The 72,089-nt window shown below is 44.7% G+C and overlaps 2 protein-coding genes across 3 annotated transcripts; both read right to left on the bottom strand.

The window, feature by feature from the left end:
• Positions 1-20,163: 20,163 nt before the first annotated feature.
• Positions 20,164-31,144, bottom strand: KIFBP (kinesin family binding protein). Of its 2 annotated transcripts, none has more exons than XM_083148947.1 (7): positions 30,629-31,144; positions 27,594-27,692; positions 25,613-25,692; positions 25,344-25,527; positions 25,167-25,260; positions 24,209-24,324; positions 20,164-23,376 (listed from the first exon to the last, which is right to left on the bottom strand). In XM_083148947.1, exons 1-7 carry the CDS (start codon positions 30,998-31,000, stop codon positions 22,498-22,500), a joined length of 1,824 nt encoding a protein of 607 aa, XP_083005073.1. In that variant the 5' UTR covers positions 31,001-31,144; the 3' UTR covers positions 20,164-22,497. The 2 variants fall into 2 exon arrangements, with proteins under 2 accessions (XP_083005073.1, XP_083005074.1); XM_083148948.1 differs by having other exon boundaries at positions 24,209-24,321; positions 30,629-31,142.
• Positions 31,145-47,502: 16,358 nt separating this feature from the next.
• DDX21 (DExD-box helicase 21) lies at positions 47,503-65,432 on the bottom strand. The gene is made up of 17 exons (XM_083148946.1): positions 65,274-65,432; positions 63,124-63,255; positions 62,785-62,994; positions 62,405-62,530; positions 61,010-61,085; positions 59,945-60,123; positions 59,578-59,695; positions 58,156-58,341; positions 56,781-56,926; positions 55,164-55,313; positions 54,459-54,620; positions 53,661-53,780; positions 52,952-53,025; positions 50,320-50,479; positions 49,164-49,298; positions 48,450-48,494; positions 47,503-47,861 (listed from the first exon to the last, which is right to left on the bottom strand). Exons 1-17 carry the CDS (start codon positions 65,325-65,327, stop codon positions 47,655-47,657), a joined length of 2,280 nt encoding a protein of 759 aa, XP_083005072.1. The 5' UTR covers positions 65,328-65,432; the 3' UTR covers positions 47,503-47,654.
• Between the last annotated feature and the right edge of the window lie 6,657 nt (positions 65,433-72,089).

Raw genomic sequence — 72,089 nt, 5'->3', positions numbered from 1 at the left:
TGAATGTAATGATGAATTGAAACCTGGTAAAGAACAACGCCCACCGGGCTTGTCGTGGGTTTAATCGTTTAGCCGACTCGATGTAGGCTAAGTTTTTGTGGTCAGTGATCACAGTGATGATGTGTTTGGCCCCTTCAAGCCAATGACGCCATTCCTCGAAAGCCCACTTAATGGCCAACAATTCACGATTCCCGACATCATAGTTCCTTTCGGCTGTGGAGAACTTGCGGGAGAAGAAGGCGCAAGGATGAACTTTCTGATCATGAATGTCCTTCTGAAAAAGGACAGCTCCAGCCCCTACATCCGAGGCGTCAACCTCCACAAGGAAAGGAATTCTGGGATCCGGGTGATGTAAGACAGGAGCTGAGCAGAAGGCCTTCTTTAACTTATGAAAGGATTCGATGGCCTGTGGGGACCAAACTTCTGGATTGGCTCCCTTGCGAGTAAGTTCCACAATGGGGGCAACAATGTCAGAAAAGGAACGGATGAATCTCCGGTAATAATTGGAGAATCCTAAGAATCTTTGGATGGCCTTAAGATTGTTTGGACGAGCCCAAGACATGATGGCCTGAACCTTGCTGGGGTCCATGGAAAAACCCTTAGGAGAGATGACATAACCCAGAAATGAGACTTGAGCAATTTCGAATTCACACTTTTCGAGTTTGGCGTATAATTGATTCTCACGCAACTTCTGAAGGATCAGGCGGACGTGTTGCCGATGTTCAGGAAGTGACTTGGAAAAAATCAAAATATCGTCTAAGTAAACCACAGCAAATACCCCCAGGTACGGCCGGAGTACTTCATTGATAAAATCCTGAAAGACTGCAGGAGCGTTGGCCAAGCCAAACGGCATCACAAGATATTCGTAGTGACCTGAATGTGTGTTAAAGGCTGTCTTCCACTCATCTCCTTTTCTAATCCTGATGAGGTTATATGCTCCTCTAAGATCAATCTTGGAAAACATCATCGCCTCCCGGATTTGATCAAATAAAACAGAGATGAGTGGTAACGGATAGGAATTTTTTACAGTAATTTTGTTCAAGGCCCTATAGTCTATACAGGGACGTAAAGATCCATCTTTTTTTTCAACAAAAAAAAACCCTGCACCTACGGGAGATTTAGAAGGACGAATGAATCCTTTTTCAAGACTCTCATTTATGTATGAATCCATGGCCTGGGATTCAGGTGCTGAGAGGGCATATAGACGTCCCTTGGGCAATCTGGCATTGGGAACTAAGTCTATGGCACAATCAAAGGGACGGTGAGGGGGCAACGTATCTGCTTCCTTCTTGGAAAACACATCGGCAAAGTCTCTGTAGGGTACGGGTATAGAAGAAAAAACGGGAAGGACAAGACGAAGAGGAAGAGAGAGACAATGATCAGAACAGGAAGAGCCCCAACGTGTGATTTCTCCTGTGGTCCAGTTGATACTGGGATTGTGCTTCCTAAGCCATGGTAACCCCAGGACGAGTGGCGTGAGCGGACAGTGAAACAACAGAAAAGAAATCTCTTCCGAATGAAGAGCCCCCACCGAAAGCTGAAGAGAAGGGGTGCACGCGGTAACACTGCCGTTGGAGAGTGGCTGACCATCCAGACCACAAACCGACAAGGAATTGACCAGGGGAATGGGTTTGAGCCCCAACGAACTAACCAGACCCCTGTCAATAAAATTGCCGGCTGCACCGCAGTCAACAAAGGCAGTGGTAGCGATAGTGCAGTTATTACAGGTGACAGAAACCTGAATAATGATCGAGTCTAGGGGAGAAAAACAAGATAGGCCCAAGTGAGTTTCCCCAAACCCACTTAGGCCCTGTCTTTTCCCGCCTTCAACGGACAGAACACTGCACGGTGACCCTGACCTCCACAATACAGACAGAGACCCTTCAGCCTCCTACGATTCTTTTCTGCGGCAGATAAACGTGTAGCCCCAATCTGCATGGGTTCGTCACAAGCAACCTCCGAGGTCTCCCCCAGTGATGATGAGGGATATATCCCGGAGACCCTTTCCCTCTGGCGTTCCCGGAACCTCCGATCTACCTTGATGGCTAATTCCATAATTTCATCAAGGGAGGTCGGGGTAGGGTAGTGAACCAATGCATCTTTTAACATTTCAGATAAACCAATGCGAAACTGGCTGCGGAGTGCTGGGTCATTCCAACCAGAGTCAATGGCCCACCTCCTGAATTGGGTACAATAAGCCTCTGCGTTACTCTGACCCTGCCGTAGTGCCCTCAGGTTGGCTTCGGCTGAGGCAGCACGGTCTGGGTCGTCGTAAAGCAACCCCATGGCAGAAAAAAAAGCATTCACAGAGGTAAGGGCCTCGGACCCTGCGGGAAGGCCGAACGCCCAGGTCTGTGGGTCCCCTTGTAACAGGGAGATAACCATTCCCACACGCTGGGATTCCAAGCCGGAGGAGGCCGGGCGGAGTTTGAAATAAAGTTTACACGACTCTCTAAAGTTAAAAAACTGGGAACGCTCCCCGGAAAACCGGTCCGGGAGACTCAACTTGGGTTCAGGGTTTCTGGATGAGGATAAGACCCCTTGTACCCGTTCCTCTTGTGAGTTTACCCGGAGGGTCAATTTCTGAAGCTCTTGAGTCAGGGTATGCATCTGCCCCGCCAAAGCGTGATTAGCAGCCTGCTGGGCCGGATCCATGATAGCTGACTGGAAGCTGGGTGAAGTATGTGGCCGGCTATAATGTTAAGAACAGGGAGATCTCGCCTACCCTAACTCCGTTGTCACCCCTTGGAGTTGGCGGATGCGTGCTAAGCTAACCTTCACCAATAATAGCCGCGTTCGTGGGAGCCCGTTAGTCAGGCTCCCACCCCGATGCCACCTGGTCTTACTAGTGACAACGCAGCCGCCAAGGCCAGAGGTAAACAAGGGGAAATCTACCTAACAACCAAGGAGGCGAGAACCACCCTGCCCCACGGAGGGGGGTGCCAGTGGATAGCAGTCTAAGCTGGGGCCCGCTGTGCTAATGCTGTTGGCAACGGGTAAGACAAAGTACCGTGGCCAAGCTGACCGGTATCACTATACACGAGGTGTACCCAGATGCTAAGCAGGAGTAACAATACACGGTATGCTGACACAATAAGAACTGCTGACGAGTGTAACAATACACAATATGCTGACACAATAAGAACTGCTGACGGGTGTAACAATACACAATATGCTGACACAATAAGAACTGCTGACGGGTGTAACAATACACAATATGATGGTACAATAGATAAATGACAAGTAGGGAGACAAGGAGTGGGAATCTCCCAACTTATCTGAAAACCAAGAGATCAGCAGGCAGACACAGGCAAGGATCCTGGAGGCAGCCAGGAACAGGAACTGGAAACAGGAGCCAAGCGTAGACAGGAGCCTGGAACCGGAAACACTCAGGACGCCAAATCAAGAGCTATAGCCGGCGTCTGAGTGCCCCAGCAATCCAGTTTAAATAGCGCGCCAAGCACTATCCTGACGCTGCGTGCGGCGTTATGCACACCCTTTCCTCCCTGCGGCCGCCAGGCGTCCCCCGTCGCCCCGGCAACCGCTGCGGCAGGGGAGGGAGAGGTTGTACGCCGGCAGCCTGATGCCCGTCATCGCCCGCCGGAAGCTCCCGGCTGATGACGCGACGGCGTCGAGGTAACCCGGCAACCGCCGGAAGAACTTTAGAGGAGACTGCCGGGCGAGCGGAGGCGCTGCCCGTGCAGCTCCTAACAAATAGGCCCACTATAATAACAGCATAATGGAGAGGGTCAGGCATCACCTTGAAAAAGCTGTAAAGTGAAAGGCGTTGGTGGAATAGAGCAAGGACACCCATCTCTTGGACCCCCAATCTGTCCTCATCTAATGTGACCATACCAGCTTCCTGAATCATCCCAGCAGATGTGAATTATTGGGACAACCAATTGCCAGTTTACCAGGTAGAACCCCATACCAACAGGTGTTCCCTGGGTTGGAGAATACAATCTCTCCTAATAAGTCCTTATTTCTGAAATCGGCCTCCAAAAAATTGGGACACAAACAAAGGAAGCACCATAGGAACGGACACAGGATACCACTCCATCTGAACTTTGGGCGACTATCAATGCTCAAATTTAAATTTCTTGGTACCAGTACTTTCTAATGGAATGACTCTACCAATCCAATAGATTACTTTTTAATATAATTTATTTTATTAAAATTGTTTAACACTTTTACACCTGTTGCATGTTTTTAGATATAGCGCGGTTTCACACTTCCTTCTTTTCGTATTTCCATATCATTTGGGTTTGACTCCCAAATCAACGAAACCGCAGCTTGAGCAAACCCACTCCTCTCTAGGCGCCCTCCTAGGACACGTAGTGTCCTAAACCCAGTGCCGTCTTTCCCATTGGGCACGATGGTCAGTTGCCCGGGGGCCCTAGGACCTAGGGGCCCCCGGCCCAGCCCAATGGGAAAGATGGTGGCCGGGGTCCGGGAATCCGCTCACCCTCGCTGGGGGATCCGGGCAGGGGGATCAGGGCGGTGGCGGTAGCTAGAAGCCTGATTCGGCGAAGCTCTATTTGCCGGCGGGGCGGGAAGCGCTGTTGCATTTGAATAGACTGGCCGGACGCTGATTGGCTGAATTCAGAAAATCAGCATCCGGCCAGTCTTTGAAAAGGCAACAGCGCTTCCCACCCCGCCGGCAAATAGCGCTTCACCTCCTAGCTAGCAGTGAATTTAATTTCGGGGGTCCGTGTGCCGGGGTTCTGATCACCCTCACTGGGTGATCCGGCAGGGGGATCAGGGCATCGGTGGCGGTAGCTAGGAGCCCGAAGCGGCGAAGCGCTATTTGCCGGCAGGGGGGGCGAGAAGCACTGCTGCATTTAAAATGACTGGCTGAATGCTGATTGGCTGAATTCAGCCAATCAGCATCCGGCCAGTCTTTTCAAATTCAACAGCGCTTCCCGCCCCCGCCGACAAATAGTGCTTCGCCGCTTCGGGCTCCTAGCTACCGCCACCGCCGCCCTGATCCCCTTCCCCAGCGAGGATGGTCGGATCCCCGCCACCCGGCCACCATCTCTTTCCCATTAGCGCTATTTGCCGGTGGGGCGGGAAGCGCTGCTGCATTTGAAAAGACTGGCCGAACGCTGATTGGCTGAATTCAGCCAATCAGTATCCGGCCAGTCTTTTCAAATTCAACAGCGCTTCCCGCCCCCGCCGACAAATAGTGCTTCGCCGCTTCGGGCTCCTAGCTACTGCCACCGCCGCCCTGATCCCCTTCCCCAGCGAGGATGGTCGGATCCCCGCCACCCGGCCACCATCTCATTCCCATTAGCGCTATTTGCCGGTGGGGCGGGAAGCGCTGCTGCATTTGAAAAGACTGGCCGAACGCTGATTGGCTGAATTCAGCCAATCAGCGTCTGGCCAGTCTTTTCAAATGCAACAGCGCTTCCCGCCCCGCCAGTTAATAGCGCTTTGCCACTTCAGGGCAGGCTCCTAGCTACCGCCGCTGCCCTGATCCCGCTGCCCGGATCCCCCAGCGAAGATGATCGGATCCCCGGCCGACGGAAGCTGACTGGCTGCCGCACGGAGCCAGAGAGGTGAGGGTTGGGGAGGTGACTGTGGGCTCCTGGGCAAACTAATTTGGGGGGGGGGGGGGGGGGTCCAGTGAACTAGGTTGCCAAGGGGCCCTTCCTAATGTTAAGACGGCCCTGCCTAAACCCCTCTATTTTTCTATACTCAGGCCATTGAAAGGATAGTTAAAGCAGTGACTGGAGCTTCCCAGAACGTTTGCAGACCCAATGTACCTCACAGCTTCATTTTAGCATCTTTGAGGTTCAGTGATTAAGCGTCACTTTGATACTAAGAAGGAGTAGAGTGGCTTTTCACCTGAGCACTCTAAGCATTGGGCATCAAAACAAGAATGCTTAAATATAAAAAAAAAGGTACTTCTGTAGTTTCACGGCGGCAGTTATGCATTCAGCGTAGCGTCCCTGTCAGAATCAGCGTAGCTTACGTAGTTAGTGTAGTCAGTCAGCGTTATGCAGTTAGCGTAGTCAGGCAGCGCTTATTACATTGTGTGGGAATCATTGGCCATTTTAACCTGCCTGACATGATAGGTGTTACTGTGTTCCTGAAAGTGTGGCGAAGTGTGGCGAGTGTCCTCCCGACTTGTTCATACCCCCACTATCCACGTCCACGTGGAGTTGATTTTAGAAAGTGTGGCGAGCGCAGCGAGCCACCGAGCCCGAAGCGTGGTGAGCCCCGCGAGGGGACGCGGAATACACGTCAAGTACGCCGCATCCGCTCGCCATGCTTTGGGCTCAGTGGCTCGCTGCGCTTGCCACACTATATAAAATCATCTTCACGCCACCGGCGCCCGCAGGATCCCCTCTCTGCGGGCATTCGCCAGTGCAGGGGATCTTGCGGTTACCGGCACTGTTTGAGAAGCACTCACTAGGCTTGCCAGGGACGCCGGGGACAGAGCTGCAGCTCCCGGGGACAGTACGGTGACTAGCTGCCTGACGGGGACACTACACTGACTACGCAGGGCTGCCGCGGAGTCACTACGCTAGGCATCCGTTGGGCTACGCTGACAACATAGCTTAGCCTACACTGAAAACATAGTGTAGCCTGCCGCCGTGAAACTACACAGGTACCAAAAAAAACATCTTACCCATGATTGGTTGGGTAAGAGCGGAATTCATTGTGCAGCCATTTTTTCGTGGTGAGCTCTGGGTTGCTTATACGCATAGAGGGAAGCAAGCAAAGACCTGCACATATTTCATGGTTTAATTATGCAACAGGTTAATTATTAGTCAAGATAGATACTTAGATTGATATATCGACGTATAATGTTATAATGTTATTTGCTGGTATAAAGGAGGTCAGAATGAATCAAACTAGGCCTCTTCCTCTAAGGGTAACTTAAGCATTTTCACCTAAGAACAGATTAATTGCCAAAATAAGTCCCCAAAAACCGTGCCTTCATCTGATTTCAAAATATCCTAATTTGTTTAAAATTTTCAAAAAACTTTAAGCGCCTGCTGGGGATAGTAAAAGTCATTTGACTGAGATGAAATTTTGCACAAGAGTTACTGGTATGGACACACCTTTTCTGCACTATTGGAATTTAGAACTTGTAATCTGTTTTTTTTTTTTTTCCCACTCTACTGTGTACTAAGTGGTCTCCTGTTTTTCGAAAACATATAAAATTAGCTTCATGTGTAGAAATCAATACCACAAAAACTGGGAGTGGGAGCTACAAATATGCAGAACAAGGAACTTATTTGGGGAAGTGCTTTAAAAATTGCTGAGGTAATAGAATGCACACAATCAAAGTATCTGATTGTTACTTTGGTGAAAGTATATTTGTTAAACCACAATAATTTCTTTATTTAACAAATAATAATTTGATAAATACAAACTTTAAAACTCAAAGAGGAAATGGTGGATAGCCGTAAACACTGAACAATATTTAGTTCATGATCACATTCACATTCAACAGAATGACGCAGTGGTCGGGTCATCCCAGTGGCCATGCAGCACAGCCGATGGGACAACATTGATGCCAGAAAACAGGAATGTGCAGTAGTGTGTTCATGTGCTTGAAATGCCAGTTATATCTACAGGATCAGACAACATATTGTCTACTGCAGGCAACCTGTGGTTCTCCAGCTGTTGTGGAACTACAAGTCCCAGCATCATATGCCACAGTTTTAGTACTACCTAATATCAACAGCATTCTGGGACTTGTAGTTTCACAACAGCTGGAGAGCCACAGGTTGGCTACACCTGGGCTAGTGTGTACCCAGCTTTAATGTTACATTTACAAAAGGGTCAACATCATTATCAAGGCCTGAAGAGGATAATGCAGGACTTACGCTCTTGCTCCTGACATTGTCACATGCCTCCTGTGCAGCTCCTCAGTAACAACCAGTGGCGGTTTTTACCTATGGGCTGCAGCCCCCCCAGGTAACATCCACCACTGTGTGAAGTCAGATGCAGTCTGTGAGACTGCACTGGCTTCACTGTGATTAACAGTGACTTCCTATTGGAAGTCCCACTTGGCAGTCACCAAAGCAAAGGCAGTGCCATTGGGAGGTGTTCCCTGACACCTGGATACATCTAGAGGCTGCGCATATGCTGGACTCGGGACCATGAATATGCATCTGTCTGTGGACTGCTGCTAAAGAAGCTACTGTGCATGCGCAGGTCTCGCGACAGGGGTCGGGACCGGCAGCAGGCACCGGTGGGGGGGGGGGGGGGGGGCAGCAGCAGTGGCAGTGGAGCCCCAGCATCGCAGCAGCCCCTTCCTCCACAGAGGTAAGAGCCACCACTGGTAACAACTGGTTGAGATGATTTTTTTTTTAAAGGACACATTGTTATAGGCAACATTCCTAAACTACTATTTAGAATATTAGAAGATTTTATTATTACAATTAATTTGCCTTTTTGCAAAACAGATCTCTTTTAAACCACTTTCACACTGCCTAAACGTTTTAAAAACCGGTATTATGAAACCGTATTTAAAACGGGTCTGAGCCTTCACATTGCAGTAGATTACCATTTTAAATTCCGTTTAAATACCATTCACATCAGTCAACCCGTTTAATCGCCTGATCACGTTTCAAGGCAGCCAGCCTATCACAGGTCTGTAGTCTGTTGTTTTTACTAAATACTGTTTCAGAGCCATTCTCACTGCATAATAAATGTCTCTGAAGCGTGTAGGACTCTGCTTTTTAAACGTTTTGAAATACCGGTTATCTTTAACCGGTAAATGAACTCTGGTGCTTTTCCCACTGCAGCCTTAAATGTTTAAAATGGAAAAAAAATGGCAATATACCGTTTAACAAGTGCGGTTTGAAAGGGGTATTATTAAATATCCTTCTTGATGTGTTTTGTGTGTATTGTGTATATAAGGAATGTGCAGTAACCTAATTAAACTACAGTGCTATGATTTTGTATTGGTGTTTTGTTTTTTAAGTACATTCTAAAGACTTATAATGTCTACTTTTTAATGTTTACATTTCTTTAGTAAAATATCTCTTATCTTGTTACCCTGGCAGATGGGCATTCAGATACAAGTTACAGATTCAATCCCTGGGGAAAGACAAAAGGAAGACCATAAGCACATGAAATACAAAGATATCATACTGCTCATAGTAACACAAAATCACCAAAACAGAAACACATTATATTAGGAGACCGCACATGTTTTTGACCATAAACAACATCAACAGGTTTGGCATGAGCTGTAGAGGAACAAACCGTGCCCTAACTAGAGTCGTTTTCCCCACTTAACCCAAATCTGGACCGACACCAGTAATTCCAATACTCCAATCCATCCTTAATGCTGCTGCTGTGATCAACTAGTTCCCCGTCATGCATTATTGCATTTGTTGTTTCCCTAGAGTCCAATCTCCTCACTACAGTAGGCCTGTACATGCACAGACAATGGGGCAGGTCATTAACAACCTGTAGTTGCATGCATCGTGTGTAGCCGGAGGCGAGCACACTTGGCAATACAATGAACGATATCAATTAGAAATACCAAAATGATCAATATCATCCCTTATATCACCTAGTGTTTATGGGGCTTTACTGTGATTGGATGGGGACAAATTGGATTGCTACTTTGCCTATGGAAGCCTTTGGATTTAATCCGACTTGGAACCCATACCATTTTCCGTAATCTTTTTCATGTGCTTAAGTGAATGCCCTGTTTAATCCTTGTGTGCTACAAGAGGAATTTCAGACCCTTTCACTGATATAGTTGTGTTAAGCCGCTCCATGAATGTTGCAATGAACCCATGAGAATAACTTATTTAAGTCTCTCATACCAAGAGGCGAGTTTAACGAAGAACCGCTGTACAAACGGAAATCCTTTAGATCAGTTATCTAGATCATTGTTGGTGCAGCAGAAGTATCTCAGCACTCTGTATCGTCTGTTACATCTAGTGGGCGATCATTGCTTCTGAAAGCTCATTTGTACACTATTTGGGCTTATTTATGTCCAAGGGCACCACAAATTTTTGAGGTTGGGGGGAGCCAGGATGTTATTTTAGTGCCCCTTAATGTGCTGCTGTGAGCAAAGTGGCGAGGTGCTGCTGTGAGTGGGGTAGGAAGGCGCTGCTATCAGTGAAACAGCTGAGTGAGATAGTCTCACAAGTGTACAAAAAAAACCCCGGTGTGGTTCAAAAGGTCAATAGTTTATAGATCAACCCCAAATGCTTGACATACACATGGGTCACATTTGAAAGGCTCAAAACATTAAAACTATTTACAAACAGTCGACACATGTAAAAGTTGAGTTTGATAATATGATACCCCACTTACGCAAGGTGCAGAGCTGCGCTTGGCCCAGATTGCTGTTCCAGTCGCAGTCTGTGGGTGGTAAAGCATGAAAAAAAAAAAAAGTTGTAGACCTATTGCATATGTCGACTTTTTGATTGCATGTATGTATGTATATCTGTTGGGTGCCTGCACACTGTGGCCCTTATTCTGGTTCACTCGCAAAGGCAAATTCCTTCTCAAATGGACAAAACCATGTGCACTGCAAGAGGGCAGATGTAACTTGTGCAGAGAGAATTAGATTTGGGTGGGGTTTTACTTCAAAGTGAGATCTATATTGCAGTGTAAAAATAAAGCAGCCAGTATTTACCCTGCACAGAAACAAAATAACTCACCCAAATCTAATTCTCTCTGCACAAGTTACATCTGCCCACCTGCAGTGCACATGGTTTTGTCCATTTGAGAAGAAATTTGCCTTTGCAAGTGAACCAGAATAAGGGCCTGAGTCTGGTTGTTCGGTGCTAGCAGCTGCACTTTCCAGGAGACCGACCCGGACTGGTTTAACAAGCTTGTATTAGGTTGGTAGTGCTGCGCTCTGTTCCTTACTGTATGCAGTAATGATGATTGACAGATTTGATAATAAAGTGCTCAAAGCTTTACTTAGTGGAAAAGCGACAGAAACAATTCAGATAAAAATTACAAATGCAGTGTGACGTTTACACCCCCAGAACCCCCCCCCCCCCTTGCGCATCGCATTCTATACTCATTGTATATTATCTGTACCTGTAAACGTCACACTGCATTTGTAAAGGTATATGCACATTTTATCTGCAAATGTATATGTACTTTTTCCAAGCTTTGAGCACTTTATTATCAAATCTGTCAGTCATCATTACTGCATACACTAAGGATTGGAGCCCTTATGCATGTATGTATGTATGTATGTATGTATGTATGTATGTATGCATGTTGACCATATGGTTTTGGCTTCTTGACTGTTATATGACCCCCCCCCCCCCTCCCGACAAAAAAAAAAGAGCAGCAATAGAATCTTAGTTATATTTATAACAAATTTCTTGATCATTACCGGTGAATGCCACATTAAAAAATAAAACACATTATATTCTCATTAAACAACAATTTTGTAAGGCAAATGATGATATGTACTTGCAATCCTCTACTTCAGCGAAAATAATTAAGATCTGCAGTAGGGGCGACTTCGGTTCTACTCCGATCTCAAAGCGGAATCTTATTGGCTATCCCAAAAAAACATGACAGCTGATAGCCAATTGGAGAAATACAAAATTGCGGGGGGAAAAAGCGATTAAATCAGAACTCACTCACCCCTAATCTACAGTAGTTTAAATGCAGATAGCAAATGCATATACCTTATAAATAAAAACACAGTGAGTAGTCAGGAGCCCTAGGGGTTCATTCACTAAAGCTTCTAAAAATGAAAAGGTGATGTTGCCCAACTAGATTCCATCGATCATTTCTCTACTGCATCCTAGAAACTGACAGAATCTGATTGGTTCCTCTGGGCAACATAACATATTTTCATATTTAGAACCATTAGTAAATGTACCCCCTAGAGTTTACCTTAACCCCTTCACTGATACTCACGAGATTTTTTTCGGGTTATACTCCAGTGCGCAGACTGGCAAACCCAAAAAATACTTGGGAGTGCCACTGCCTGAACTCCCTCCTGCTGGGCAGCGCCACTGAGCAGAGCGCTGTGATCAGTGCCGCGCTCAGCTTCAGCCGCTGCCCGGCCCTGCCTCCTTCCCGTGACTGTGGGCGGCATGACCTTGCTAACGTCACTCCGCACACAGCTGGTGGCTGGGAGTGCTCAGCGGCGTTGCCCGGCCCCGGGAAAAGCAGTGGGGGTTGTTTTTTAGGGAGCGCTGTGTACGCATCAGAACAATCTAGTTAACCCTTTGTTGCATTATTTATTTTATTTTTAAAATATTTTCATGCTTCTTGTGTATTGTACTGACAAGGAAAAATAATGAAAACAATCACAGGCAAAAAAATAAAAGATTTATTTTGCAAAATCGCTCTGTAGCAAATAGTCCACAACATGAAACAGTTGACTGTCTGAGTTTCAAGTGTTTTATAGTGAGATGTTTGGGTATGTAGCAAATTTGCAACAGTATGCAACGAAAGGTTACATCTCCCTCCATCCTTCATTTCACTGCACAGAGCCACATGTGATATGTTCTGGTTGGGAGCATGCATATTGGGCATACACACTGAGCAATATGCCCTATATTTATCATTCGAATTTAACCAATAGCATATCAGGAAAATATCATCTCAGTGTGCGTCCATCTTGAGTATTAGGATTCAAATTTAGAGAAATGTCTTCTCTAACAGCAGACTTAAGGTGCCCATACACTGCTGCGACATCTCCAGAATGGGTGGTCGGACGGCCAGCCGGTCCGACCACATAGTCAGGTCCGATGGGCACGGGACCGCGCATCGGACCCGACTGCATGTCAGGGAGAGGCGATTTGGTCCGAAATAACGGGCCGTTTGGTCGCAATCGGCTGAAATCGGACCATATCGTACTGGCAGCTCTACAATGTGACATATGAGTGTAAGCAATGGAACTACTGTGGTTCACTTAATAAACTAGGGCATGAGTATGGGGCGTAATATTAACTAGCGCATGAGTATGGGACGTAATATTAACTAGGGCACTACTGTTTCATAAAAAGAACTAGGGCACTGTTATGGGGCATAAAATTAATAACTGCTGTGGAGGGGTCCCAACAGAGCCCAATTTCCCATTAGGCACGTGCCTAGGGGCGGCACATGTTTGGGGGCGGCACTTGGATGCCTGTGATGGTACTGTCAGCCCAAAGTGTACCAATAACTGCAAAATATCCACTGTACTGTACTATATTCCATCTTAAATAGAGTGTAAATGGATAGGACATGCAGATACTGCCCCTGTAAACTGTACTACTTAGTAAATATGTATTCATAATAAAAAAAACATGTTACAGTTAGTGGCTTTTTTTTAATAAATCCATTATATTGGCTATTATCAAATGAGGGCTTATAAGTAATCAATAAAAATAATAAAATTAGACAGGGGGTAGGGGGTGGCATTATTGTTGTGCCTAGGGGCGCCGTCATCCCTAAATCCGCCCCTGGGTCCCAAGAAGCATTGGGACAAGAGTCCCTGGGACCCACTAAGGTCTGCTTAGGCCTCTGGCAGCAGACCATAAAATGTGTACTAGAATAGTTCAGTGCCTGTTATTGCTACATTATATGTTCTACAGCTCTCTAGCATCCCCTTCTGGTTTCTATTAGAAACCTGCGCTTCCAGCCTGCCACAAATGTATGCCTCTAGATGAACTCGCTGCTGCTACTGATTCTAATATAATTTACTGATCTTATAGAACTTGGGCTATCACTGCCTCTTGCATATTTTCTGCTGACCTGTGTAACATCTGTGTTTATCAGCTTGAAATCAGATTCCTTAAATATTACCACCTTTCTGGGACAGCTTAACATATTTCCTAACAAAATTGTGACAGAATAAGACATCTGCACAAATCCACCTTGAACCACTCTGTTGTCAAAACACCTTCTCTTAAAAGTACAGATTGACAGATTTTTCTACAGTCAAAATGGACACTAAAGCCCCTTTCACATTGCAGCTTTAACACGGCATATTGCCTTTTTTTTTACCGTTTTAAAACGGGAACAACTGCAGTGTGAAAGATCCATTGTCATTTTACCGGTTACAGAATACCGGTATTTTGAAACGTGTTAAAAGCAGGATCCTACACGTTTCTGAGCTGTTTTCCCTGCAGTCTGAACAGCTCAGAAACGGTATTTGCTACAAATGATAACCACACAAGGGTGATAGGTTATCTCCCTGCATGATCCCCACCCACAAGCAGGAAAAGGCCATTTTATGACATTGTATGGCTTTCTATGGGTGAAACGGGTTGGATCTGAAAGGTACAAAAACGGTATTTAAACTGCAATATACCATTTACAACATGCAATATGAAAGGGCTTTAAATGGCTTTTGACCCATTATAAGACACGTTTACAAAAATGGGTTGAAAGCAGGTTTTTGCAATGTGAAACCAGCTTAAGTGTACCGCGGCCCCTTGCATGGCTCGCCATGCTTTGCGCTCGGCACAATTCTCTTTCCATGCGCAAGTGGATGGTAGGGCATGAAATACCACCTGTCAGCACGTCGGCTGAAAAAAAAACAACACGTCTACCTTTTTCATGTCAACCTTTAGACCCTGTCAACCTATTGTGTGTCAACCTTTAAACCCTTTCAACCTTTTCACTACCTTTTGACCTTGTCGACCTTGTGGCTGTCTACCCTTAGTGGTCGACCTTGTGGCTGTCTATCATGAGTCAGTCTACGATCAGTCCGGATACCCAATTGGTTAGGCTTTACAAATGACATTGGCCAAAAGGTCCCATGTGCGCATATCTGCCCATACCGCCTACAGTTTATCCTGATTACCTCATGCTTCTTCTGGGTAGAAATATACAAATTCAGCATGGTAGAGTATCAGTAATTATTTTATCATTTAATGTGCGCTGTCATTATCAGATGCTTCCAATTACCAAAATATCCGTTAAAGCATTAAATTAGGCTTTGCAACATTTTTTTTGGGTACTTGTTTCCTATCTGGGCGCCCGCTAAGTTAATTGCGCACCATGCTATTCTCCGTAGAGAAATCTGATCGCATCGCATCGCATCGTACACATACACGATATTGAACGATGCGATGCGATCCGATTCGATTTCCCATAGGAAACAATGTTAAATGGCTCAATTTAGCCAAATTATCATAGGAACAATAGTAAATGGGCCAAAAACACCCCATAACATTGAAATGTCCCCCCAAAAGTAGTTGACGCCACCCCGCCATCAACGTGAACCCGAAGCGTGGCGAGCGCAGCGAGCCCGCGAGGGGCGGCGGTACGCGTCCTCCGACCTTTTCATGCCCTACTATCCACTAGGGCGTGGAGTGAGAATAGAATAGTGTGGCGAGCGCAGCGAGCCACCGAGCCCGAAGCGTGGCGAGCGCAGCGAGCCCCGTGAGGGGACGCGGATACCTTCACAGGTAAACGCGTCCCTTCGCGGGCTTCCCAGGTGTCCGCGTCGCCATGGACACCTGGGAAGCCCGCGAGGGGACGCGTATAACTGTGAAGGTATCCGCGTCCGCTCGCCACACTATTCTATTCTCACTCCACGCCCTAGTGGATAGTAGGGCATGAAAAGGTCGGAGGACGCGTACCGCCGCCCCTCGCGGGCTCGCTGCGCTCGCCACGCTTCGGGTTCACGTTGATGGCGGGGTGGCGTCAACTACTTTTGGGGGGACATTTCAATGTTCAGGGGTGTTTTTGGCCCATTTACTATTGTTCCTATGATAATTTGGCTAAATTGAGCCATTTCACATTGTTTCCTATGGGAAATCGAATCTGATCGCATCGCATCGTTCAATATCGTGTATGTGTACGATGCGATGAGATCCGATTTCATTACGGTGCCGTACGTAGAAAACCTGGGCGCCCAGATAGGAAACAAGTACCTTTTTTTGTGAGTGAAAATGATCCACGTTACATATACGTTCATATCACAATATAATTGACAATATGCACTTTATTTATCCCTTCCCTAATGTACTCACAAGCATTGAGTCTTTCCTTTTAGGTCTATTCTCTCCTGCGCTTGAAAGGAATATTGCATGTGCACAATGTATCTGGCAGGACTGTGACCGGTGCATGCAAACATTGGCTCCTACAGATAGGCACTGCCCCAGCTGCAGCCCTTAGAAGCCAGGTAGGGCTGACAGAAAGACAGGAAGTAGTTTCCCAGTGTGAACACCCTCTCTGCTAATCTTAGTCCGTATTGGCAGGCACTGGATATTTATTAGCAGACTAGTCACCAGCCCAGTAAAATGAAGTAGCATGTGAACAGTAATGTTAGTACCAGCTGCTGCGCATGCCCAGATGGAGCAACACTTGTATTGCTATGTCAGGCACCACCTTGTGGCCACCGGGTGCACACAACACTTGAATCCCATCTTAGCGGTGAGGAGCAGCATTAGACTTTTATTATACAGGATAGCTCTTCTAATAGGGAGTCACTGCCAGGGAAGACTCGCTGTGTGTGGCAGACAGTACAGTTAAATCATCCACTGCTTACAAGAGTTGTTTGATCATCAGTACTTCAACAGAATAAAATGTTACAGCTGGATCTGGGGAGTGCAAACATAAAAAGTGGCATCAGCCAGGGTTCACCTACTTACCCATATACGGGCTAGTGCAGGATTAGTTTACATTTATTTTTATTTCCACATAACTACACATCAATGTAGTTACCAGCAAGTTGTTAGACAGTCATTAGGTCGACATGTAGGAAGGTCAACATGAGTCTAGGTTGACAGGGGTAAGGTCGACAGGGTCATTAGGTCGACAGTGAAAAAGTCAAAATGTTTTTTTTTTTTTGTATTTACCCTTATGTCCTAATGGATGGTAGGGCATGAAATACCGCCTGTCAGCACATGTTGTGTTGAAATGGATACCGAAATGTACCACCATGTCCCCTTGCATGGCTTGCTGCGATTGCAATGCTTTGGTCACAGTGCCTTGGTACGCTCGGCACACTATTTTATTCTACCACCACGCCCTAGTGGATGGTAGGCCATGAAATACCACCTTTCGGCACGTCAGCTCAAAAAAACAGTAAAAAAATCCCATGTCGGCCTAATGACCCTATTGACCTTACTGCATGTCGATCTACTTGGTGGTGACCCAATTACCGTATACCACTGTAGCAGTGTCAGCTGCACTGTCCTATTCTCCTGGAATACTGATGATTTAGAATAAGTCTTTGTGTACACTGCATAAGAAGCCTACACAATAAATTAGACAGATTATAAAATCTCTCAATAAAGAAGCTGGAATGCATTTCATCAGGTTACTTCTCATAGGTGCCATCGGTGACCTCTGTAGCTTTTGCCATCTATTCTGTCAATGTACCCTCTCCACAGACGCAGACTCTTCACATATTCATCTTCTAACTTTGCCACATCTCCTGGGCACTGCAGGACGGGGGTCATTCACTTTCACAGACCTCAGGAGCCAATGTAATGAGAACCAGTGAAAAGTAATAATAGTAGATTGGATGATCTTTACACAGTTTTAATAATTATCATAAAAAACAACGCATATAAAATATCAAGGAATTATAGATATAAAAACATATAATTGCTAAAAATCATGTGACCAACATACTAGGGTATATAAAGTCAGCCCTTACCTGGACAGCTACCCACCTTTGATAAAGCCACCCTGAGTGGCAAAACGCATCAGAGAGCTGCTGGGTTACCCCCCTACCTATGCTTTGAGACCCGGATTGCAGTACGAACCAACCCCTGGATTTACAAATGATATCCTCATCAAGGACTTCACCACAGCGCACTTTCTCTAAGTCGTTCTCCGGTATTACACCGTCTGACATCCACATGTTTGGACCACCCAAGCACCACTTTCACCGAACTGTCGGTAATTTGTGCCAACTTGGACCGACTCAGTGGGAACTTGGCGGAGGACTCACACATACCCCATTAAGGGTGGTTAATATTACATTTCATTGTGATTTTTTTTTAGGGGCAATATAGGAACGGACTCTCCGGTTTATAAGCCATCACAGACTAAAGGAGGGGGTTCCCTTTAATTTGTTTTTAGTAATTATTTGTTTTTTTTTATATCTATAATTCCTTGATATTTTATATGCATTGTTTTTTACGAAAATTGTTAAAACTGTGTAAAGATCATCCAATCTACTATTATTACTTTTCATTGGTTCTCATTACATGAGCGCTGCTCAAACCTTTTGGTTTTCTTTTTTTAATCCATATGGGACTTACTATACCCGTTAATCGAGCAGCTGCTTGGGACAGTCCTAGTCTGTTTTACCTCAGGTGCCAATGTTATTAATAACAGCTAGAGTGACCAGTTTCACCACCACCACCACCCTTGGACAGAATTTTGAACTTTGATTTGTAAGCATCCAGAGTTTAGGTAAATTGGGCCAAGGGTGCAAAAATCAACATTCCCAAAGCTGCTCTTAAAAAGATAGCATGACGTGGTTTTATTTTGTGCTTTTGGAAAACTTCCAATTTACTTTTATTGGAATCCTTATGCTTGCACTAACAACTTACTTCCTATGTTCTTACATCAAAAATCCCTGCACCACGGGAAAAGGCTTTTCAATTAAAGGACCTCTTTTTCATAGCCAAAAACACAGGACTCAAGCACATAAACCCACCAATTTAATGGAATCAATGTTTTTTTAAACAGATTGTGTGGGGTTTTATGCAAACTTTACCTTGCAGAGCAATGAGCTGTAAGGTTCAGTTCGACTGCAGTATATATACTAGGGCTGGGCAACACCGGCCCTCCAGATGTTAATGAACTACACATCCCAGGATGCTTTGCATTCGTTTTGCTATGTGGCCATGCTGAAACTGATGCAAGGCATGCTGGGATGTGTAGTTCATCAACATCTGGAGGGTCGGTGTTGCCCAGCCCTGATTATATACCCTAATGGAATACCTCTACTTCAGGCAAGCAACCGCAGGGTTTTCTTCAGGATGTACTTACTGATTCTCCTGGTGCCCACTACCACATGCTATTCTGCCACACTTACAGCCACTGTATGGAGTTTGCCCTCTTCCCCATCAGTAGAACAACATTTATCACTGAAGCACCTAACCTACTTTCCTCTTCCTCCTTTACTTTTGGGAAGATTTTGCTTTAATATTAACTAACATTTTAAATCATAGAGCTATATAATAGTTTTTGTTTTTATAGCTATATTCTATTAATTGTATACCTTCATTTGGCTTTAAGTAAATACACATACATACATAGTTTATCACTTATTCTAAATGTCTCCTCCGAAATAAAATATGAAACAAAAGTGCTTGTTATTTGTGTATAAATAAGTGTAGCAGGTGCATTGCCATACAATTAATAGAAACTAAATGTGAAATGAGCAGCATGATAAAACAATGTAATTAAACAATATTTATGGTTAGCATTACTGCCTCACAGCACTGAGGTCATGGGTTCCTAACTGTGCACAGTTTGTATATTCTCCCCGAAATTGCGTGGGTTTTCTCCGGGTACTCCGGTTTCCTCCCACATTCCAAAAATATACTGGTAGGTTATTTGGCTTCTAACAAAATTAACCCTAGAGTGAATGTGTGTGCGTGTACATGTGGTAGGGAATATAGATAGTAAGCTCCACTGGGGCAGGGACTGATGTGAATGTTCAAATATTCTCTGTAGAGCGCTGCAGAATATGTGTGCGCTATATAAGAAATAGATTTATTATTTACAGCTTTTTAGGAGCAATCGGTTTTTATTTAAAGGTCGGGATAGCAGTATGGCACCCAACACAATGTTGAGGATTCTAGGATCCCGGTCTCTCCCTCATCTCATGTCATCTGGTCTTCTGACTTCTGCGAGTTATCTCCATCCCGATTATCCACGAAGCAGCAGTTTGTGACCGGAAGTTTGGGCGGCTCGACGTCTGGTTAGCGCAGTGCATAGAGTAGCAGTTTCTTTGCTTTGTCAAGAATCTCTGAAATAACCAACTACTGTATCTTTCACATTTGCTGGAACATCAAAAATATTATGGAGAATTTTAATGGTTTAGGACCAGGGCGAGTAAACTTTGGCACTCTAACCTCAGCGAAAAAGCATATCCCAGCATGCTCTGAAAGTTTTACTGTTAAACCATACTAAAACTGTGGCAGGGGACACTGATTGGTGTAGTTCCAGAGCAGGCAGAATGCTGAAAGTGGCCTACCCTTTGTTTATGACATTTAGCTTCAATTGAAATATCACAGATTCTGAAAGAAAACAATTTATTCATATTGAGCAGGTGAGTACAAGGAACGTCACTTTTTCTTTATTCATCTTTAACACAATCCCTGAAAAGGCATGCGTAACTTCACATACTTGATGTTAAAATTGACATCCGTCAGTTTCAGCAGCTGACCACGTGCTAATATACACTATTAAACTGCAGGTGCTAACTTCTACCATCAAGCAAGAACAGATTCAAGTAGATTCTGTTGGTATCTTGTGTGCAAATACATTAGAACATGGGTTATCTGAGCCTTGCTCATTTTTGTTTGTGCCCCATAAAGGTTCCAGTGAAAAAGCAAGCCTCTAGTCCGAACCCGCTATGGGAGCAGGCTGTACAACACACTGGGTTCGTGCAGCGGTTTGAATTTGTCCCTAAAGGCCCATACACTGTGAGCAGTGTGTTTGGCCAAGCGATGAGCGCTGCTGCGCGCTCCCACAGCATTTCCGGGAAAGCCGTTCATCTGCTGGTATTACCAGCAGATCAGCAGCTTTGAGGATGGCTTTGCCTAGCACTGTGCTATGCAAAGCCGTCCTCCCCCGCTGACAGTGCCGGGCAGGGGGAAAGCCGCCCAGTGTGTATGGCCCGGCTATGAGCGCTGCTCCACATCATTGCCAGGAAAGCCGGTCATCTGCTGGTATTACCAGCAGATGAGTGGCTTTGAGGATGGCTTTACATAGCTCTGCGCTATGCAAAGCCGTCCAACCCCCACTGACCGTGCCGGGCAGGAGAAAAGCCACCCAGTGTGTATTGCCCAGCGATAAGCACTGCTGGGAAAGCCGCTCAACTGCTGGTATTACCAGCAGATGAGCGGCTTTGCATATCGCTGTGCTATGCAAAGCAGTCTGCCTCCCCGCTGACAGCGCCGGGCTGGGGGAAAGGCGCTCAGTGTGTATGCACTGAGCGCCTTTCCCCCCTGTCCATACATGCTGGGCATAATGTGTATGGACCTTTACTTTAAATTTTTTTACCTCACGCTGTGTGTATATTGATTACAAGTAATTGCTCAATGCCTTATTTAGCCATAGACTCAAAATTGTCATGATATAGTATACCAAGCATAGAAATACAGTAACAGTGCTCTTGGATTACATCACATAACAATCACCAACCTGTAGGCATACATTGATTAGGATAGAACATTTCTACTTAATTCAGTCAGGTTTCGCAACTTTACAGTGCTAAAACTAAAATGGAAACTGTATGGACCCGAATATTAGAAAGCCTTCAAATACAAGGACCAGAAACAAACACAAGGGAAAATAATACTCAGTACTAGGTCTACTTAATTACATTTACATGTAAATATGAAAAGCTTTAGACATCAAAAAGAACAATTTTCTTTTCCAGTTAAATGGTAAACAGACAGATGGGACGTCATTTGCAGTTACAAGAGGCACATGAACGCCTAAGCAGTTTAACCACAAACTCAATCATGCTTAATTGAAATAAAAGAAGAATAGAAGATAAATAGAACATGGAGTATATTCAATGGATGTCAAAACTGCAGTCTTGCCGAAAAGACGGCAGTTCGACATTATTAGGTCGGAAGGGGCTCTGATCTATTCAATGCTAGCTGTTTTTTTTCCCCCATCAGGTCAGATTGTTCCGAACTGCCGAAAACCAGGATTGGTGGAATAGCCGCTAATCCACCTGCTTTTGACAGAAAAGCAGCTAAAACCAAAAGGTTTTGGCCAAGTTTTTTCTCAATCCAACTTGAAAAGGTCGGATTGAGGCAGGGAGGATGGCGCAGGGTGTGCAGCAGCAGCTTACACAAGTGCAGTCCTCCTATACATGGACAGGATTTGGCCGCTGCATTGAATAATGGAGGTCAGATACATTACGTCAAAAGAATTTTGGAATGGATCTGGCATCAATTGAATATAGTAAAGAGGGGAAAAGGGGTGTCAGGGATCAGGGGGAGGTACTTTTTTACTTTCTGCCTAAATATCAATTGAATATACCCCAATATGGGAGACCGTTCATGGTATTGTGATAAAAAGCAGACCGGAAAATATTTCACTTATCAAATTGTCACGGTAGAGAATATTATGCATATTAGACATGCTGATTCCATCAATACACATTCCCTGCCACATGATCGGATGGATGATTAAAGTGGGAAAACAACTTAAAAAAAACACTGCATGCAATACTTGCTCCTTTTCAGTATCTATGCCCTGTCTAAAGCCTGTGTGCCCTATGGAGAGATGAATAAAGTGTATTTAGTGAGTCAGAAATACGTAAACGTATACCTCTGCAAATGCAGTTTAATAAATACATACATTCTAAATAGCGAAATGTCACACTATTGCTTAGGAGAAGGAGGTTAGCTGCAGCCTTAGCCTCTCCATCCTTGTAGGAAGCAGTGCCACCATTTCTTTGGTAAGTTCCAACTCCAGTTCCACCGCTTTAACAGCTTCCTCATGGTCTGCACAGTAATCAACAATGAACGAGTAATAATTGAGAGACTTCTGCATGTTTTCCAATTGTTTGTTAGCGTCAGTTGTAATAAGTTTTCCGAAGAGGCGTGCAATATGGAACTTGGCCACCATTGCCGGACGGAGGACATCCTCCTCCAATTTTTCAGGGAACTTCTTATCTGGGCTTCTGAGAGAATCCAGAAACATCTCATAGTAATTAATTGATGACTGCGCTAAAATGTTGATTTTTTTGATTGTGTGAGACTCCATCGCATCGAGCTTATTCCCTATAGCTACTTTCAAATCCATCATTTCATAATAGGTTTCGGCTATCTCAAACTGAAGCTGTCTACAAACCAGGAGGTAATATTGAGGATTTAGCTCTTTACACAAAGGTTCTAGCATATCTATCCTACGTTTGTGCATTTTACACCTCCGTTCATAGTCTTCCTCAAAAAAAGCCAGAATCTTAAATAGAGCACTGTGGTCCCGAACTACCTCAATGTGGTCAGTGACATGTCCATCCAGTTGAAAATATTCTTTGGCTTCATTTATATAATTCTGACCCACTAAAAAGACCTCTCTGGCTTCTTTGAAATCTAGGGGAAGGGAACAGTCAACTTTTTCCTCTGCAGCTAAAATCGAATCATATATGTCATTTGATCCAAAAAGGACTGCCTTCTTCTGGCCCTTCTCCTTCTCATCTTCTTCCCTTCTACGTTCAGCTTTAAGTTCATCTTGAATGTCAATGTCAAGTTCCCCTATATTGTCCTATGACAGAAACCAAACACAAATTAAAACTGAACACTGAATTTCTACAATAGAAGATAACAGCATTTATGTCCTTACTTGGGTAAATCATTTTCTTCAAGTCCACTGAAAGCACAGGGACGTGGGGTATAGTTTGGAGAGGTTAGAGACTGAGCACCAAATATTTTTTTTCACAGCAGTCCCAGACAGACAGAAAAACAGACAGAAGAACCCTGGCGCCCCCTATGTACTAGAAGGACATAAATCCCATTTTCTTCTTTATCCACTAGGGGGCACAGATGCACTCAAAGCTGAATGACCAAAGGCAGCACCCAAAGTTGTAAAAAGTAGAGATTGTGGGCAGAAGACCCCATGAATGCTTTACCAAGCTTCTCCACAAAAGCACCATACTGAGCCACCCAAGACAGTCCCCACTGACCAGGTGGGAGAGGTCATCAAAAAAAATAGAGGAGGGACAGGACTTTATTTTGGCATTGTTGCAGGAGATTAACAAGAGGAACAAAACATTACAGATGTAAACCACATATAATAAGCATTATGTTACAGTAATGGCATAATGCATACAATAAGTGGTCAGAACTGATTTCAAGTTTCAAAATAAAAGGATGTCAGCAGGCGGACCAATCAAAAGTCACCATCAACCGACTGCAGATTCTGATTGGTCTCCTGTTTGACCCACCTCCTGCCATTTAATGTTGGTGACCAATATGGATTTTACTGGTTCTGCATGCAGCAGCCCATGAGGATTTTGCTCATGGGGAGGAGGGCACATTAATAAAAGCTTTTGCCAAGTGGTAGTGCAGTGTTAATAATAATCATAAAAAAAAGTTACCTCAAGCTTGCTGCGGGCATCCTGCAATAAATTGAGACAATATTTCACCCAGCATCTTGCTATGTCTGCCTTCTTTTGTGTTAGAAGATCAAGGCGTTCCTGTTCTGCTTCATCTGCTTAAAATGAAAAAATGCTGGAGAAACACATAACACAACTGCAGTGCTGTCAGACCCCGTCTACTAGAGCTAATCTGCAATAGCACAGAGTATTTAGCAGCAGATAGAATAAACCTACACAATAGTTTTGTAGCTCTAGGAACTTTGTGTGTCCGCACACCTTCAGAAATGGAGTCTCATATCTATTGGCCATCATCTATCATGCCCCATTGGAATTCTGACAATTCACATTAGCGTGCCATGAGCAGTCTAGCCGGCGATCACACTGACTCACGAGATTGCCAATAATGTAATGCCTGGAAATTCCAAGCTGTCACAGCAAGGTAACAAAACCTACCATAGCCTACTGCTATGCAAGAACTTTTGTAATGTACACTGTAAAGTAATTGTCTTTTCTGGTACCATCCATTTTGTCGCCTTTGTGAAAATTTAATAAATTGTTTTGGAATGAATTAGAGAAGAATGACATGACTGAGGAACTCAATGGCCAATATATTTATGAGGCAGGAGTAATAGAGATGGTGCTGGCACCTAGGTACATGAAAGGCAGCATTCAAATGAATACTGATCCAGTGCAAAAATATGTCTGACTCCCCATATTCCAAATAGTGGGGCAGATGTATTAAGCCTGGAGGAGAGAAAGTGGAGATAAAGTACCAGCCAATCGGCTGTGTTTTGGGAGTTGATTGGCTGGTGCTTCGGTGCTTTATCTCCAGTTTATCTCTTCTCCAGGCTTAATACATCTGCCCCAATGTATAGCCTCTTAGCTGGTTCACAGTCTACCGTGTTCATTCTAGCACCCTGCACCTTTCAAATTAAATTCAAATTCCTGGATAACATACTTTCCTTTGCAGCTTCAAGGGAAGGGTTTGGTCCAGCTTTGCTGAAGATGACATTGGCTGCAGCAAGGCAGTGCCTGGCCTCCATATAACATTGCTGTGGAAAAAAAAATAAGAAATGAAGCAGAAGTAACCTACTTGAAAGTTTTAATGCTGATGAAAGTGTGTAATGGCATATACCTTTACTAGATAGTACTGTGACAGAGTGGCAGCATTGATTGCCCACTCTACTGGGTTATAGCCATCGTATTCCAGCTGCCTTTGGAGCGTTGTATGGCAGTACTGTGCAGCCTTCTCGTCTTGATTCAGGTGCTTGTAGACTTGCGCTAGGTAGTATAGAGTATGGGTGTACACCTTCTCAAAGCTGGAAGAAAGACCAGGGGCGTTTATTGCAGCACTATAGACACTGCATTGGTAACACAGGAGCTTAATGTGTCAGGAGGACTTACCGCTTTGATCTCTCCTGTTCTGAGAGTTTTTGCTCCTCGGGTGAGAAGTGTTCATCAGGATCAACTGGGGGTGTTCCAATCTGTAATGTAAAGTTGTGGCTATTATACCATCAGGAGAGGTCATCAACACACAAATCGGCATGCTTTGGACATTTTTCATAAGTCAGATGAAACTGTGCAGAATAAATGTAATATACACATTTGGGTAAATGTTTGTCTTTTAATCTAAAAATGTGTTCCACAGCTAAAACTTCTATAAGTAGATACCGCTATGTTTCAGAAGTGTTAATCAATAGGGAAGTCTGTGATGAGCAAACAGCAAAACCAAGTGTATTCTATCCAGATATTTACAGTGCTGGATTTCAGATTTACTAATATCCCTATAAAAGGGAACGTTATTTTCGACTTTTGGGTGCATGTTAATACATAATCGTATCCATTCTATTTGCTAGGGTGAATGACACATGTAAACCTGCAAGCAAAGCCCTCTTGCTTTGTCTATCTAAGGTGCATACAGACTAGACCAGCGGTTCTCAAACTGTGGGTCCTGACCTTCTCAGCATGGGGTCACGTCTGTTGCTGACCATCAGGCTGAAGTCTTTTCTCATCTTAGTCAATGATTCAAGGAGAATCTGTTGAATTGTCTGTTTTTCTAGACTCCTCGCATGTTTGTGCTGTCTGCTGACTACACATGTGATATGATGACCTTCTGCAGTAACTTGCTGGGGTCCTGTCATATTTATTGTCTGATGGGGTCCCAGAGCAAAATTGTTTGAGGACCCCTGCACTAAACAACGTATGCACTGGAAGACACTGGTAACCAATTTCCCTTGAACTTCCCCAGTTCCCTGGGCAAAAGGTGTGGTGCATACACATTGAACAATGTGACAAACTATCCAGCTAGACTAAAGTTTTTTTCTGAAAGGTATCCGAAATTGACCTGCAGTCAACCAACAACTTTGATGAACGACCCGCAGGTACGCGCATTATGGTTCGTATCATACACACAACTATATTTGTCAAAAAATCATAGGAGTTTGTATGCACCCTTTATTATTCCCCAGTACATTTTCTAGTATTCTTGTTTACAACTGTAAAGTGCAACAGAATACATGGGTATTATATGAATTGTTCATAAATAAGAGATATTCACCCTATAAAGGATTCTCAATTACAAAAGGGAACTACATTACAAAAACGAAAAGTAAATTAACAGCACAGAGGCTGACCAAAGCGTACCCTTGTTTAATTACTGTGAGAAAAGGGGTGGCAGACTTTCATGGCCAAGGCTATTCAATTACAACCCTTTTTCTGCATACAGTAAAAATTGCGACTAATATGCATTAACCAATAGGTTCCGTAGTGTTCCCGCTAGGCTGTTTTAGCGGCGCGCTAAATGGCAAAATGTGCCCTGCTCCTCTAACAGCGCCCTTCAAAAAGTCCCTGCCAGTGTTTATGGGGAAGCCCAGTGCCACCATAGATGGCGATGCCCGGAACTTCCCCGGCAGCGCAGCGACTTCGACTGTGTTCGGCCCACCCCCTTCAATGACGGCGGCGGACGGACCCGTCCCTTTTTTGTGACGTTGCGGCCCAGGCACACCCCTTTTATGCTGCCCCCGTGCAGCAGCACCCTGCCCTGCACAGTTCATAGATATATCACTAGTTCTGGGATAACCGGAGTCGGTGTGTTACAGTGGTCCCGACACTCGTGAAAAGGGCACTTACTGCAGATTTCTGTTTTTAGCCCCTGGTTATTAACTGCGGCAAATTAAATCCAGTCATATGTCTAAGAATCTGCTAACCAGTGTAAATTCAGAGCTTTAAAAATGTGTCCCACAATGAACCGTTGTTATAGACTAGTTGGTTTGAAACACCATGGCATTATTTTATGATATGTGCACTATACTCTACATCCATTTCTTTTTTGGAAGTCATTGTAAATGATAAAGGGTACTATTAGAGAAGAAATACTTTTACTTACCTTTTTCATATATAGATTGTACAGGGACTCAGCAGATTCTAAATATGTCTGAGCTATGATGATCTCTCCTCTATCAGCCCATAGTATTCCAAGATTATTCTGGAGAAAGAAACAAGGGGAATAAAATACAGTGCTGCTCCATATAGTTCTATTGAAGGGAGTACACAATGATTACAATAAACCAGGTGTACATAATCCATCCTTTATTTAAAAGCTCATTGACTATAGCGTTCATTCTAGCACCCGCTATCTTTGAAAACCCATGCAGTTCCTCTTCCCTGCCTGGGGTGTCGCTGTCTGCTGTGGCGTTTCTAGCACAGGTCTGGTTTGCATATCAGTGTTGATATACAGACCACACTGTGCTAGAAGCACTACAGCAGACAGCGACACACCAGGCAGGGAAGAGGAACTGCATGGGTTTTCAAAGATAGCGGTTGCTAGAATGAACACTAGACTAAATACACTGAAACACTAGTGCCGGATTTTTAAAGGGCAAAATGTGCCCTGCCCCTGTAGCAGTTCCCTGCTAGAACAGCCCGCCTGTTCCCACATGAATAGATGCCTTGTGCAACGGTGGCGTTGGCGGGCCAGCCCCACCCCCAACAATGACATCAGTAGGCACAGCCTACCGCACAACAGTGGCCTGCCCCAGTATCCCAGTGCCCTGCCTTGAAGGATCACTTTAAAAGACTACCATGGGTCTGACCAATTGAGGCCGCTTTAAACTTTTCTTCAAATAGAGACATGCGATACAGTCAACTAGGGACATGTGGCCAGAGTAGCACCTGTTATACTCCAATGAAAATAATTGATTTGTCCATTAATCTGTGTTACAATTTACAGTATGTTACAAATGATAAAATCTGCTGTTTGTTGTTGTTGTTGTTGGAGTATGACAGGGAAAAGCAAGGGGTGAGGCAATGAGGAGCTCAGCCTCCCCTCTCAATCAGAAACTGCCTGGGGCTGCAGACAATAATACTTCACTATAAAAGAAAAAAAGAAAATTATCAGGGGAGGCATATCTCACGGTCAGTCCGTGCCTTGAGAGTAATGCAAGTGTCTTTCTCTCGCAGGTAGGATGCGGATTCTAGCACAGGGGGCATAAGCATTTTAGGTTCTGCCCTCCAGAACATGCCAGCCACACTGGTTTCGGTTGAGCAATGGGCTTCTTACTTTAGGCTAGTGTAGTAATAATAATATTATTATGATATTTATATAGCGCTCTCTCTCCAATAGGACTCAAGGCTCTTAACAGATAGAATGAATGTACAGGAACAAAGTACAGAAAAGCTTTTCATAAACAATACTTAAGGGAATAAAGCAAATGCTTGAGTAAACAGGAAAGTCTTGAGTGTTTTTGTAGCATTCTAGAGTGGGGGCCTCTCTAACTGTGCGGGTAAGTGAGTTCCGGAGCTGCATGGCTAAAAGCTCGACCCCCAGATGAATTAAGGGAGATCATAGGTACTGCTAAAAGTCCTTCATCTACAGACCGCAGTAATCGGGTGGGACAGTATGGAATCAGAAGCTGCTTCAGGTACTTCGGGCCTTGGTCTTGTAGGGCTTTGAAACTCAGTAAGTTGATCTTGAAAATGATTTACCATTTTTGGGCAGCCAGTGAAGGGAGTAGAGAATTGGAGTTATGTGGCTAGAACGGGGCTGGTTGGGTAACAGCCTGGCTACTGTTTTGTACCAGCTGTAATCGGTGCAGTTCTTTTGCTGGGAGACCAAGGTAAAGGGCATTGCAGTAATCCAAACGAGATGATACAAATGTATGTATGACTTTTGGCAGATCTTCAGAGGGGATTAAGTGTTTGATTCTGGCTATGTTTCTCAGATGAAAGAATGAGGATTTGATCGTGGCTGATATCTGATGTTTAAGTGTCAAGCCACCATTCAGTACCACGTCAAGATTCTGCACATGATCAGAGTTTTGTAACTCTGGGGCAGATGTATGAACCAGCGTTAAGTGCAGAAATGCACTTAACTGTGGGATTACGTTTAGCCTAATGTATTACTAGTGCACCTAACGTGCGCTAGTGACAGCCCGCCGAGTTACGCTCGGCCGGGCTGTCCCCTGCAATTCCCCCCAGTGTTTAGCGGCCGGGGCGATGTATTAACAGTCGCCCAGGCACAGCTCAGTGCTAGCTTTGTCCTATCCCCCACTGTGGGGACAACACTAGCCCTGCTTCTTGCTTGGGCTGCGCTGGAGATCCCGTGGTTTTAGCGAGATCTCGTGCATGCCCAGAAAGCCGGCCGGGGGGGGGGGGCGCACGGAGCCGATAAGGAGAGCCGTTCACGCTGGGCATAACGGCTCTCCTTATCAGCTTCAGGGGGGTTAATACATCTGCCTATAACGTTTGCTCGCTTCACCACGTTATGCAGATACATCTGTCCCTCTGGGAGTAACATGCTGACGTGTGCATGATCTATCACACACACATAACAAGCCTATATATTAAAAGGCCAATGTTGCTTATCAACTCTGTGGGGGGATTCAAGTGTTCTGCATGCCAGCCATTAGATGGTGCTGGACAGAGCAATTTGAGTTGCTGTTTGGGTGTGCACCGCCCAATGCTGACATTACTGTTATCATGTTGTTCCATCACTTACATACATACATACAGTGCTTCTCCACTTTGGCCTCAACATGTGGGACTAACACCCTGGAGTACTTGTGGTGAATCACAGAATTATCTGAAACACATTCTGCAATGGCATGGTAGGGCAAGACATCCAATGAGATGATTTGACAGATATGGAAGGCTAGCTCTCTATAGCCCAGGCATCACAATAGGATCCTGGTGCCTTGTAACAAAATGACAATAGCTATTCCCTGTAGAGGGCTGCATATGCGGGCTATGGTGTTATTGGCAGTATTACATATACAGCATCTGTGGTTACCCTGCCCTGCGTGGATTACACATGCACCGCTTTTCACGTGTCCCGGTACAAAGGCAACATGTGGGGGTTGAAGAACCAGTGACGGGTGTCAGTGTGGGCACCTGGAAGCGATGGACACCCGCACGTACACTGACCTGTGCCTGCATGAAGATGGAGACGCAGTCGTGCGCCAGCCTGTATCTCTGCACGATCCCCACTGCCTTCACCAGGTGCTCCTCTCCGGCCGACATCTCCTCGGTCTCTGTGTGATTGACTCCCAGACGGAACTCAATGACCGCCAGCCGGGCAGCCAGGAGCCGCTGCTCATCATCCTCCCCCGGTTCCCCGGTCTGGCTCTCCCCGCTCTCCTCCTCCGCTCCAGGGCCTAGCAGCGCCCGCACTTCTCGCAGCAGTTCCCGGGCGCGGTACTTGGAACGATACGGCTCCGTCTCCGGGTCGCTCTTGGAGTCCAGCTCTGAGGCGGTGAGCGCCCGCTGGTAGGTATCACACACGCAATCGCCGGCCATGTTGCTGTTTGCTGCAGCTGCTTACTGTCTGTTACTACACACAACTCACTGGCGTCCGCGGAATACGGCAGCAGGGAGGCGGCTGTCGCAATATCCACTGTATAATTTCTTACCAGGAAGAGGTAGCGTCCTACCACTGGCTAGGGATGATCATCGGTGCGTTTGCCATCGATGGTTAACACCTATGTCGATATTGCAAGTGGCCATCAATGGCAGCATACCATGCAATGGATGACCATCGATTATTTTACCTATGGATGGTCATCCCTTTTCTATATGGCCCGTGGGCCAATCCAAACCTGGGAGCGGAAAATAATGGTTTATAATGTGCCATCTATCCAGGGAACCCCTGTGGTCCCCCTGATCAATAGAAAGAAAAAACCGTATTCCTTGTCAGCAATAAACCTTTGATGGTCATAACACACCGATGATCAATGTCCATCCCTACTACTGGCATCATGATGGTTTGCAGAGACACTTTGCTGCTCCTGCAGGACCTGCAGCTGCACATGCTTGGAGGCAGGGGCTGGCTGGCAACTTTTAGCCTAGGGGGGCAAGTCCAGAGCATATGCCCATAAGATTGCCGCAAGTGGGCAGAGAATAATTCAGTAAGAGGGCGAAGCTACGATCGCAATGTGTGATCAGACAATTTTTTTTTTTTTTTTTTTTTTTCAAAACTTTTTATTAAGTCAAAGCATCAAAACAATACAGAAAACAGTTCTATGTTCTCAGGCATAAGAGTCATATCTCAAAAATTCAAGTGTACAAAGAGGGGTTACATAATAACAATAGAATTTCCCAATTTTGTAGCGAGTTCAAAAACGTAGTCGTAACAAAAAAGAGTTAATGAATTAATCCAGGACTAGAGGGGGGTTGTTGAGTAGCCTCTGTTCTTCATACCAGCGGGTATTTTGGAAGCATTGGTGGAGAGTTTGTTTAGTTGATGTGGGTAGGGTTTCCATATAACTGTTCCAAGTGGCAAAGAATTGTTTTGTGCGCGAGTCCTTTTGGAGGGAGGCCTCCAACCAGTCCATGTGAAAAATAAAAAACAGTTTATCTCTGAACATTGCCAAGGCTGGGGGGGAATTTTGGATCCACACTTGTAGGATAGTTTTGCGGGCAGCGGATGAGATTGCTAGCATTAACTTCTTGACGGGTTTGGGGGCTCTAGTCTCCTCTGGAAGGATGCCAAATATGGCCCATTCCGGGGTGAGTGGGGTGAAATTTACCAGGTGTTCATTGGAAAAGTCACGAACCTCTGTCCAAAATTTCTTAACCTGTGGGCAAGCCCAAAAACAATGGTATAGGTCTGCTTGGGGGTGGTGACATTTGGGGCATGTTGGGGATTGTAGTATTTGCATTTGGAACCCTCGTGAGGGAGAGATGTATGCTCTATGGAAGATATTTAGATACATTTCCGTGAATTTGGCCATTGGGAATATCGTGATTGAGGTCTCCAGGGTTTTTAGCAAGTTGTCCGATGTGAGGGAGGGGAAATGTTCTAGCCATTGGTTAAGGCCTGTTTTTTGCGATGAGTAATCTATGGTCTTTCGGAGAAATTTGTAGTAAGTGGAGATCGCTTTTTTAGGTAATGGGGGAGCTAGGAGTACATTGTCGAAATCGTTGTTCCAGTCTCTTTCTGGGATAAGTTTAGAGATTTTGTCTGCGTATGATTGGGCTTGAATAAAATTTAAGTTAAGTGCGGTTATTATTGGGTAGTTCTTAGAGGCTTCTGAAAAGTTAAGTGGTTTATGAGTGTGAGGGTCTATCAACTGTCCAACTCTTTGTAGTCCTGCAGTTCTCCAACTTGTGAAAAGGTGTGGGGCATTACCGTCATGAAATTGGGGGTTTCGTACAAAGGGTAGGTGTATCGTATGGTGTGGGTTCAGGTGGAAAGAGTGGCGCAGGGTAAGCCACAACTTGCGGACAGACATTAGAAGAGGGTTCAGGTGTATTTCCGGGGGGATGTCTCTGTCTTCTAAATGCAGGAATGCAGTTAGTGAAGTGTGAGGTAGAAAGTGTTGTTCCAGGGCTGTGTTGGCGTAAGTTTGGTTAGTAAGTAGCCAGTCTTTGAGGTATCTGAGTATTGCCGCTTGATTATATATTGATACGTCTGGGAAATTGATTCCGCCATTCCATTTGGGTTGTGTCAGTTTGATCATTCCGATTCTTGCTCTTCCCTTGTTCCAGATAAAGGTACGGAATAGTTTAGTTATAGTAAGGATATCGGATTTAGTGATTAAAAGTGGCAAAACCTGAATTTGGTATAAAAGCTTGGGAAAGTATACCATTCGCAGGAGGTTTGCCCTGCCTAGGTATGACAACTGAAGATGGCCCATTCTATTTAGATCCCTAGTGAGATTTTTAATAGTTTTGCTGATATTGTAGGCATATAAATTTTGCATATTTTTGGGTAGGGTTATGCCTAAATACGTCAGGCGGCCCTTTGCCCATTTCATGGGCAGTTGTGCGGCCCATTTGGGGCGTGTGAACCCCTGTTTTAGGTATAGAATTTCCGATTTTTCCAAATTGATTTGGAAACCTGATAGTCTGCCTGAGTTGCGTAGGAGATCTAGTAGAGGGCGTAGGGAAGTTTTGGGGTTTGCTACATAGATGAGGACGTCATCTGCAAACGCAGTTATTTTGACTTCCATGTTGCCTACGTGTATACCTTGAAGGACAGGCCAGGATTCAATGAGTCGAAGTATGGGGTCTAAAGAAAGATTAAATAGGATCGGGGAAAGGGGGCATCCCTGTCTAGTCCCTCTAAACATCTGTATAGGTGTGCTTCTAGTTCCATTGATGAGTAGGGAAGTGCTTGGTGTATTATAAAAGAATTTTATCAAATTTATAAAATGGGGTCCAAAGGAGTATGCTGATAGTGTCTGGAATAAGAAAGGCCAAGAGACAGTATCAAATGCCTTATGGGCGTCTAGACTCAATAGCATATGTGGGGCATTGGGGTGGAGGTTAGAGGCAATTACCGAGGCTATTGCAGTGCGTATTCCCTTAACGGATTGTCGGCCCGCAACAAATCCCATTTGGTTGGGCGAGATGATCTCTGAAAAAAAGGATTGGATTCTAATTGCCATAATTTTAGATAATAGCTTAAAGTCTACGTTTAGGAGAGTAATGGGGCGGTATGAGTCCAGTTTTGTGGGTACACGTCCAGGTTTGGGAATTAAGGTTGTATACGCCTCATTGAATGAGGAGTACAAAGGTTGGGTTTTGTGGATGGTTCGGTATAGTTCTAATAGTGTTGGGACAATATCTGGCTGTAATATTTTGTAATATTCCCCAGAAAATCCGTCTGGCCCCGGGGACTTATTTGTTTGGAGGGAAGATATCGCTTGGGACACCTCCTCAGCTGTTATATCTGCGTCTAGTTTTTCTATTTGGGTTTGGGAAAGAGAGGGTAGTCTGGAGTCTTTAAGTAGTTGGTCTATTTGTGTGTGGTCTGGGGGGTCAGCCGAGTATAGTGTGGTGTAGAAGGTTTGAAATGCATTGACTATGTCGTGAGTTTTAGTGAGTGGTAGGGGGTTATTAGTTTGGTTTATAGATGTGATATGGCTTCTACGGTGGAAATTTTTTGTTAAGTTTGCCAATAAGCGTCCGGTGCGGTTTCCCCATCTATAATATCTGTTTTTTGTGAAGTCGAGGTGTCTTTGGGCTTGTGAGGTTAGAAAGTCCTCGAGAAGATGTTTTGCCTGTTGATAGGCTGTGTGGTTGTCAGCAGTGGGGTTGTTGATATAAGAGTTTAAGCAGGAGGTCATGTTGGCGTGGAGGGAGTTGTATTGTGTTTTAGAGGCTTTGTTGCGTTTGGCCACATATGCAATAATGTGTCCCCTCATTACCGACTTCGCAGTCTCCCAGAACAATACTGGCGTGTCCCAGTGTTCAATGTTGGTGTCCACGTAATCCATCCAATGGTGTTTTAGATACTGGCGGAAGTTTTCCGAATGGAAGAGGTAGGAGGGAAATCTCCAGGATTTGTGGAGTGGATTTGTATGCGATAGGTTAAGAGATAAAGTTATAGGGGCGTGATCTGAGATTAATATGTCTCCTATATTGGCTGAGGTTACAGAAGAAATCAGATGGTCTGCTACTAGGATATAGTCTATCCGTGAGAATGAATGGTGGACTCCCGAATGGAATGTGTATGTCTTATCAGTGGGGTGAAATAATCTCCATGCATCAGTCATGTGGGTTTGTGTCAGGAATGTGTTAAATGCTGTCCATATATTAGAAGATGTAGTCTTTGGGGGGGGGAGTCTGTCAAGTGTGGGGTCTTTAACTACATTAAAATCTCCTCCTATGATTAAGGATGAGTGAGGTCGTTGTGCTAATAATTGGGAAATCTGGCAGAGGAAGTTTTGGGTCTGGGTATTGGGGGCATATATATTTAGGATGGTATATGCAGCATCTCCTACCTTAATATCTAATAGCAAAAACCTACCTTCGGGGTCCGAGACTGAGTCTACAACAGAGTAGATCAGTTTTTTGGAAAAGAGTATGGCTACTCCTCGAGATTTAGTAGTATAGGGGGCAGATATGCACTCTGCTATCCATGGCGCTTTCAGGGTTGAGTTTTCATCCGCCTTCCAATGGGTCTCCTGCAATAGGATGATATCTGGGTCGTGGTGTTTTATTTGGGTAATTATTCTCCTCCTTTTAATAGGGGAATTTAGACCACATACATTCCAGGACAGGATGTTAATTGAATGTGGTGGAGACAGGTATGGTAGGGTTGTTGGAATGGGTGGTGTCATCCTATTCCAGCCCTGGCAATGACATTGAAGCAAGGGTTGAGCGTACAAGAAGGCCCTCCATCCCAGCGAGTAGAGGGCCATGTCTTGACATGTAATAGACCCCATTTCTGGTAGTACAGACATGCCTGAAATAACAATGCGATTTGAACAATAATAGCAAATAGATTATATATTGTAAATAACAGATGAGGCTTTGACAACATTTTCCATTTTTTCCAAACCAAACTATCGCAGTGGGTTCTGATTGGGGTATCAGAACCGACCGGATATAAACTATACATTAGTAACATTATACCTAACAGTGGTAAAGTTAACATTTATCTAAGTCTATCTTAAGGAGAAACAGTCATTTTTTGCGGTATTGTGAGGAAACTCAGGTGGTTACTGGCGAGCCAGGGGAGCTAATTGATGGCATGAAGTGCACTCTTGCGGCCTCAGGGTCATCGAATAACAGTGTACGGCCATTGTCTGTTACCCGGAGCTTGGCCGGGTACAGTAGGGCGAATCTCCTATGGGAGTCCACCAAGAATTTACAGATTGGGGAGAATGCCTTACGTTTCTGGGCCACTGCCACAGAAAAATCTTGGAATATGAGTACACGAGTGCCATCAATTATGAGTTGGTCCATTTTTTTGTAGGCCCGTAGTACCTGCTCTTTGGTTCTGAAATCGAGGTATCGTGCTATCACAGGTCTAGGGCGTGAGTTGGGGTCTGATTTTTCTTGTCCAATTCTATGAACCCGCTCTATATGCGGGAAGTCAACTGTGTCAGACACGTCTAAGGCTAGTAACAATTTGGAGGTAAGGTAGTCTGATAGCATAATTGGTTTAATGCTTTCAGGTATTCCTATGAATCGTAGGTTATTCCTCCTATTTCTATTTTCCAAGTCCTCAATCTTATCTTGGAGTTCTTGTATCATCATTGTGGTGGAATCAGAGGAGGATTGTACATTATTGATAGTGTCCTCTGCATCGCTCATTCTTTGTTCAAGATCGGCTATGCGGGAGGTGTTAGATGCGACTTCCCTCACTGTAGCTTGGAATGAGGCCTTAAACTCATCTAGTTTTTTGTCAATATGTGGCATTAAGACTGACAATATTTCCTGTGCCGTAGATGAGCCAGTCTGACTATCTGAGGGGAGGTTATCGTCAGGTGGGGGGCTCACATCTGTAACAGACTGTGAGGCGTGAGGGGTTGGAGGGTTTTGTTTTACAGGTCTATTGCGACCCATTCTGTTCTCATTAAGTGGTAAAGTGGGATGTGGGCGCGTTGGGGACAAGAACCTTTCCATTAACCAAGTTTAGTTCAATGGAGGGAGAGCAGTGAAAGCATATAAGGAAGTGTCACCTTGGGTGTAGTATTGAGGCAGTGTTAAGTATAAACAATTAATAACAGATTATTTCGTTGGTAGTTTAGACGTCTCGGGTATCGTGCAATTTCCTTCCTCGCCTTACCCCCTCTGTTACCAGGGCAGCTCGGATCAGACAACAGCGTTTTGGGACAATGTTAAGCCCGCCAGTGGAGTTAAATCAGAATGAAAAAAGGGTTTGTATCACATTAACATATTATAACAAGTATGTGTTTCTCCCCATTGAACATCAAGATCTACATTATTACTATAGAGTTGAAACTAATGTGTGGAGAATATGTCACACACCAATTCCTGCCATAAGACAAATGCAAGGTTGGTAGGGGGTGTTGTGCAAGCAACTATTATCCCCAGATGGTATTATGAAATAGCAAGTAGGAGTATATCCCAAAATCTACCACATGGTGGCAGCATAAGGTTGAAAGATATAATATGATATGGGCACAATATTTGTGCTCGAGAGTAAAAGGGTCAGCTATTTATCTATCGGTAATACAGCATTACACAATATTAGGATTCTTAGTTATAATAAAATACAATTACTATTGAACACAATCGTTTGTAATAAATGAACACAATTGTTTTTTTTCTAATATATACCAGCAAGCTCAAATGTTCAAGTGGGTGAGAGGCAGGTCAGCATTTGGGAGCGTAGTATCCTTAATTATTGTTGAGTGCCGCAGCTCCAAGTCCCCTATGTCAGGGAGTATAATAGTGAACAGTAGATGTCCATTTGTTGAGTGGAGAGGTTAGGAGCCTCTTAGTTTGGGCCAGGAGTAGTGTCAGTATCAGAGAGGGCACTTAAGAGGGTTGACTGGCACAAATGTGAGTACCAGGCTTGGATAGCTGGGGGGCTCAGCTGGATGTGCAGCTCAGTGGGTGAGTTACTATGGGGATTTAGGGGGCAGGGTGAGCGATTTCAGGTGTCAGGAGCAGGGAGATGGGAGCAGGGGACATCACCCACTCCACACCCTTATATTGTTAGTGCGGGGCTGTTACTGTACCTCAATTTTCCTCCACCGGAGTTGTGGTGGAAGGACTGGGGAGGTTGTAGATCCCCGAGCAGCAGCACAGCAGTGTGGGGTCGGAGGTGCGGGGACACGCGGCTCCGGATGCGGCTGATGTGAAGGAGGGTGTCTGGGTGTCTGTCTCCCCCTCTCCCGCACAGGGAGGTCGCAGGCTCTCCGATGCGCTGGAGCAGCAGGTGTCAGTCCAACTCCAGGAGTGTCACCAGCGTTCAGCGGTGTTCAGCGGCTCCCGCCTCCGGTCCTCGCCGCTCGTCAGCAGGGACCTCGCTTCAGTGAAGCCACAGGGTATCGCGGCTGCAGCGGTGGACAGCTCCGGCTGTTAAGATGTTAGCGCGCCCGTCTTCTTCCTCCTCGCCGCCCACGCAGAGAGGCCGCAGGTCCTCAGATGGATCAGGACGGCAGACGGCAACGGAGTGTTAGGGGCGCCCACAGGATTCAGCAGCCGCCTCTCCTACGGGTCACCAGGGGCTGTCTTGCCGCCGAAGGTATGGGGGTCGGGTTGCGATGGGGGGTCTGAGGGGACAGGCACCGCCACGGAGTGGTGTGTTGGTCAGGGGCAGTTAGTCACTCCACGGCGTCCCACGTGGGGGCCCGATCACGGGTCAGACTCCGATGGTGGAAGGCTCCCTCCAGGTCTATGTCCACAATCTTGGTATCGGCTTGATCTCCAGGAGATAGGGAGACAGCTGGGTATGATTGGGATACCAATATGTGGTTTTTTGGGGCTGGATTGAGTTGGATGGAGCCTGGGTGAGCGGAGCTCAGTTAAGATGTGGCCATCTTGGATGCGCCACCCACCGGAAGTCCAATTTTTTTTTTTAATCAGAGGTGATGTGATGGGGGGGGGGGGGGGGGGTGCTAAGGGCTGGAAAAAAAAACCTGTATTGTATTATTATTATTATTATAAAAGGACACCACAGGCTGCTCCCCTACATAATACCAGGACACCAAAAGCTGCTACCCCAGCATAATACCAGGACACCACAGGCTGCTCCACCTGCATAATACCAGGACACCACAGGCTGCTCCCTCAGCATAAAACCAGGACAACACAGGCTGATCCCCCAGCATAAAACAGGACACCACAGGCTGCTCCCCAGCATAAAACAATACAGGCTGCTCCCCTGTATAAAAAGAACAGGACACCACAGGCTGCTCCATTGAATAAAGAACAGGACACCACAGGCTGCTCCCCCTGTATAATAATCATGCCATGACACCACATGCTGCTCCCTCAGCATATTAAAAGGGGGACACCACAGGAAACAGCAGAAATGTTTCTCCCTCCGTGCTGCTGTGGCTCCACGCTTCTCTGCCCTGCTTAGTGCTTACTTAGCCCGCGGCCACAGTCCCCATCCTCCGCCTGCCCAATCTAAGTTCCATACCTCCCAACTGTCACGATTACAGCTGGACAGTCCCGATTTTCGGGTCCTGTCCCGCTGTCCCACCCGCGGCAGGCATTGTCCTGCTGCGGGGGGTGGCAGTTGGGAGACCTCCCAATCTAATAGACGCTGTGCGCACGCGCACAGCGTCTATTCTCGTATGAAAATGAGGTTGCGGCTAATTAGCATAAGCCGCACCCTCATTTGCATATGCCCGCCCCCTTTTCCGGCCGCGCGAGTGTCCCTATTTCTTCATCAGAGAAGTTGGGAGGTATGAAGTTCCACTTCCTCCATAGACGCATGGGCGGGCAGCATCATCAGTGTCTGTCACTGCCAGGCATCAGGAGGAACAGGCAGCCAGGCCCTCCTCCACATAGCCCTGGAGGCCGGCGGCCATGTTTTGAAAGCCGGCGGAGGTAAGACGGCCGAGGCCCGCAAAACTCCTGTTAGGGCTTTGGGGTGCACATGGCACCCTGCCCCCCGGCCCAGCCCGCCCCTGCTTGGAGGCACATCTTATAGGGCAGCAGTTCTCAAACTGTGGGTCCTGACCCCAAAGTGGGTCCCGACTCCTTGTTGCTGACCATCAGCATACCTCCCAACTTTAGAAATTCGTCAATCGGGACGATGCTCCTGCGCGCCGGAGGCGTTCCGAAATTTTCGGGGGCGTGGCCTAATTTGGGGCGTGGCCTATACTCGCAGCTCTTCCGCGAGGCCACGCCCCCCATTTTGCCGCTATGGGGGCATGACCCAGAGGCTCTGTGAGCCTCTAGCCATGCCCCCAGTCCCCTGGCTGGGGGAATAGACGCTGTGCGCGTGCGCACAGCGTTTATTCCCCGCTGCTTAGCAGCTGACAGGGGGGACTCCCAACAGCCCCCCCACACCGCGGGACACTGCCGCCCGCGGGTGGGACATCTGGACAGGCCCTGACAATCGGGACTGTCCCGATAAAATCGGGACTGTTGGGAGGTATGCATCAGGCTGATGACTTCTCTAATCTCAGTGACTCAAGGAGTCTAAAAAATCTGTTGAATTGTGTTACTTTAGACCCCTCACATAATTGTGTGACTCCACAATGCTTCCATGTATGTGCTGTCTGCTGACTACACATGTGATGTGATGACCTTCTGCAGTAACTTGCTGGGGTTCTGTCATTATTTTTATTGTCTGATGGGATCCCAGAGCAAAATAGTTTGAGGACCTCTGTTATAGGCTGTACACATGCTTCGAATTTGCTTCTAGTGACAGTGTAACAGCCCCACGTGCCATAGATTAGGTTTATTTCTTAAATAATGTTCAGTTAATGCCAGTTGTATGGAATAAGTACATACTGTAATAGTTCTACAGAGGAACAGTAGCCAGCAGATAGATGGTCAGGAATGGGCGACATTTCCAGGGATACATAAGTAATATTTAAAATCTGGTACTGTCCACAGAAAGTGGCAGCAATCAGAGGAAAGTTGTGCACTAGAGAGATATTGCCCCCACCCACACATACCTGGCACCCAGGAGCTATGCCCCAGAGCCTGGTTAAAACACATTAATAAAGGTAAATTGTATAAATATAATCCTCCCCCAATTCACAAGGCTTAATTGGCTAGGATGGATTGTAGCTACATGACCATGACATCATGAAGTTTGTAGAAGCCCAAAAAAATGTAACCCAATCCTATTTTGAATCTTAATTTGTATAAGAAGGGCATCAGAAAGTACTGTGAGGTAAAGCGTGTGGGTGGCAAAGACACTTTTGAACAGTGGTGGATAAACAATATGATTTTATTAAGCTATGTATTATATGATATTATTTGACTCTTATCCAGGGGTTAAAGTAGAGGAGAAGTCCACCACCTGTAATGGTAGGGAGAAAAAAAAAAAGTTCCACCACAACCCTGCACAGTAATTCCAACAGAAAAGCCTGTCCATGTGGTTTCCTTTTCCGGCACAGCATATATGATGTCATGCCATTACCACTGCTGAACTGAAGAAGAGGCGCTAAGAGGAGCAGGCTCTATGCATGCTGAATACAAGGTGAGAGGGGGCTGGAGGGACACACAGCATGGAGCTGCTGGAGTGACAAATATGTATATTAAACAGCAGTACTGTGGACATTGTGTATAAGGGGCACTACTGTGGGCAGTGTCTAAGGAGTACTACTATGTAGCATAACTTTAATCAGGTGCACTACATATGGTCAAAAATGTTTTGGCACACATTATTGTTCTTATATTATGTATCTTGCCTCCATGTTCATTCCTCCGTTGTTTTGTACGTAATTTTATTTGATATTATGATTAAACAAGCACAGGTGCAATTAGTTACTCATTATGAGTGAGGTATATAAACCCCCATCACAGGTATACCAGCATCCCTTTGATAAAGCTGTACCTTGTTACAGCGAAACGCGTCAGTCACTTTGTCAACCTTCTTGCCACCCCCACTACCATTTGGTTCCAGACCAGCCGTCACCGGAGCTCATTATCTACAAAAAGTACCCACAAAAACATCTTGGGAACTCCACCATTTTCCATCTGAAGACACCTGCAGTTATTGCTTTCCTTGAAAAGGATTAAAAATCTTCAACTGGACATTTCCCTGCGGTAAATATACAGCTCACCTTGAGCTTCAACAGATCTTGAACTGTATCCGGATATCTCCAAAATTATTGGCGGTGTTACTAGGAATGGACCCATGTTCATAGGTAGCTCACCAGGTGCCAGTGCTTTATTGTTTATTATATTGTGCTTTAATATTATTTCTATTATATATTAAATTCTTATTAAATTTTATCTTGTTTAGCGCTACTATTTTTTCTGCACTACATAAGGTGCAATCTGCATTTGACTGTGCTACTGTGTGGAGTTATTTCAAATTGTCAGGCACCATTGTGTGACCGCACCCCTTTCTTGTGGTACCACTAAGTATGGGATGTAGGGCACACATTTATAGTTTGCAGCTGGAGCCAAAACCCCTTGCCAGATTAACCCAAAGGCATGTACACTAGGGGTTCAACTCTATCAAGCCTTCCTCTGGATCAGCTTTTTAACCCTTTCAAGTCCAACGTCTAGTCAGGCTCAACAGCCCTAGCGCTAGTAGCAGATCCAATGGTGCGACACTTTAAATTAGAACATTAACAGGTAGGCCAATTTTGAATAATTAAAAAATATGGTACTTGTTTCCTAGCACGGCCACACCAATTTACATCGGGGTGGTCGTGTCGGAAAAATCGGATCGCATCGCATGCGACGCGACCGACCGATTTTCGACCCGATTTTTTGATTGAATGAAATGTAAATCGGGTCCCTGCGACCCGATTTTACATTGGATTCAATGTAAAATATTCCCAACCCCCCCAAATTTAACGGCGTACACCCCACCCCACGATAGGCGCCAACCCGAAGCGTGGCGAGCGGCGGCGGTGCGCGTCCTCCGACCTTTTCATTCCCCTACTATCCACGTCGGCATGGAGTTGAGAATAGAATAGTGTGGCGAGCCCCGCGAGGGGACGCGTATACCTGTGAAGTTATACGCGTGCGCTCGCCACTATTCTATTCTCAACTCCACGCCGACGTGGATAGTAGGGGAATGAAAAGGTCGGAGGACGCGCACCGCTGCGCTCGCCACGCTTCGGGTTGGTGTCTATCGTGGGGTGACGACGGGGACATCTATAATGTGAAATGGGTCATATTGGCCCATTTCACATTTTTCACATTTTCTCACGATTTCAATGTTAAAAAATATTTTAACATTGAAGCCTATGGAAAAATCGGGGGCATCGCGTCGGGACCAATGTTAATGGTCCCGACCGACGCGATGCCCCCGATATTTTACCTTTCCCGACACGATTTCAATGTTAAAATATTTTTTAACATTGAAGCCTATGGAAATATCGGGGGCATCGCGTCGGTCGCGTCGGGACCAATGTTAATGGTCCCGACCGACGCGATGCCCCCGATATTGTGTCCTAGCCGGCAAAATGGACCTGATTTCAAAGGAAATCGGGTCCATCGTGTGGATCGTGTACCTTAACTTAAAGGTACACGATCCATAAGATTGTGGCCGTGCTAGGAAACAAGTACCAAAAATATAAATGTTACAATTAATTTAAACCACTGTTTGAATTGCAAAAAAAAAAATTTGGACTGCAAAAGGTTAAGTTTCCTTTCGGTGCTTCTCCCTTCACATGTGTGCTTGAGTCCCCTTCTCCAAGTATAGTAATGTCAGTCAAAAAATTCCAATACTTTTGGATAGCAGGTAAGAACAATTGGTACTTGTGTATTATCACGGCGCCCATTGCATGGCATAGTGTACCCGATTTAGTGGTGTGCGATGCTTGTACAATTAAATATCGCATAGCATCGCATGCCAGCAAATGGGATAGGATGCAATTTTTACAAGCACCCATGCCATGAGATGTGATGGGTGCTTACAATGAAATGTAAACCCCAGTATCCACGCCATCCCGAAGTGTGGCGAGCGCAGTGAGCCCCACGAGGGAGGCGGCGGTACGCATCCTGCAACCTTTTCATACCCCCACTATCCACGTCGGCGTGGAGTTGATTTTATATAGTGTGGAGAGTGCACCGAGCCCGAATCGTTGCGAGCCCCGCGAGGGGACACGGAATACGAGCCCGAAGCGTGGCGAGCCCCGCGGAATACATGTAAAGTAATCTGTGTGCGCTCGCCACGCTTCGGGCTCGTATTCCGCGTCCTCGCCACGCTTCGGACTCGGTGGCTCGCCACACTATCTGAAATCAACTCCACGCCGACGTGGATAGTGGGGTATGAAAAGGTTGCAGGACTTGTACTGCTGCGCTCGCCACGGCGTGGATACTGGGGGTTACATCTCATTGTAAGCACCCATCACATGTCATGGCATGGGTGCTTGTACAATTAAAAATCGCATCGCATGCCGCAATATTCCAGGGGGATGCGATGCGATTTTTAGGAGCCCATACGATGGAAATCGTGGGCGCCGTGATAATACACAAGTACCGAACAATTTTACTTTATAAATCAATGTATAGATTGTAAGCTTGCGAGCAGGGCCCTCCTACCTCTATGTTGGTTTGTTCCTACACAGTTTGTTTAAATCACAGTTTCCAATGGTAAAGCGCAACGGAGAAGAAACTGTAAATAAATACTGCATTTTCTCAATTTAAAGGGTACTGCCTGCAATATCACTGCTATACATAAGAAACTAAATAAATACCTGCTCTGTGTCTTTTAAGACTCCATAGCTTGTAGTTCATTTAAGGCATTTATAAAGTATATTGGTAGTATTTTAGTTCATCCCCTATATCAGGCAATCCAGATACAGCAAGCCATGGTGGGGTTACTGCCTCTGAAACCATACAGTATTAGGGAGTGATGGGTCACTACCCAACCAAGTCTGCAGACCACCCATAGCTAGGCTTGATTTGTATGCTGAATATCTCCTCCTTCCATCTCCATGACAACAAATCTCACATTTCAATATACATTTGCCCAATTTGTGTAGATGAAAGCATTACTCCCGACTAGCCCTGTTTGACGATTACCATTCTAAAAAGGTACATACATACTGGGCGATATTAAGCTGAAAGCAGCCCAGTTTTGCCGTTTGAGCCGCTTTCATCATTCACAACACCTATATGCCTTCAACCCAGCGGCGTGGACCACCACAAAATGGCCGCCCCCATATAGCACACCGTTCTCTGAAACCGCCTGCTGTATGGGGGCGGCCATTTTCTGGTGGTCCTCAGCAGAAGAACGGAGCCGCCGGGACCAGCGCGATAGGTAAGGCTGTGGGGGATTGAGGGGGGGTTTGCATTTGCGGCGGGGCAGGGGTGCTCCCCCCTAACCGCGGGGGGGGGGGGGGGGGGCGCCCAAAAACGTAGCTACGCCACTGCTTCAACCCTTATCAATCTCCTACCAAAGAGCTACTCTCAAGCGGCTTCCCTTATACATGGACAGTTCGGTTATGTAGAGCAGGGCTGCCATGAGCTGTACCACTGCCACTCGGCTGTTAGTTATGTTTGAGAGTTCTGTCAGAATTGAAGGCTATGTGTTTGTGTAAGGCAGGCATTCTAAACCACGGGCCTCAAGGCACACTAACATTGCACATTTGTGTTATCCAGGCTTCAGTACAGGGGTTTAAATAATCAAAATAGCTGTAGTACTAATTAAGTTACCTCACCTGTGCTGAAGCATGGATAACAATAAAACCTGGACAGATAGTGTGGCTTGTGGACCGTGGTTAGGGAATGCCTGGAGTAAGGCAATGGTAGCATCAACTATAAAATACAACTGCCTGTTTAGTGCAGGGATATTCAACATACGACCCACCAGCTGTTGTGGAACTATACATCCCAGCATGCCCTGACAGTTTTTCCATTATGGCATGCTAAAACTGTGGCAACGCATGCTGGGTGTATATCCATCTCAAAATGCTCACCTTTTTTAGGTGAAGTACCGCCAGTGACCAGTAGAGGCCACTCTGACCAAATTACTCCTTAACAGAAAGTGAAACTAAAATGATCTATTTCAAACTTCCTGCATATGGACATAGGGCACTGTGAAGACAGAGACTTGGAGGTAGGAGCAGAGAGACTCGGCCGTCATTTTGACAGGTTTTTAACTAGTGTTTAATAACTCTGATTAAGTGTAAAATGTATGCACCTGCCATTTGTTTTGTATCCTACAGTAACTAGACAGTCACAGCAACTTTCAATAAATGTAATAAATCCGGGTTTGAGTATCAAATCTTAGATTCTGTGAATTTCCAGGGATATTATTAAATTCCATGGGCAAAGGCAGATAAAGGACATTTCACGTCACACAGTTCTGACTTACAGAAACCAAATACCTTCTTAAGTGCACGGTCATTTGTTAATGTCACAGTCTGTGCACGATTACTGCAAACAGACAGATACTCACCGCGCTTCAGGCGAGGTGGCTCACTACACTTACCACAGGCTGTTATTCCCTATCTCAGTCCACGTGGAAGGTAATTTAAATAAAATTTGAAAGAAAACTCCCAAAAACTCATGTCAACCATAAAACACAGGTGACCATAAGGGGGTGGCCTATGGACTTTATACCAAGAACACCATCTATACCAGTGATTTTCAACTTGCAGCACACCAAACAATATTTTAAAATTGCCAAGGCATACCAACAGACCCCCAAAGGAAAAAACAAATTGGCCTAACCTGAAACAACCCCCCCCCCCCCCACCCAATAGAACACAAATATAAAATGCGATGGCCCCCCAGTTGGACACAGTAGAGTCTGTGAAAAGATCTCCTGCTTGCAGAACACATAAGAGATCTTATGCTAATGCAATTATTTGCAGTGTGTAGCCCTCATGTGAACACCATACAGGTCACTGCCTAGCTGCCGTTATCATCCTTGGGACCAATTGGGGACAATATAAACAGCAGGACACCCAAGCAGCGCCTCACCAAGCTCCCTGTGACTCGTCTTCTCTAAATCGGATTCCTGTCCTATGCAGGCTCCGACCAGGCAGATTTTTAAACAATGAGCGCTTGAACCAGGACAAATATGGACACCATCGATGTGAGAGAGGGAGCAACATGAGCCACCGCCAACCAAGAGCCAGCAGACAGACCTGGACTCACTGATGTCAGAAAGGGGTGGTCTCATAAGCCCAGAATACGGAGACAGGACTGGAACAGGAAGAGACAGGTGAAGAACAGTTGAACTGGTGGTGGTGGTGGCTGTAAACTGGGGTGGACAGCTCTAGCTCTGGGTGCACGCTTGAGAACAGCGCAATGCAAGCAGTGTGTCACAGCAGAGGTTGGAAAATGCTGGTCTTTACATTGGAACCTCTCAACAAGTCCTGTTTGCCATCATCACTACAATGCAAGCACTGGAAGTAATGTTCTACAGTTGGTAAATACAGGATTGTAAAAGGCCAGTAAATATTTAACAAATGTTAAGGCAAGAACACAATGTATTCCACTAATAGGCTTTTAATAATGGTAGGAATATACAGGTCAATTGGGCATAAAAATAGAAGTGGCAGTTTTAGCAATTCATGTCCTCAATGTAAAACTCAAGGTGCAATGCAGGTCCCCGCAAGTTGGAAAGTTAAATTGTTGAAGTCTCTTAGCGCCCCCTTCGAGGTCCACCACGTCTGTTCCCCCCTCTCTGTGATGAATTCCTGTTGCGTCTATCAAATGATCGTCCTCCTCCCCGTCCTCTGCCTCCGAACCCCCTCCCACGTGAGTTATCTGCATCTCTCCTGGATTCTTGAAGTTCTGGTAATTCAGTTGCCACTGTGAGCTGGAAGCGTCTTGAGTTGTCCCAGGTTTGCTGAAAGTATGAAATGCTGTATGAAACCGACTGCCATAATATGTACAGTAAGTCCTTCCTAGGTATACACAGTACTGTATTCTCAAGGCTTCCTTAACTAGAACTAACTCCTGATGCCGAAAGGATAAATCACAGCCAGAATTAAAATTCATTATTTTAACATTTGGTTACTTTTATTTCACACAATGGTTGATATCCAATTACCCCCGTTAAAACATCGGACGCGGGAAAAGAAAAATCCCCTCAATGTTCCGCCGATGTCTTATCAGGCTATTTTATTCTATTGCCGTGACTTCTCAAATACTCATTGAGCTAGACGAACCAAATTAGAAGGTATAGATGTATCCACATCCATCTCCTCAATGCGCATGGATGGCGCAACTAGTATGTCCGCAAATGGGATAAAGTACATACACGCACCCCATTCATTTCTATGGGCGGCCTAACAGATATGCCGCGATGCAGCATAGGTGAACATGGCTATATATGTAGTGCCCCACCAAATACAGTCAGAGGTGACTATTGAATGAGTTTTACATCTGTGCATTATTAATTCAAGCCAAGAAAAGGATATATATATATACTTACTTGTAAAGTCTTCAGTGTTTCTAGGGCAACATCAAAACACACCCCCTGTAAGACAGCAAAGCTATATAAATGATCCATTGCTATACATGTCTTGCATTAGACTCCCAGCACGGGCACTACAGGTAGTTGCTGGGTCGTACATTTCCTAACTTTTACAAGTACTGACTTGTGTCAAGGCAGTGGTTCCCAACCTCAGTCCTTAAGGCACCCTAAAGCCGTGTACACAGGGCAGCGATAGGGGCTGATATTGCTGGGAATATGGTCGCTGGCGACCATATTGCCAGTGATGGGTGTGTGCCCTGGCGATAATTGCCGGGTGCGCGCTCCCATTTTCAGCCCAGTTCTAATCGCTTGTCACAGAAGCTTGCTCCAGCAACCAGCCGATTACCTCTGTGGCACCGCCGGCAGAGGTTCCCTTTCATCAGCGACCATCTCTGGTCGCCGATGAAAAGGGGGCATTGAGCGATATATCGCTTGGTGATATATTGTCCGGTAATATATCGCCCCGTGTGTACGCACCTTAACAGACCAGGTGGTTATATCAGACTGATTGAGGTACTAAATAAGCCACCTGTGCTCAAGCATGGATCTCTTTAAAACCTGGATTGCTAGGGTACCTTGAGGACAGAATTTGGACATGGCAGGCTCATGCAGAAGTCACTTAAAACCATCAAACAGATGATATTTGTCTGTAACTACTATACATTGGCTTACCTTGGAATCCTTCAGAAGGCACATCCTGTGAATCTGTGAATCAAATTCTTCTCCCATTTGCTCTTTAATTGAACGCCAGACATAGGTTAGTGAATGGATGGCGATTGAACTCCGTAAGAGTATGGTTACATAGCCCTACAGTGGGGGTGCAGGGAAATTTATATGTAAGCCACAGACTGTACCAAAATAGAGTAAAGCAATCTCAAAACATGTATTTAATGAGAAAAACTAGTTTGGTGGTTTAACAATTCCAGATGTATTATCTATTAGAAGTTTTGACTATGCAATTTCCCTTTAACCCTTTGAGTGCCAACATCTGAGGGATGCATGGTGCGACTGCAGGGAAACAAATTATTAGGTTAACGCGGCAGCATCTGCATCTTCTGATGAGCAGCTGAAACTTCATGGACTGAGGCACAGATAGCCAAATACGTACATGTAGGGAATAGACAGGATCAATGAGTTTCAAAGAGTGGAAAAAAACACCACAATGGGGGGACATTACTGGGTAGGAACGTGGCTGGACACTCACCATCCCCCTGGCATAAGGGATGTTTGCACACTTTATATATAAAGATTCTACAAATATAGATATGTAAGGGCAGCCTTGCTTTGTGGTTATTTTTATAACAGCAGCCTTAGGTTGTCACTTATATTTAAAACAAAAATGAGGTGTGACCAAGTACAAATAATGGGAATTAAAGTACTAAAATGGTTGTAGGGAGCAAATGTTTGCCACCATTTACGTTTCTATCTGAATTCACAAACCCGTGTACAAGACTGCTATAAACTGATCATCGCAGTAACAGCACAAGGGTTTCCATAAAAGACTTAACCATTCCACCATCAGGGATAACTGAACCCAAGATCCTTTTAGACATAATGGGGCAGATGTATTAAGCCTTAACAGGAGATAAATGCAAGGGTGATAAAGGAGAGATAAACGTCCGGCCAATCAGCTCCTTACTGACTTTTTTGAAACCCAGCCTGTAACATGGCAGTTCGCAGGTGATTGGCTGGACGTTTATCTCTCCTTATCACCCTTGCATTTATCTCTTGTTAAGGCTTAATACATCTGCCCCAGTATTCCTTCTTAAAAATCTATACAGTGTTTGTGCTACCAATAAATGCATTAGCACAATAAGAATTGACTTACCGGATCCATGTTCAGAAGTGATCTTTGTTTGAGTGATGAGGCTCCAGAAATATGGGCCAATGCTGCTGCTAAGGCATTCACAGCGCCCTTCTTCTCAATCAGCTCTTCTGCATACACTTTGAAATGTTCAAGGACATCAATTGGGACAGAGTCCAATGACCTGAAAACCAAGGAGCCTGATCAGTATATACTGGGAATGAATGTATATCCCTTCAGAACATAATTACCTGGTGTAAGGGATCAGTCAGAAATCAGATGGATGTTTGTCTGCACAATTCCACTATATGCCCACACATCAATTTTTCTTATAGCTAGAACTACCACCACATTTTAAATTGAACTTACTTTTGCAAACGTCAGAGATATAAATGTATTACCATGGTATTGGTCTCCATATAAGAAACTTTGTGGGAAGAATAAAGCAACTCCCACCTGGCACACTAGTCAAGACATCTTTCGCTACTTACTGCTACATCACTCTTGTAGTAACATTTCCTTAAGCCCACTCCTAGTTATCTCTTCGTTTAGTGTAAAAGGTGGGCAGATTTTAGTGTAAAACACACAGGTAGATTTTTCATAGCCTACTTGCTGAGTGATACAGGCAAGGGAAATCGCCCGTGAGCTTCCAGGAGGCTAGATCGCCCATACACACATAGTAGTGTGTGTATGGGCGATCTGTGCTAACCAGTGTTATCTGGTTGGAACACTGGCAATTTGACTAGATCTTGACTACATGTAGTCAAGATCTGAGCCGGCGATGCCGACAGTGCATTGCTATCGTTATGGGGGTATACACACAGAGCAATCCTTGCTTAATTTCTAAGTGACCTAGACAGATTGATGAGAAAACCGGCTATGTGCCCCATGTGTTTGCCCTTTAAGCTATGTAACTGCCACTGGGTATGGAACTGCAATTCCTGCTAGATATATGGGATTAGCCAGAGATTCCTAGAGTATGTAGGGAAATTAATAAATCAAATGCTCATGAAACCCAGCATGAATGCAGAATACAATAATTGTGTTCATTCTAGAATTACTTTCAAAACCCCTGTTCTTTCTTGCTGGGGGTGTAAATTTCTGTTGTAGTGCTTTTAACAGTCTGATCTGTATTTCAGTAGAAAAATACAGTCAAAACTGTGCTAGAAGCACCACAGCAGAGTGTGACACCCCAGGCAGGAAAGAGGAACTGCACAGATTTGGAAAGGTGTAGGCTGCTAGACCAACCATTACAATAGGCAGTAAAGTATTACAGATGTGCCCTCATACACCAATCTCGTTTGTGCCACGTGGCATGGGGCATCTGGTACATTTCCCATGTGGTATACTTATTCCTTCTCTGTGCTACATTTGTGTTTTAGGGCCTGATTCAGAGTTGATTGCAAAGGCGAAAAGAGCAGAGAGATTTGGATGGGGCATGTTGAAACTGAAATCTAAACTGCAGTGTATAAATAAAGCAGCCAGTATTTACCTTGCACAGAAACAATATAACCCACCCAAACATAACGCTCTCTGCATGCTACATTTGCCACATAGTGCCGCCCATTGGAGAAAGATTTTGCATTTGTGATAAACACTGAATCAGGCCCTTAGTTTAAAAATATAGCGTAGCAGGTACTTCAGGTCAGTTACAGGACTTGGCATAAAGTCACAGACTGAGCACAGTGATGCCTGGCATGGCTCACTTGTACTACTTTATCCTCAATTTCACATCTGCATTCACTTATAGTGTACTAGGTATTTAGGATTATGGTTTAGACTCAGCTGAGTTCAAGAATCTAAACCGTAATCATTTACTAAACTAGGTTTCTGTTTTGTGATACATAAATGTTATTGTGCAAACCAGCGAGTCCCAAAATCTGTCTTCAAAGCACCCTACCCATATTAGTTTTAAGGATATTCATGCTTGAGTACAGATGTTATAATTAAATGGACTGAGGTATTTATTAAATCACACCTGTGCTCAAGCAGATATAATTTTAGGGGTCAATGTTAAGGGGGATATTCAATCTCCGGCGAGCACCTCCCACCGGGGAGATGCCCGCCGGGCCCTATTCAATGCTGTCTTCCCTGACAGCATTGAGCAGGGTATCTCGGCAGAACGAGCCCAACATCACTAGCTGTCGGGCTCGTTCTGCCGAGAACAGCCAGGAAGTGACGAGCTGCCGGCTGCAGCTCGCCACTTCCCGGCCGCAACTCGCGGCCACGCCCCCTTTTCGCTCCCCGGCAGGCGGGACATTGAATCCCGCCTGCGTGTTCTCAGTCGAGCTGACCGAGAACGGGACTGCTGTGACCCTGACATTGAATACCGCCCTAAGTGTTCAGAGCTTTATGGGGCAGAGAACAATTGTGAGAATCCCGGCAGCACCTGTGAGTACATTGCACAGAACAGGATTGACCCCCTTTACACCTGGATTGTTAGAGTGCCTCAGAGACAGAATCTGGGAACCTCTGGTGTTTTGATGGCGCCATAAGTTTCAAGAGTCTCAACTTTCAATACGCAAAAGTATTTAACACAACCAACCGCCCATCTGCTGAAACTCAGTATGCCCTTTTAAGAAGAAGGACTAAAAGAAAGCCACATGCACTGCTAATTACAATCGTCACCTCTTTGTAAACGAAAAAATAAAATTACTTGATGGCGTCAGCACTGGATGATTTGGCGACGTTCAAGGTTGATGGGATGCCAACTTTTTTGAAGGTGATTCCCTAAAGCAAACCATAGAAAAAAAATTATTGGTGTAAAAAAAAACCCCTCTGATTATATTGCGCACACACACACAAAGGCTGACTCACAATCACTCAGTTTGAACAGAATTCGCATGTGCAAACCCTGGCACCTAACGGCTTCGGCACGTTACACACTCACGGGACAGTTCGGTGGGGAGAGGGCCGGGGGTGGAAACGGAACTGTTCAGCATTTTATAAGCGTCTCCATGGAAACACGGGAAGGCAGATGGGGCGATGCCAGGTCAGCACCCGCCCTGTCTTCAGTGATTTGCGGTGGAAATATCAGTCAGTTCAGACTGATTTCTCCTACTAGCAGCCGCATGCGAGGGGATGTGTTAGCGAACACATCCCCTTGCATGGTACGAAGGGGATTCCTCACTGGGCTGGGGGTTCGGCTGGCGTCTCAGCGCTCGGTAGCCAGCTGTTTTCGATGCTGAACGAGCCAAGCAGAATCAGGCCCACAAATTCCATGACATGTAATACCATGTGAAAAAAAATGCATACTAAGGAATCATAAACACAACCCTGCCAAATGCATATCTCAATATTAACATTAGGTCCACATTCATCACTGTAATAATCCTTAGTGCTACCATTCTCAGCACACTACCTACCGTGCTCCGCTCAACGTTCTGTAGATAATATCGGTCTCTGGGTTCATAGAGAGAGATGCAGACTCCTGTGCGGCCAGCTCTACCGGTGCGGCCTGAACGATGGACATAAGCATCTGCTTCCTGTAGGCAACATAACATTTATCTGTAGCATAATTACCAAATCATATTGCGGTTAGCTCTGTCTATATCGCTTGGCCAGGTTATTTTGGAATATAGGCTGCTCTGAAGGGATCTAGATTTACAAGAACTACCTGGGAATTTCAATCACAACAGGCAGGTATTCATTAAAAAGGCCTTTCCAATATTAGCAGTGTTCTGGACATGCAATAATGCTCTGTATTATGTAGCCTTCTGAATTCATATTTACAAAATTACAGTCAGTTAGATTGTAGTGAAATTAATGGGAGTATTCAATCCCCCACCGCCATTTCCGATGTGGGAAATAGCAACTGGTACCTAATTCAATACTGTCTTTCCTGATAGCATTGAAGAGGCATCTCTGCAAAATGAGCCCAGCATTAAGAGTAGTCGGGCTCATTTTGCCGAGAATGGCAGTGGATTGTCAAGCTCACGGCCGGATCCCAACAATCCACGTCCGTTTCTTGCCCCCTCTTCAGCGCTCAGACATTGACTCCCGCCTGACGATTATTAGTCTAGCAGCGCGAGAACGGGCAGAGTCACAGTTATCGGGATGTCCACAAAGTTGTGACTCGGGATTGAATATCCCACTAAAGGTTGAAAGAAAATCAAGATGAAGCACTAAATCATAAAACAATACAAAACATGCAAGAGTCTTACCCTTGGGGCAGAAAACAGCACAACCAGGTCGACTTCTGGAATGTCTAGACCTCGAGCAGCCACGTTTGTTGCAATAAGAACTCCAAATGTCCCATTTCTGAAGCCTTTCAAAATGATTTCACGCTCCTTTTGTTGAAGGTCTCCATGTAAAGCTTTGGCAGACTGAAATGTAAGATATACTTTACATTTTCTATTTTTCTTTAAACACGACCGTACTGCAGGTTTAGTTTTTGAACCATTTTTCAAGCAGATTTCTGGGAAACTAACAGAACCCATGATCTGCACACAGAGGGGTTGAGATGCTCATTTCTCTTTTCAGAGAACATGAGGCACGTTACAAATACAAGCAAGCATAGCCAATCATTGGAAACTAAAACTGCCAATCACAAGCCTGCTTGCACTGACAGGAGCAAATCGTAACTCAGCCCTCACACAACAGACACAGAGAGCACTCTGCAGACACTGCTCAGACAAAAAAAAAACTTGCCCGAACAATGACAATTTTAAATATACACTGAAATATTTTAGTTACATGGTAAACCAACATACCATATCCAATAAAAGTTTGACATGCCGCTGGATACAAGCCTCGTCTACCCACAATTTCGATTTTTCATTGTACATTAATTTATCACCACAGCATGTTTATTTATGCCATTACAGATATTAGTAATAGCCATTTCAGAAAACACAATAAAAACAAACCTGTTTTATGGCATTATTTGTTGATAACTCGTGAGCTTCTAATTTGGAGTCACAAAAGACGATTGTTTTGCCGTGATTTCCACTGTACACCTGAATAACATCACCAAGGACAACTGCTTTCTGGAATCTGTTGCACTCAATGGCCAAATGCTACAAAAAGAAGAATACATAGGATTACTATCACCGTCATAAATGCAAATATGAAAGGTCACTGGCATATCAACAAATCATTGACTTCATTTTGCCAGTGAGCATATTCAATAGTGACTTAGTCTCAGACAGACATTGCTCTTAAAAAGGGATTTGCGCCTGTCCTTCTCCATTAACTACCAATACTAGTTTGCAATTAAATATTAAAAACAACCCCAACTATGTCTTTATTGGAAAGTTTGACTTTCTTATGGAATTCATATTTATACACAAAATTGGGAACCCATGTCTACAGTGCAACATTACATTTTAGGATAAAAAGCAAATGTCAAATTACTGACAAATTTATTTTTTAAAAATACGCCGTAGCAGCTTTTCAAATAGGTTAACGATTTAGTCGGCTACATACACAGGAGTATCAAGCAGACATACAGATGCTCAAGTACCATTAAATAGCCCCCCTCTTGGCATGCTGGGTGATACATCTATCTTGTCATCTTTGTTGATGCTGCAAACCTGTTTATCTTGAGTGGGGAGCATCCATGTTTTCGCATGCTTCCAACCCAAAGGTGTAGGTTGGACTAAAACCCAAACCATAGTCATTGAGGAAAATGGCTTCCTTTCTATATTCCTCAAGAAAAGAGAATATTGGACAGAACTGTTGAATCTGTAACATTTAGTGCGTGTCTCTACCCAACATCTGGTGGTTTCCGAATTCAGCAGCTGCGGGAAGAATGTGACATGACCTGCACAGGAACTAGTTCTCCTAGCAGAGGACTCCCTCATGGCCACCATAGAAGGCCAAGAGGTAATCCAATCTATGCACTTCATAGGTAAATGTAAAAATAGATTTTTGGGGCCCCGAGTATGCGCAGAGTAATAAGGCCGCCTTCTCCTTCAGTAGACTTAAGGTGACAATACACCTACACATTTCTCAGATCTGGCTGGTTGGAACAAAAATCTGGTAATATATGAATGACAGTTTGCCAGCATTTCCAAGCAAATGGCCAACTGTCATTTGCTCTCATCCGTAACCAGGTTTTTGTTCCAACCAGCCAGATCTGACAATAAATCTGTAGGTGTATGGCCACCATTACAGTTTGAAAGCAGGAATTATAAAGGCTCTGACTGATGGAATTTAGGAGACCAAAAAACTGAGACTTGGGGAGGAGGAGCCTGGGCTGCACACCAAGAATTTTTAACTCCTTGGTGCCCTGTCGCTGAAGCTCCACCCACACCCGACTGTTCCAGTGACCACCATGGATTTGTATGCAAGAAAAAGAATGATTAATTTAAAAAACAACAGCCTTTGTGAAAGGAGGAAAGAATACCTACAAGGCCAGGACCTCAGCTCTAAAGCTCTTCTGTTCTGAAGAAAACAAATCAGGACCAACCACTGCAGCTCTACCCACCCTCCCTGGAACAATCACAGCCAAGAGTCAGACATGCTGATGCAAAAGGACCAACCTCTACAGTGACTGCTGCCTTCTGACTACGGTGTCCAACAAGATCAATCTTTTCATAGCTTGGTTTCATGTATTTTTTAGCAATATTGTACATCCAATCTGGGCAAGTTGCAGAAAACAGAAGAGTCTGTGGATTCTCCTCAGGTTCTTAAGAAAAAACAAACATAATTATTTAAAAACTCAGTACAAGTATAATATATAAACAAAACGTACATAGCCATTTGAAAAGTCACATCAAAATGTGCTTTTTTTATATATTTGTTCAATTATTACAGGGCTGCCGAGAGAAAGCTGCTCTGCCTACAGGAGAGTATATTGTGGCTACTTTCTGTAGATAACATCCAAAATCAGCATCTTTAAAATAAAATCAATACTGAATCTGCAGAAATGTGTAAGTGTATGAAACCTGAACTATCAAGGATCCAATAGATTAGATAGACTATTCCAAACATCTGCTTAAGGGCCTGTGTCACGCTGCCAAAGAGGCACTCGCCTATCTGGGAGAACATGTCCCATTACCTGGAATATGCTTGCGTGCACCAGTTTAAACTTTACAAATTACCGAAACAGTACAGAAATGGTCTACTTAAATGGAAGCCATCATCTTTTGTGGACATCACAGATGACCAAAAAGTTATCCATCCTGCATACCTTATGTGATCTACAGACATAGCCCTGATAATGACCATGTAAAGAAATTCCTCTTCTTCAGGAGACTTACCAATACTAAGCTCTAATCAGAACATTGAGATTGAGAATACGGTCACTTAAAAACACTACGGGATCACTCATGCAAACATTTAGTATTTATGCTCAATATAGTTAATGAGTGATACTGTGCATCATTTACATTACGTAGGTTGATTTTGGCTTTGTAGCCAATGACCTGCATGTTCAGGGGTTTCCAGTGATGTCACTGAACTATATTGTTACATGTTTAAGTGCTATATCGTTCACTGCCAATACCGTTAATGATATCAGTGGTGCCGTGGGTCGTCTAGTGTGAACAGGCCTTTCTAGCCACAAGTCTTCCACAGCTGATGATAAATCCTTGCTGAAATTAATCTTCCTATCCCAGTCTGAATCTCAGCCATGAGCTAATCCTTGGTGATGATAGGTCTCCCGTCATAACAGGAGCAGAACCGGATAGCCCCCGCTAACGCCAACAGCCGAGTGAAGGAGACCGGACGTGGGACTAACATGTCTAACATGTTCGGAAGCCGCAGCAGAAGAGAACCACAGCTGGGCTAAAAACAAGTTGCATTTACAATCAACCTGGGAAGTCCTATATTTTCACACAGTTTTAAAGTTCTGACATTAGATCATCAATACTCAAAAATGTAATTAAATCATTAAATAGTCTGTGTCTAACATACCGGCTTTGTAACGGACAGATAAAATATGCTCAACTTGTTCGGCAAACCCCATGTCAAACATCATGTCCACCTCATCTAGGACCACGTGTTTCAGAGTGGTAAGATCCAGACGATGGTTCTCGATGTGATCTCTTACACGACCAGGTGTTCCAACTAGAATATCTATGCCACTATTTACGGCAGATACTGGAGAGGGAGAAACAGATTGTATAACGTGTAATTACGCTAATATTTCAGCAAGGAGAACACAAATACATGATAAGGTCAGTGAGAGCCAAACACAGAACAAAACACACAGCAAGCACGTTCATGAGGTATGGTTAGTCCTTTTACTGATCAATGTTGGAGGCACCAGGACTATAAAAAAAGAAACCTTCAATAAACCCAAAAAGATTTCAGTTGCTAATAACAACACAGCATAGCCAGAACATTTTGCTTTTGTTAAACATTCAAGCAAATCAATTTAAGACTATTGGGCTGATGTACTAAGCCTTGAGAGAGATAAGGTCCCAAGCCCCTTACTGTCATTTTACAGGAGTTTGAAAAATAGTTGGTAGTTTATTGCTAACCGCTTTATCACTCTAGCATCTACCCCTATGTGTATTTACAATGCAATATATACCAATTCACAGAGAACATCTAATGTTCCATACACAATATAAGTCTACCATATTAACAGTTAAGCCAGGGCCGTAACTAGGGGGGGCTAGGGGGTCACGTGCACCGGGCGCTGGAGGGTGGGGGCGGTAGTGTGAGGTCCCGGCCATGGGCAGCAGGGGTCCAGGGACTGGTGGGTTAACGCTGGCTCCTACCGGGGACGGGCAGCAGGGGTCCGGGGACTGGTGGGTTAACTCCGGCTCCTACTAGCGCTGCCGGGCGGTGGGCGGGAAGCAGGTTATGAAAAGACTTGCCGGACGCTGATTGGCTGAATTCAGCCAATCAGCGTCAGGCAAGTCTTTTCAAAGTCATCGGCGCGTCCTGCCGCCAGGCAGATAGCGATAGGAGATGGAGTGAGTGAAAGGACTAGTGTAGCGGCAGCTTTCACATACACAGCCGCTCGCTATTTGCCTGGCGGCGGGAAGCGCTGATGATTTTGAAAAGACTTGCCGGACGCTGATTGGTTGAATTCAGCCAATCAGCGTCCGGCAAGTCTTTTCAAAGTCTGCTTCCCGCCCACCAGCGCTAGGAGCCGGAGTTAACCTTCTCCAGTCCCCAAGGCAGTAATTTGGTGACTGCCGACCCGGGCGCCGAAACACCTAGTTTCGGCCCTGGTTAAGCATGTGGTGCCTAAATATTTTTGCCAAAGTTAGTCAGTTAAGTAGTCAGACCAGCTTCAGAAAGCTGTGTTATTAAATGCACTCATCTACACACGTTATTTAGGAGACTATTGTAATTATTGTACGGAAATACAGTAATACTCACATTGCGGCTGGTATGGCGTTCCTCCATAGAAAACATAGGTCTTTAGCCTTTTAGAGAGGCTGCAAACTTCATTTTTTATTTGAATGGCCAACTCTCTAGTGGGAGTAAGAATCAGCACCTGAAAGAAGAAACCCTCTTATATTAGTCTACAGATACAGCAGCTTGAACCACACAAGTCGAAATACAAGGAAAAAAATAATAATAATAAGGGATTATGGACAGATTGCTGTGAAAAAATAGATCCTTGCCCCCAAATTGTAATAAGGGTGCTTGATTTAGCATAACCCAAATCTAATTTTCACTGAAGCCTGTAGAAAAGTAAAAATCATAGCGCTAGACAGTAATAGGAAGTTAGGGAGACTTGTACCTTGGGTGCTCTTCCATGTGCCAAAGGACTTTTATCTTCATTTAACTTTTCAATTAAAGGAATTGCAAAGGAGAAGGTCTTCCCTGTACCAGTACGAGCCTGGACAACCACATCTTTACCGCCATAAACGGTGTCGAAGGTTTTGAACTGAATCGGGAACAGATAAGAAACTCCTTTCGCTGTATAAACATGGACAAAATACAATGATAAATCGCATTCATCAAGTATACACTTTCAGAGAACAATGTCACTTTTTTTTTACACTTTACTGAGGAATTACATTTGAGCAACGTAAAGAGAAGGCACAAATATGAATACCAAAAAGGTATAGGTCGGGCATTTTTAAGAGGTGAAATCTTTAACAGATACTAGAAATAGGGATAGTCAGTGCCTTAAATAGTACAAATAGCAGATAAAGTAGCTCTGAATAAACCAATAAGAGACTCATAAAATAATTCAGTGTTTGAGAATTATAAAAATGTAAAAAAAAATTAATACACTTGGATTAAGTCACCAAATAATATAGGCAGTTAGCGCCAGTACATTTAAAATGAAGCCGTTCTTATAAAGGCCTCGATATAGGCCACTACAAACATGCTTATTGGTCCGATTGCTGTCGCTACATATCTGGGCCAGTCCAATTTATGACCATCCACTTGCTTAGCATACTTAGTGCATAGACCTGTTCCAGCCGATACGGACTCTCACACATTGCCGCAATAGTTAAGGACTCTGTCCGCATGCTTCCATTCAAGGAAGTACAGTACTCCTCCAGCAATGAAATTAAGGAAAATATCCCTTTATGGGAACACATATACTTTACAAAGAACTAATACAAGTATCAAATTGGACATTGTTGCTTATACGGAAATTTATATTAATAGTTTCAATTTAAACGTACTGATGATTTCAGACCTTATTGCTATAATATGCAGTGAATAATTCTACTAAGTCAGTTTAAGATGTTTTAACTAGACAAGAGGGAGAACACACATTTACTATGAGAATGATCTGGGCCCCAAAAACAGACAACCTATGTCCATAGAAATAAAGTAAAGATTTCACCTTTTAGATTTGCAACAGTCTCCTTTCCGATAGGAAATTTAGAAAAATCGCCTTGAATTTTCTCCAACCTAGTTTCCTGCAAGATCGAAAAAAAAAAAAAAAAAGAAAAAAAAAAAATCCTTTTTAGGCCAATGCGGTTTCAAATATTTTTATTAATGCCACATCACTTGTATAATTCATTAACCGCTGCTGCACTTGCACGTCTCAGAAACCTCACAATGTATGAGACAGAGGTTGAATCTCTCCTTAAACACAACCTTTAAGCCCCGTACAACCTTTAAGCCCCGTAAAAATGCCAGCGCCCCTCAGTGACTGTTCTTTTTGTATAAATAAATACAAACACAGCCATGTCAATTTAGTTAAGTTTAATTATTGCACCAAAAAAACAAACAGTCACTGTGATACGGATATTTTGAGGACCTTTCACAGCAACGTTGGCACTCAGTGTTAAGACAATAAATGCCCCCCATTCATAAATAAACATTCCAAAATAATGGATAATGAAACTTATCTGGTCATTGTATAGTTAATTTAGCAATTACTTTGCATTGAAGAAAGTGAATAAAAGATTTTTTGGTACTTGTGAGTTATCTGGACGCCCGATTTTTTGATTGTATGCCTTAAGTTAAGGCATACAATCAGATGCGATGCAATATCGCATCGCATCGCATGCGACCATCGGATGCGATGACCCGATTTTTCCATAGGAATCAATGTTAAAATGGACTGAGTCCATTTTAACATGGAATTCAATGGGAAAAAGGGGTCCTTTTCATACCCCTACTATCCAAGTGGGCATGGAGTTGGATATAAACCTGTGGCGAGCGTAGCGAGCCACCGAGCCCGAAGCGTGGCGAGCGAAGCGAGCCCCGCGAGGGGACGGTATTCCGTGTCCCCTCGCGGGGCTCGCCACGCTTCGGGCTCGGTGGCTCGCTACGCTCGCCACAGGTTTATATCCAACTCCATGCCCACTTGGATAGTAGGGGTATGAAAAGGACCCCTTTTTCCCATTGAATTCCATGTTAAAATGGACTCAGTCCATTTTAACATTGATTCCTATGGAAAAATCGGGTCATTGCATCACATCCGATGGTCGCATGCGATGCGATGTCCCGATCCGACCCGATTTAGAAATCGGGCGTCCGGATAACTCACAAGTACCGATTTTTTTTAAATAAATATATTTTAGCCTGGTACAAATCATACCACTGTAGATGTAGTTACCATATTATATTTACACTTCATTATTATACTTTAAGTAAATCAAATTACATTCTTCATGATAGCTCTCCGCTCAGGTCAGTAGTAAGCGGAGTAGCAGAAAGCAAATCATTCATACAACTAATAGTAAAAGGGGACAACTCAACAATCTACATTGTGGGGTGACTCTCGTACCTCATCCTCGGTTACAGCTTCCGGGGTCACCTCATCGATTTCAGTGGCCATTTTCATTTTCTTTTTTGCGGGTGCATCAGTATCTTCCTTTTTTTTGTTTTTCGCTGCTTTGGTTTTTTTACCACTCTATAAAAAAAAAAAAAAAAAAAGCGTGCAAATACATAAACACACAAACAAAAAAGTTATGTTAACTTTTGTGTATAGGACATTTCCACTACCTGGAAATGTCTGTGTCCGAGAACAAGCAGCTAGAGCACCATGCAAATCAGAGTAACAGAAGATGGGAAACGGGACCTGACAGAGCAGAGGGAGGTGCAATATACTAGGAACTGATCCTTCAGGTTGGTTGCAGCAAGAATCCTTAACAACAACAAAATTACCTTTTTGCCATTGACCTGAGGTTCAGGTTCAGCTTCAGCCACATCTGGCTCTATTTCTGACTCTTCTTGAACCTTTTGCTTTTTCTTCTTTACTTTCTTAAGTTTTGGAGCCTCTGCTTCTTCTTCTTGCTCCTCATTACATTGCTCATCTGCTTCAGAAGAACTTTCTTTTTCTACAGGCTTCTTTTTTTTCTTCAGTTTCGGTGTCTTCTATCATAGAAAGTGACACAAATTATTTATTGAAATCTATAACAATTATTATAAAAGTCAGCATGCAATCTGGGGGTCCCTAATGGACATATTATAACAAGCCCATAACAGACAGCAGCGTACACGTACTTGATCGTTGTTATTAGAATCTTCGTTCACCTGTCCGTTGAATTTAGATACTTGCTCAATAGAAAGTTCTTCTGCTTCCCCATTTTGGATTTTTCTCTTAGTCTTCTTGGGTGTTGGAGTTTCGGATAATTTCTGCGATAGAACACATACAACCACACATCACAATGGTTTAGCTAGTCAAAGGGGGTGACATTCCAAGAACTGTGATAGAACTAAACATACACATTTTCTTACATAACATGTACCGTTGTTTTTTTGTTTGCAATGAAACACGACCTTGCACCTTGTACACTTGGGCCCCTTAGAACAGTTACACCCCTTTTACAGTTACACCCCTTTTACACCAAGGCAAAAGGGTGGAACACAGGGAGGACCTGGGTGTGGGGCAGTGTAAACGAGTATGCCGGGTCAAAAATCCCAGCTCCCATTTACAGCAATGAGGAAGCCCAACCTACGGACTGTAGTAAGTATGGCAGATGGGCAGGTGGAGCACACAGCCTCCGTGGTGGTCTACTGTACTGTGCAGACAGCAGCGGAGGCAGGGGAGAGGTGAATGGATACCTGTGTGCAACATCTATTCACCTCACATGGGGGGGGGGGGGGGGAGGGGGAGCCTAGCGGTGCACGAAGGGAGCTTACCTTGGTGCTGGGCTTGCCCCCAGCGCAGCAATCAGCGGTCCCTATGGGGCGATGATGATGTCATCTCCAAGTGACACCCCTGTTTACACTGTGGGTCGGTAGTGTGTACAGAAAAAAATCCCGAATCAGATCCGTATTTGAACCTTGTTCCAAATACCGGGTCGGATCCGGGATTTTGTTGTAAACAGGGGTATTATTTATCCGACTGGACATTATTTTCTATACACATACAGTAGCAATTTTATCTAAAGTAAATAGTTATACCAAGAGCAGTAGCCTACATAGCTGTGATGTCACCACTGTAGGCTGCCCCAACCCCATTTTACCACTGTAAATAAAAACAAAGCCAAAAGATTTTGAAGAATACCCACAAATAGTATTCCTGAAACACCAATAGTAATGAACCAATTCAATTATGTGCGATGTTATCATACCCGCAAGGGAGTACAACTGTATGAAGCACATAGGGCCATATATAGTTTAAGCATATAAAAGGATTAAAAAAAAAAAAAAAAAAAGTGATAAAAGGAGCCAGTCAATCAGCGTCTAAATGTCATTTTACAGGCTGGGTTTGAAAAATGACAGGCACGAGCCGATTGGCTGGTTGTTTAACACTCTCCACTTTATCACTCTCCACTTTATCACAGCTTGATACATCTGGCCTTTTGTTCGCAGCCCTTTGTACATATATCTAATTCCAGGGGAGATAGTTCTGCTGCCATTGCAACAACAACTTGCTTCAAAGTGTCTGCTGCCATTGCAACAACAACTTGCTTCAAAGTGACACCTTAATTATGAGAACGCACCCAGAACGTTTGACCTCTATGTCCAACACTATACACAGTGAAGCCCTATACGGAAGTGCTAGTTCCCTCTGCTACTTAGGTGCTGGATAATAACTAGTGGACCTTTCTGGTGCCTAATTTTTTTAATCTATTTAATTTACACTAAAAATACAAATATTGCTAAAAAAAAGGAAGCAATCTAGAAATGGACAAACTAAAGCAATCAACGCGTGTTCAATTTGCTATATGAAGTCATCATAACACAGCATTTCTTATCAATAACAGACAAATCACCAATAACATCACCAACATCGGTGAGAGCATAATTGTTCTATGTCCAGCTGCATGGCTTTCTCTACAAGATTATAAAGTTTCTATTAACCAAACATAACAGCAACCCAATTACCGTCAATGAGGAACCAAAATAAATCTGAATGTGTAACTTGCTAAGTTTTACTCTCTCCCAATGAACGTCTGATAATATAATATTAATATATTTAGAGGATGTATGTGTGAGCATGACATTCTGCATCGGTTTCCGTAGAACTACAAGTCTCAGCACCTCCACCAACCTAACGCAACTAATAAGCGCTAGGTCTCTCCGCACAGCTGGAGGATCCCATGTGGCCGGCCCACAACACAGTGATGTAACCGGGACAGAGGCGACGGTAAAGAGGCATTTATAGCAACATTTTAGGGCTCCCGGGGCCCTCCCCACTCTCCCACCTTCTTCTTGCCGGTTCCGCTCTCCATGTCTTCGTTGTGATGTATTCCGGGCATTAATAATCCGCTGTGTAACAGTCCGACACCCAAGAGAGGGGGATTTGCAGATGGCCACGCTGTGAGATCAGCGTGAGAAAGGAAGAGGAAGCGCACGTCCCACGCAGGAGGCTGTGCACACGGTGACGCGATACGCGCGCGACTCCAAGCACGCCCAGCACATCGTGCGGCTCAGCAGCAGCGGCAGAGGCAGTATATGGCCTTTAGGCGGCCTGTAGGTGGCGCTACTGCTCGCGAACTACTGCACACTGCACAGGATGAAGGAGGCAACGAAAAGAAGGCTTGCTGCTGCTGTCGCTATCGCTGTTGCTTTGCTTCTGCCTCTGTGGCTGATGCTCTCCGCCACTCGCGGAGAGTCTTAACCCCTGCAGGGAGCTTTCAGGGAGCCGGAAGCAGCCAGAGAGATTAAAGTCTCCCTGGCTGCTCCAGAGGACTGTGGAGGGGAGGGGGGCTCTCCAGGACCCAGGCTGCACCCCCCTATAGCCAGCAGGGGACCCAGTATTCACTGCACCCGTTTGTGCATAGTTACATTCGGGTGCAGTGAATATATGAATATCTAATGAGCGGCTCGAGCGCTCCGGCCCCCTGCTGGCTGCACTGTGTAAAAAAAAAAAAAAAAATTAAAAAAAATATTTTTTTTTAAATTAAATATATATTCATGTGCTATAAGCACATGAATAAAAATAACATGCCCCTTCACAGAAAAAAAAACCTGATTTTTTTGACACCAAAATTTCTTAAAAAAACCTTTTAGTTTAAAAGTTCACATTCCAGCTCTCCATCAAAAGATGGAGAATTGCTACACGGAGAGACACGGAGAAAGTCACTTAGAAAGACGGAGAACATTTCACATTGAATAGGGTTGCTCGCTTTTGGAGAGCAAAATGCTCCGTCCAAGGCGAACAAAGCACAAGTTCTCCACAAAACACGGAGAACTTTTCTCATTGAATACTGCCCTCTGAAGCTAATTATCCCCACTTCCCCCCGCGAGGTGTTTGCTCTGCTGATGATTTCCCTTAGCGGAAAGGACCTGTTAACCCCCTAGTGGTCAGATCCTGCACACGCAGAGGTACTAGCATTAATTGGTATGTACTGTGAAAATTAATATTTTCATGCGAATTTCCTAACTGATTAGCCAGTCCTCTAATGCCCCCCTTCGCCGGGTACCACATTGTTAATAATCACCTATGCTCTAACATATGCGATCATTGACGCAAGGGACAGCTCTTGCGAAAAATGGCTGTCCCTTGCGATGCGCCTCCGGTGCTGGACTTCCGGGTCTGAGACTCCCATCTGCGCATGCACAGAGCGATGGGGACGGGGGGGGGGCATGCTGGAAGTGATCCGTGATGATTTTAGATAGTGTGGCGAGCGCAGCGAGCCACCGAGCCCGAAGCGTGGCGAGGGGACGCAGAATACATGTAAAGTAATCCGCGTCCGCTCGCCACGCTTCGGGCACGGTGGCTCGCTGCGCTCGCCACACTGTCTAAAAGCAACTCTACGCCGACGTGGATAGTGGGGGTATGAAAAGGTCGGAGGACGCGTACCGCCGCCGCTCGCTGCGCTCGCCACGCTTCGGGTTGGCGTTGATAGTGGGGGTGGCGTTAACAATGGGGGTGCATTTAACATTGCAAATCACATCGCATCGCATGCCACTTGCTGGTATGCGTTGCTATGCGATATTTAATTGTACAATCAGGGGCATTTTCCCGAAAATCACATCGCATACCATCGCATAGTACCTAGGGGTGTGCAAGGATGGAATAACATGCAAATCATCAGGAAATGGCCGAAAATCGGCAAAAAAACGGCCGAAAATCGGACGCAAAATCGCATCGCAGAACAAATCGGCCAAAAATCGGCAGAAAATCGGCCGCAAATCGGCCGATAAATCGGATACGATATCGGATGCGATTTGGATGAAATCGGGCGCCGTTATAATACACAAGTACCCATTTTTCTTTTTAGAACTGTCTCGCTGTCCCATCCACGAGCCTCCAGTGAGTGCATACTTGCCTATTTGTTTTTTCTACTCTCCGGGAGAAGCCTGGAGAGGAGACTCTGAGCTGCACTTTGGGTGGCAGTGACAAGACGATCTCTCCTGGTCAAATAGTGGCATTTATGTATCTTTGGGAAGGGGGTGCTAAAATGATGCAAATATAGAGGCATTTTAGCCATGGCCCCCATGTAGACCTGCGAATCATGGCATATACTGTAATGGGGGCAGGGCTAAAATGCCTCTAAATTTGCATAATTTAAGTCCTGTCCTCTCCAAAGATCCACCAATGCTGATATTTGATTGGCAGGGGATAGGGGGATTTCAGGTGGCTGGGAGAGGGACCCAATATCGGGATCCCCCCGGCTATTCCTGGAGGTTAGGCAAGTATTTCCCAGTGTCTTCAGCTGGGGGAGCACACACTTTTTTATATGTTTATATCCACCTGGGCTCCAATTGGGAACAGTAAAGTGTGCTGCATGGTGAGCAAAGTGAGCCATGTGAGGGGTACACGCTACACTAATTGGGGGTCCATGTACCCAGGTGTCGACATTGACAACAAAAAAAACCTTGAAAAAACTCATGGTGACCTTTTCAAATGTCGATCTTATCCATGTGCATGTCGACATTTTGGTGATCTATTAACTCTCGACCTAGACACTGTTCACAGAGCGCTGGCCATGACCCCACAGCAGGGAAAACGGGGGCTACAGCGATCGTATGGGGTTATTCTGTTGTTGCACAACAGCTGTAGGGCCGTAGTGTGGACATGCCTGCTCTATGGAGTTGTTCTAGATTTTTTATAATTCCTTACTTTAATGGCTTTCAAAGTATCTTCCTGATTCAGAGAGTTGTCACTGTAGCCAAGACATTGTGGGAACAGTTTTTCACACATTATGGACAGCTAGAATATATTCTGGGCCTAAATCAGGTTGGCACACCTATTATAATCTCCCTCTATGTCCACATGAAGAGGTAAGTATGAAAAAACTGTTTTGGATTTTTTTTTTACAAAAACTCATGTCGACTTTTTTCATGTCAACCTATTGATCGCGACCACCTTTTGTTCCTGTCGACCTAAGACAGTGATGGCTAACCTTGATACTCCAGCTGCTGAACTACACATCCCAGCATTCCCTGCATCAGTTTTAGCATGGCCAAATAGCAAAACTGTAGCAGGGCATGCTGGGATGTGTAGTTCAACAACATCTGGAGTGTCAAGGTTAGCCATCACTGACCTAAGATATGTCAACCTTTTTAAGGTGTTGATCAATAGTGGTCAACCTATTGAGTGTCAACCTAATTATTTTTGACCCATCAACTGCATAACAAATATGTTAGCATACCTCCCAACAGTCCCGATTTTAGCGGGACAGTCCCGATTATCAGGGCATGTCCCGCTGTCCCACCCGCGGCCGGCAGTGTCCCGCGGTGTGGGGGGCTGTTGGGAGTCCCCCCTGTCAGCTGCTAAGCAGCGGGGAATAAACGCTGTGCGCACGCGCACAGCGTCTATTCCCGCAGCCAGGGGGCTGGGGGCATGGCTAGAGGCTCACAGAGCCTCTGGGTCATGCCCCCATAGCGGCAAAATGGGGGCGTGACCTCGCGGGGAGACTCACGTATAGACCACGCCCCCAAATTAGGCCACGCCCCTGAAGAGCCATCTGAACGGTCACACTGTATGTGTCCAAATAGAGAACTGATAATCAGCATGTGTCTCTAGTGTCAGATACATCCTTCACACTAGATGGCGCCACTGTACTTTCTCTCCATCACTGAACATCACTTCATTTTTTTTCCACTGCTTTCCTGTTCTTAAAGCCTTAAGGTGCATACACATGGAAAGATTTGAAGCAAGATGTGGTTGTTCACGATTGATTGGAAACCAAATCATTCCATGTATCGTTCACCGATCATTAAGATTGGTCTATGATCTTTCATGCATGCAAGAAGATCATAGACCAACATTTTGAGAAGTGTTTCAAATCGTTTCGTATGTTCCATAGTTCCAAAGTATTTAAAGCTGAATAAAGACTCAAGTCCATCTATTTCAACCTTGGTGTTAGCGAGTACGATCTATTAACTCAGGGTTGCCTACCCTCCCAGATTGGCCGGGAGGATCCCAAAATCCCCCCCCCCCCCCCCCCCTGACCCCCGAGAAAGGTGGGCACTCCTCTCGGATTCTCCCTCACCCTCCTCATCTCCCCGGCGGCTGCTCGGCAGCCTACTTGAATTACCGCGATTAACAGCTTTTTGTGGGGATGGGGTGGGGCTAAATATGCAAATCATGTCATGTAGCCCCGCTAATGTGTCTGCCGACACCACCTTGCCAGGAAGAGAGTTCCATAGTTTGGTTGCCCTGACCGTAAAAAAAAATGTCTTCTAAGGAAACTAAATCTTCTTTCCTCTAATTCAACTCATGCCCATGTGTCCTAGAGTCCTTCCTTACAGAAAAAAGGGCGCCTGACAGTCCCTTATATTGGCCCTTGATATATGTTAAGCATGTCCCACCCTTTGTACGCATGATGAACTATTTGGTAACAATGGTAACAATGTCGTATCGTTTCCAACATCGTTCCGTGTGTATGCACCTTTACGGTTATATAAGTGCAGATTTTAGAAATGGAGATGTTGCCCATGGCAACCAATCAGAATTAGGCTATTATCTTGTAGAAGGTGGCAGATAAATATATTGGTTGCTAAGGGCAACATCTCCACTTCTATGGGAAAACATCTCCACTTCTAAAATACAAACTTAGTAAATATCTAGCCACCATACTCTAGCCCAACTATGCTCCTACAATTCTCACTTTTCTTATGATTCATTATTCCATGTATGTGCACTGTAATTTTTGGTAATTTTCAATACAGAATTTTAGGTAATGATTAAATGATCTCATTAGGGAAACAGTTATCATCAATTAATATCTACTAATAACCATAATCACCAATGTAAAGTTATGATGCGCTCGCCACACTATATAAACTCAACTCCACGCCGACGTGGATAATGGGGATATGAAAAGGTCGGAGGACGCGTACAGCTGCGCTCGCCACGCTTCCGGTTGCCATTGATATTGGGGGTGGCGTGGGGGTGTATTTCACATTATAATCACCCATTAGGGTGCTTATACAATTTAAAATCGTATAGGGGCTTATACAATTTTTAATCGCATCACATGCCATATGCCCGCATGCGATGCGATGAGATGCCATACAATGTAATATCGTGGGCGCGGTGCTAGGAAACAAGTACCCAGTATTTTATTGTTTTTGTTATGTGTTTGCATTTTGCTGTGTAATGAATGTTATTAGCCTGGCAGGCAGCACTTCTTTAAACTTTTAATATGGATAACAGTGCTGTGCAGTGTTGACACCATTAAATCTCTGCAATATGTGGCAGTCACAGCCATGTTCTCTGTATTATATAAGGGTCGTTCAGGGTCTCTTCATTATCTGTCGCCAAATGTACTCTGCATTATTAGGAAGTTATCATAATATTTTCTGCATTATGTGGCAGTCTAGGTAAATCAGTCTGTATTAAAGGGATACGGTCGTTAGGTCTACAGCAACTAGGTCGACAAGCATTGGGTCAACACCACTAGGTCAACAGGCAACAAGGTCGACATGGGGTTTTCACGGGGTTTTTTTTTAACCAACGTGTGCCGACAGGGAGTACTTCATGCCCTAACATCCACTAGGGCATGGTGGGAGAATAAAATAGTGTGCCCAGCGTAACGAGGCACCGTGCCCGAAGCATGGCGAGCGATGTGAGGGGATGCGATGAACTTCAAACTGTGTCCATGTCGACTGTGTTGACATTCGAGTAAAAAAACAGTAAAAAACCATGTCGACCTTTTGACTGTTGCCATTGGTTACTGTGTGTGTGGAACAATCGCACAAGACAACAATGTTCGGTTATGTATGAACAATAGGCCCCCTTGTTTTAACCACAATATGCTAATGCTAGCTCTCTGTTAGGGGTGTGCTACCACAGACAAAATTTGGAAGTATGCAGAGAGGAGAGGAAAAAGTCTGTCTAGGTGTGGTGCACCAGATACAATTGACACCAATAAAATGTAACTTTTACTTCTATACAGAATTAAAACTGCGAAACATGCAACGCATAACATAAAACAGACAAGTGAATAAAGTGCGTGTTTAAAAAGCACGTGTGGGGACTCCATGTGTCCTTTATTTTATCCTTTTTTAGGGATGCTTGGCTTGTAGTTTAGAGGTTCTGAATTCTGTCGTTTATAATTATCTCATGTGTAAATGACACTGTATCTTGTACTACAATTAAACGTAAATTGATACCTTGTATAGTTTATTATATGTCATTTAGTATGCTGGTGCTTTACATCAGATTTGTTGGAACCGTGGAATTAGATTGTTAGTTATTTGTGGCTTTAATTAATACATGCATGTGGCATGTGATTAATTGTAGTTCAAATGTGTCACTGTCCATTGGCTAATATCAGCTCAGAAGACCGCAGCTCATTCCCTCTCAGTGGTACAAAAATCTTGCTGGGGGAAAGAGCCTTAGTGGGGACTAGTGTGCGGTGTAGCAGATCTCGTCAGTGTGAGTTGTCGGCACAGATAGCCGCAATTCAATCTCCTGTCAGCGGCATTAACAGTCTCGCTGAAGGATGTATAATTATAAGGGGGAGCAAGAACGTATTGACTAATAAGAGTCCTTACAAGGACTGATATGCAATATACTTGATCTACCCGCCGGTTGGGGTGGGTAGTGCGGACTGAAAAGGCCG

The sequence above is a fragment of the Crinia signifera genome, chromosome 6 (genome assembly GCF_055691185.1).
Source record: "Crinia signifera chromosome 6, ASM5569118v1, whole genome shotgun sequence".
Lineage (NCBI taxonomy): Eukaryota > Metazoa > Chordata > Amphibia > Anura > Myobatrachidae > Crinia > Crinia signifera.
Note: the sequence above shows the minus strand (reverse complement) of the source record. Positions and strands in the feature narration are given on the sequence as shown.

Coding starts and splice junctions, on each gene's coding strand:
- DDX21 (XM_083148946.1), bottom strand. CDS start 65,327: ATGCCCGGAATACATCACAACGAAGACATGGAGAGCGGAACCGGCAAG. Junction 62,531..62,784: donor CTCAGGTCAATGGCAAAAAG/GTAATTTTGTTG, acceptor TTTTTTTTATAG/AGTGGTAAAAAAACCAAAGC. Junction 59,696..59,944: donor CACATGGAAGAGCACCCAAG/GTACAAGTCTCC, acceptor TTCTTCTTTCAG/GTGCTGATTCTTACTCCCAC.
- KIFBP (XM_083148947.1), bottom strand. CDS start 31,000: ATGGCCGGCGATTGCGTGTGTGATACCTACCAGCGGGCGCTCACCGCC. Junction 25,693..27,593: donor ACAATCTATATATGAAAAAG/GTAAGTAAAAGT, acceptor TTTACATTACAG/ATTGGAACACCCCCAGTTGA. Junction 24,325..25,166: donor CCTTGAAGCTGCAAAGGAAA/GTATGTTATCCA, acceptor TTTCATTTTAAG/CAGATGAAGCAGAACAGGAA.